The sequence below is a fragment of the Dipodomys merriami genome, unplaced genomic scaffold, assembly GCF_024711535.1.
Source record: "Dipodomys merriami isolate MVZ:Mamm:240054 unplaced genomic scaffold, mDipMer1.0.p SCAF_4, whole genome shotgun sequence".
NCBI lineage: Eukaryota > Metazoa > Chordata > Mammalia > Rodentia > Heteromyidae > Dipodomys > Dipodomys merriami.
The window spans coordinates 80,619,411-80,691,499 of record NW_027205603.1 but is presented as its reverse complement, the minus strand read 5'-3'; the positions used below and the strand labels follow the sequence as shown (position 1 = coordinate 80,691,499).

Sequence of the window (72,089 nt, the reverse complement as noted above, 5' to 3'; positions counted from 1 at the left end):
CTGCTTTGTATACTGGATGGCCTGAGAGATGGTGGAAGGGAAATGCTATAGAAATGTGTTATCTTCCACACAGGAATGTGGAGCTGAGCTGGGTGTGTGAGCTGACACCCAAGTGAGCAGTAGGGTTGGCTTCGCTCAGGGCCTCTCAGCCTCTTTGCCGGCAGCATTTCATATGGGTGGGGGTGTGGGCTGTCTGGTGCATAGACGTTCACATTAGTATTCGTGGGAGGACAGTAGCACCCCCGATCCTTCTACACGGTGATAGCACATAATAACATCGAAGGGACATGGGCCAGATTCCAGGCCCTGGGTTAGGAATCAATTGTACTTGGAAAGCTTGTGAATGAGGGAATTTGGGATCAGATGTGATTTGCTTAGTAATGCAGTTAGAATGTGTCCAATCTGAGGTCAACTCTGTGACCCCAGAATCCATGCTTTTTTTGTTGTTGTTGTTGTTGTTTGGTCATGGGGCTTGAACTCTGGGCCTGGGTGCTGTCCCTCAGCTCTTCAGCTCAAGGCTAACGTTCTACCTCTTGAACCACAGTGGTTTTCTGGTGGTTAATTGGAGATAAAAGTCTCATGGACTTTTCCTGCCTGGGCTGGCTTTGAACCATGATCCTCAGATTTCAGCCTCCTGAGTAGCTAAGATTACAGGTGTGAGCCACCAGTGCCTGGCCATACCTCCATTTCTGGCCTTTTGCTGCTTAGTTGGAGACAAAGAATCTTATGGATTTGTCTGCCTGGGCTGGCTTTGATCTGGGATCTTCAGATTTCCTGAGTAGCTAGGGTAACATGCCTGAGATTCCAGCACCCAGCTGGTGAACAACTGCCAGGAATTAAAAAACTTAAGCATAACACAAATACAGGAGATATTCATCCATCTATTTCCCTTAAGATTTAAGGTTTTAAGGGAAAATGAGGCAGGCTAAATTAGGGAAAATGAGGCTTGGTGAAAGCAATTCAGATACTAGGTAGCTAAAAACAGAAGCACTGGCCTGAGAATGTGACTTAGTGGTAGAGTGCTTGTCTAGCATGCATGAAGCCCTGGGTTCAATTCTTCAGTACTGCATAAACAGAAAAAGCCCCAAGTGGTGCTGTGGCTCAAGTGGCAGAGTGCTAGCCTTGAGCAAAAATCAGCTCAAGGACAGTTCTCAGGCTCTGAGTTCCAGCCCAAGACTGACAAAAAACAAAAACAGAATAACAAAACAAAAATCCCAACAACCCCAAAATAACAACAACAAAACCCCAGAAGCACCTTCTATGCTTCAAAGAAAACAACAGAATGCATTCCTCCTTGAGAGACGCATTTCTCACCCCAAGAATTAACGCATTTGGCAGGATGTCTGCCTTCCAGAGAGAGAAATGCCCACCCCCCAATGTAAGCAACCTCCTATCCAAAATGTAGACAACACAGCGCCTTCCTTATCTCAAGGATAAGCATCTGTTTTATGGCAGGGTGCATTCTTACCTGAAAGAAATGCCCATCAGGAGTGATTAGAGCAAAGATTAAACACCTGTCTTTGCGTAACTTTGAAGTCAGACCCCCTTGCCTTTACCCTATAAATACCCCTGGCATTCAAAGAGCTGGGTGTCTCTCCTCTAGAGCACCCACACTCTGTTTGGGTGTGTCTCTGCCTTTTGCCTTTTGTCTGCCTGCTTGCTTACTTACTCAATAAACTCCGCCAAGTTTTCTTACCATTATGACTCGTGCAGAAATTCTTATTCTGTGATTGAAGTCAAGGACCCTAAGTGAAGAGTCCTTATGTTTAAAGGGAAACTTAGTAACCGGTGACATGCTCAGTGATGCACTGAATTCTCCATGTAAGTGTGCTTTATAGTAAGAAGAAACACTCAGTTTTCTGTTGGGAAGAATCTGTGTGACCATGACATTGGTGTGGCTCTGTTACCTGGCGTGGTTTCTAGATCCCAGACCTCTTTGATGATAGAGACAGAAAGCTTCCAAAGGCTTTCCACCTGTTCATTTAGCATTTCCATTTCTTGGAATTTATCCTTAGAGTGGAATCAAATATGTATACAAAGATTTATGCATAGGATATTTGATTTTAGCATGATTTGTAAGAGCAAACATTGGGTAAGATGTTGGGCAAATAAATGCCAGCATTTCCAGATGGTGGTATGTTCAACTCGTAGATGAATATTTTCTTCCAAGAGAAAAACTTCATGTTATATTATTCTTTGAAGGGAAAAAAATAGATTTGAATACCATGGAGCATTTGATCTGGAGTCTGGAAACTGTATATTGAACTTAGGGGCGGGGCACTGTCCCTGAGCTTTTATGCTCAAAGCTATACCACTTGAACCACAGCCACACTTCCAGCTTTTTTGGTAATTAACTGGAGATAAGAGTCTCATGGACTTTTCTGCCCAGGCTGGCTTTGAACTGCAGTCTTCAAATCTCAGCTTCCTGAGTAGCTAGGATTATAGTTATGAGCCACATTCTTGTTTTTGGCCGCACCACCGGGGATTGAACTCAAGGCCTCTTATTTGGTAAGCAAGCGCTTTACCTTTTTTTTTTTTTTTTTACTTTCAGTTTTTAAAAAAAGTCTCATGTTTTTGTCTGGGACTGACCTCAGACCACCAACCTCCTACTTTAACCTCCCAAGTAGCTGGGATTATAGGCATGAGCCACTAGGCCTGGCCCACACATGTTGTTTTTATTACCATTATTTTTTCCATTATTATTTTGGCTGCGATAAGACCAGAGCTTGGATTCTGGGTTCTCACAACAGGGCCTGTCCATTGGACTCACTGGTGCTCTGGGCTCCCAGGTTATTGAGTACCAGAAGCCTAGAAAACCGTTGGCTGGATATACTAGATATCCTGGCATTTGTGACCGCGACCCTGAACCTAATCTATCTTGAATGTTTCCATCTTGGAGCCTCCTGCACCGAGGTGGTCAGGGAGGTTGGGCCACACCCAGTGCTGAGCAAGGCTGGTGGTCCTATGTCCACGGTCCTCCCTTGTGCATAGCTTAATGGGTTCTTGGTCTGCAATTTGGGCACTTGGCAAGAACTGAACCTGAGAAAGGCAAGGGCCCGGCCTTGGGCCTGATTGGAAGCCCACCTCTCTGCCAATGCCATGCATAGACTGGTCAAACCCTCTTATTTTATAAGTGGAAATCAAAGCTTTGAGAGGTGAATGATAACCGGGTGGGTGCACTGGGCTTAACAACAGAGGTTTCTCCACTAGTCTACTCAGGACAAGTACTGCCTTACTCCCCTGGGTCGCCACTAGAAGGCCTATTTGAGCTTGAAGGGATCCAGGGCAGGCATGGGATTCCCTAAGTCAGCCTGGTTCTTCCCAGAGATCTTTCCTTCGCTCCCTCCCCCTCTCCCTGAGTCTCCAAAGCCTGACCATTTTGCTGAGAAAGCTTCTCTGTGAATTGTAGGAGGGCAGCCCTGCCCCTCCCCCCGGGGATGGGTGGGTGAGCAGTTCTGGGTGGTTTCCCAAGAGAAGAATGACGGGAAATAACCTCCAAGAGCACCATCTGAAGAAATGTGGACACGAACTACGTGCGCACACGAACTATGTGCGCTTCGAAATTTTCTTGTTGCTATACTATAAAACGGGAAAAGAAACAGGTGGAAACTTTGTAAAAAATATCGTTTTCTTGTTAGGGTTAAGGTGTGTTGTACAAAGGGGTTACCATTTCATAAGTCAGGTAATGAGCTCATTTCTTTCTTTGGACAATGTCAGCCCTTCCTTCACTTCCCCCCAGTTATCCTCTCCTATTCCTGCCCACAGGTTACAGAGTTCATTTTCCACATAGTGAATTCTGAATAACATTTGGTCAACCTTCCTCCCTCCCTTTCTGCACCAAAAAAGCACCCCAAAACAAAAGCACACACCACTTTCACCACCACCAGTCTCCAAGTCCTCATTTTCCATTTTCTGGAATTCGAGAAGTTACACCTTTGAAAACTTCCCCTAAGAGTATCATCTTTTAGTGTGTGTATGAATGCCTAGAGTCCTGTATACGTTATCATGTCTAGTGATATTTTAGGTCTAGCTTCCACATAGGAGAGAAAAGATGCACCATTTGTCCCTGTGAGCTTCCCTTACTTAACATGATTGGTTCCAGGTCCATACTTTCCCTGAAAATGATGTAATTTTATTCTTTCTAATGGCTCTATAGAGTTTCATTGTGTATGCAACACATATTTTATCTGCTCATTTATTGTAGGGCATCTGCACTGTTTCCATAACTTGGCTGTTGTGAATAGTGCAGCAGTGAACATGGGTGTGCAAGTGTCTTTACAGTATCTTGACTTGTGATGTTCTGGGTAGATGCCAGGAGTGGTATGGTTGGGTTGTAGGGAAGGTCTCTGTTTAGTTTTTTGAGGAACCTCCAGACTGCTGTCCAGAGTGGTTGTACTCCTTTATATTCCCACCAACAGTGCAACAGGGTTCCTTTCTAGTGGAAACTTTTTGAATAATATATTTGATATGTTCTGAGACATTAAAAATATCACTTCTGCAGGTCATCAAAACCGAGCCTATGTGGACTAGCTATTTTGCTTTTACAGTGGAAAACATGGATTCAAGCCCCTCAAAGTGTATCAGACGTAAATGTTTTCCAATGACCAGTGTCTCTTTATTATTTTAACTTAAACATTGAATTATTATTGTTAAGTCGTTGTACAAAGGGGATACAGTTTCATAGGTCAGGTTATGAGTACAGTGCTTCTAGGTCAAGGCCACCATCCTCACCATCCCTTCTGTCCTTCTCTCCCTTTCCCCCTCCTGTCTCTACCCAGTTATCCTGGTGGAGAACCACACGCAGTGGTGGTGGTGGACAGCAGGAGGCAAACGAGTCGCCATTTCTGTGTGTTCTCTCTTAATTTTCCCCAAGGCTGGAAGTGGATGATGGAGACCATGGGACTTTCAGTAGCATGGGTGACTTTGGGGCCCATCCTGGGTGGAATCTCCTTATTGGTCTAGGGACCCCCAGAGAATGCCTGGACCACAAGAGGCGCTTGCTGCCTGTGGGAATGATTGCTCTCTCTACTGGGAGATGGCAGAGGCAGCATGGCCTGGTTGGAGCCTGCTCTCGCCTGGGCTTTGTGGTGGGGTGAAGTATGCAGGGGACCAGGAAAAGGTTGCTTCTTTTAAGAATGTCCAAACCCCAGAGTCCCTTGACTTTGAAACTTAGACGCGCTAGTGCTGAAAGGAGTCTCAGAAAGCGGGAGTAGGATTGCTTAATACAGTTCTGTGGTTTCCAAACTTAAAACAAAAGTGACTTATTTTTCCTTAGACTTATTCAGCCAACAAATCTTTGGTAGGAATCTGTAGTCACCGTATTCAGAAAGACTGCGCCCGTGAACTAAACACTGTCTGAAATGACATGCTAAATCACTTCACTGGTCTCTTCTAAGATACATATGAACAGATCCAAACTGAACCAGAAGTTAAACAAGGAGAAGTCAAAGCCCCTTTGCCTCGCTTGGACAAGTTTTTTAAGATGTTTAAAAGCTCTTGGAATGTACTAGCTGTTCAAGAAGTTTTTTTTTTTAATAGATGAATGTTAGAGGTCAGGTCAGAATGGAACAGCATCAAAGACATTAGATTGAAGGAAGGGCAAGTGAGAGAAAGGATCGGTAGGCTACATCAGGAGGTGTGGCGGATAGGCTAGACAGTGTCGCTTTGTCATCTGATTGCTTTCGTAGCTGTTCAGCCAGGCACCATGGGTGCCTCACTTCTGTAGTCTCAGCCACATAGGAGACAGAGATCAGGGGATCGTGGCTGGAGGTTAACATAAGAAAAAAAATTAGCGAGACTCCATCTCAATAAATAAGCTGGACATGGTGCCATATCCCAGTCAACCCAGCTACTCAGGAGGCATCGATAGGAGGATCTCGGTATGATGCTAGTCCTGAGCAAGTAGCAAGATCCCACTACAAAGTTACAACCCACCAACAAAAGAAGTAAAGCAAAAAAGGGCTCAGGGCATACTTCAAGTGGTCCAACACTTACCTAGGGAGCAGGACGGCCTCTGTTCAGACCCTAATACTGACAAAAGAAATAAATGAAGAATGTCTACCCAATGCAGACATTCTACCTAACCCTTTGAGAAAGTGCTCCCGTCACGTGATTCTGGAATCTTCTGGTAGCAGAGTCCCAAGGGTAGTAGGGCAGACAGGTCATTGTATTTGAGTCTACTGAGTACAAATGGGGTCTAAGATTCAGTCTTGGAGATGACAGACAGAGTCTAGAAAGGGGAGCTGTGAGCTCTTGTCTGTTCTTGGCAACAGGATGAATGTCCTTGGGCCAATCAAATCTGACCAAAGGTCAGGATCATGGGTAGGAATTATGAAAGACAAACTTTACCTTCGAGGAGTGTGCATCTGGGGTGACCATAATGTAATACAGAACATGGCCATAGCTGAGGAAAAACATTCCTGGAGTCCAAAGGGAGGCTCAATAAAGAATAATCTATAGAAAACTATGGGCCAGAGGTGGGAAGGTGGCTAAGTGGCAGAGTGCTTGCCTAGCGTGCATGACACCCTGGGTTCAATTCCTCAGCACCACTTAAACAGAAAAAGCAGGAAGTGGTGCTGTGGCTCAAGTGGCTTAAGTGGTAGAGTGCTAGCCTTGAATAAAAGAAGCTCAGGAACAGTGCCAGGCCCTGAGTTCAAGCCCTAGGACTGGCAAAAAAAAATGGGCTACCGACTTTATCTTTTAAAATAAATTTTGTTTGCTTATTTATTTTATTTTAAAAAATCACCCACATGTTTCTACAAAGAGGTTTCAATTCAACGTGTCAATTAGTGAGTGCAATAGCCTTTGATCAGGGTCAACTCCTTCCATTTTTAGAGCAATGTTAGACTGACAGCACAATTGAGAGAGAGGTACAGAGATTTTTGTCTCCCTTCTACTTCCTTATCAATGTCCCCAGCAGAGAGTTCCATCTGTGACAGTTGATAGCCGACCTTGATACTGTCCTGCGAAGCCCACCGATTACATCTGGGGTCACTCCTGGTGTTGTACCTGTAGTGGGCTTGGAGACATTTAGGATGCCATGAGCCTATATGAAAGTACCATACAGAGTAGCTTCACTGCATGAAAGTCTTCTGTGTGCTGTCCATCCATCTCACCCTTCCCCTCCAAACCCCTAGAAACCAGTGAGCTCAGGCTACGATTAAGGAGGGACCTTGGAAGTAGGCTGTATTTATGAGATGGGAGTCAGGAAGCCATCAAAAGCCTTTGAGCAGAGGAATGAGTTGATCAGAGCCTCTGGGCTCTTGAACTGGCTTCTCTGACTTCCAGGTGCTGCTCTGTGTTTATCTTTCATTCTCCATGGTTCTTTTTGGTCTGGCACTTCATCGGTCTTGGATGACTTTGGCCCAGGTTACCCAAGGAAGCCGCTTTCCTTCCTCTTCTACCTCCATCACCAATCAGTGATGTGGACTTGGACCAAAATCCAGACTTGTGACCATTGGGTGACCTTCCAAGGAAGAGTTCATGGGCGCAGCTCTTGGCTGCCCTCTTCTGGGCTCTCGTAGATACAGCCACCTGCTCTTCTGCAATGAATGAACACCCTCTTAACAAGACTTCCTCCCTCTTATATCTGCTCTTCAGACTCTCCCCCTCCCTCCATGACTTGCAAGTCAGTAAGATTTTAAGTGTCCACAATGTGCTTTCATTGATGTAGGTTTTTTTTCATTGAAGGATCTAAATGGTACAAAAATGTCAGGACACTTACTTTGTTAATTTACACATCTTAACTTTTTTGTACAAATAGAGATCCCTTTAGTTTTGAAAGCTGTTGAAGAGGTAATGTGTTTGAATGTTATAAATATGTAAGGCTTACCTATTTATATTTCCTTGGAGAGCATCTTTCCCCATCAATCATAGCCGGATGCCTTCATCAAAATACAGAAGCGCATAGACACATTTTTATTATTTACAACGGAATCAATGCAATACTCTAATTAATGATTTTTGTAAGAGATAATTACTGTTTCCAGGGAATTGGAGCCTCTGACACAGATCAGAAGCAACCTCAAAGGTGGTTTTTTAATTTCATAAGCTAATAGATAATCCATCTCATCAAAATACCTAACTTGATTCCTGGTCTTGCTGTGGGTGATAGAATTACTTGTTCTGTTTTTTTTTTTTTTTAATGCAAGCCAAAGGCTAATTGCTTTTGTATTTCAGTGAGTAGATACCCTCAACCCCAAGAAGATCCTACAATCCCTTCACCAAGCCAAGACAACCTCTTGCTCTTCTGAATCTACATTTAAAACTTCCCCTTCCTTCCCCCCCCCCCCAATACATTCAACTTCAACTTACCTTTCAAAACCAACTTCAAATCCCTTTTCTCTGAGATCTCTTCTCTATAGCACAATCTTTCTTTCTTCTACACACTTAGACCTCTAGTTTGGGGGCATTTATTTAACAAATGCCACTTATTATTTTGTAACCTGCGATTTCTTTTAATGAAACATTATTTAAAATTTGTACTGCCATTTAACTTTACAGACATTGAATTTCTTCTCCCTCATACCCATGATTTTCTTTGCTTGCTATATCTCTCCTTGAATTCTGAGCTTTTTTTTTCTTTGAATGTCAGATACGCCATCTTACATTTGTTTGAATGTCTATTGCTATATTCAATAGATGAGCAGCGAGGCTGCTGATTGATGGCTTGTTGTCTCATTTGCCTATCCTAACTCTAATTAGTATACTTGCCTGAGAAATTATTTACAAAAGACAGATTGGCTCAAGCTATCATTAACACTTCTCTGAAATATTTTCATGCCTTCAAAAGCTTTGCAAAATGCATCGCCCAAATGGTGCTACGTGTCTACGCGTGCGCACAACAAAAGAAAGTTAAATTAAAGTCAGCTTCGTCTTTTGTTTATTAAAGTTTTATTACAGTTATACGTAGGGTACCAAAGCACACTGGAAAACAGCACATGCAGCACACCTTGTGCTCCACCATGATCTGTTTTCTAGAATCAACAGGTTCCACTCTTTTTTGTTTTGCTTTGTTGTATTTTGGAAGTACTAGAGTTTGAACTCGGGGCCTTGTGCTTGTCAGGCAGGTGCTCTACCACTTGAGCCAGACCTTTTAACTTTTGCTATTTTTTGAATAGAGTCTTGCATTTATGCCTGGTCATGTATTTTGCATTACGATCGCTGAGCTTGCTCAAGTTCAACTATATTGGTTGGTAATTATTAATATGCTTTTCAAACTCATGAACTCAGTTCGAATTCAGAAGTTCCCACATGCTAGGCAGGTACTTTGCTGCTGATCTATACCTCCAGCCCCAATTTTATTTTTGGATCCGGTCGTGGGGCCTGAACTCTGGGCCTGGGTGCTGTCCCTCAGCTCTTCATCTCAAGGCCAGCACTCTACCACTTGAGCCACAGCACCACTTCCAGCTTTTTTCTTTTTGCTTATGTGGTGCTGAGGAATCGAACCCAGGGCCTCATGCATGCAAGACAAGCGCTCTACCACTGAGCCACCTTCCCAGCCCCCCTTCAGCCCTTTTTTGTGCTGGTTATTTTTAAGGTAAGGACTCACTTTCCGTTCAGGTACGTCCCTGGACTGTAATCCACCTGTTTTTGGTCTCTCACCATTGCTAGGATGACAGGACTATGCCACCTCATCCAGCTGCCCTCCATTTCAATGGCATTTCATGGGGGCTTTTCTTCTCTGGTTCACCTGGAATCATGAGCCTCACAATCTTAGCCTCCCATGTAGCTTAGAATGATAGATCTGTCCTCTGATGCCCAGGTATGGCTTTAAAAGACGTTCTTGTGTTTTTAATTTGCCTCGGCTAGCCCCAAACCATGAGCCTCCTATTTTCAACCTCCTACATACTAGTATTGCAAGTGTGAGCTATTGGTGTCCAGCTTTCAGTTGATTATTTTTGTCATTATCTCTGTGACACCAGTATGTTCATAGCTTTTTTCTTCTAGATTTAGACATTACTTGACACCAGGGTTTTAGCTTTCTGTGACCACTATGTATGATTCCTGATTATTGCATTATTTCATAGTTTTTTTTTCAGTGAAACTCTAGGAAATCTATTATCCTGTCTATATAAATACTCTTCGTAGCTCATCATTTTTATTTTCTTGTATAATATTTAGATTTCCCTGGAGTTAATAGTTACATTGATTTTAACTCCTTAATTTTGTTTTCTTCCAGTATTTATCCAAGACTTTTTCCTTAATTGTTTCAGTCTTCTCTTAATACTCATATCAGGCTTTCCAGCAAGGACATCTCTCTTGTTTGTTTATTTTTCTTTCTTTTTTTAAAAAAAACTTAGCAGTACCAAGAACTCGAAAGCTTATTTTCTAGGCAAGTGATTGCTCATTTGAACCAGTTATTTTAGGATAGACTCTTGAGTTTTTGCCCAGGATCAGCCTTGGATCACAATTATCCTATGTAGCTACTAGGACAAGCATCTACTATCATAGCTGGCTTGTCAGTTGAGGTGGAATCTTGCTAATATATGTATATACATTTTTGTTGGTTGTGGGGCTTGAACTCTGGGCCTGGGTGCTATCCTTAGCTCTTCAGCTCAAGGCGAGCGCTCTACCACTTGAGCCACAGTGCCACTTCTGGTTTTCTGGTGGTTAATTAGAGATAAGAGTCTCATGGACTTTCCTGCCCTGGCTGGCTTTGAACCTCGACCCTCAGATCTCAGCCTCCTGAGTAGCTAGGATTACAGGTGTGAGCCACTGACGCCCAGCATTGCTAATATTTTTCCTAGTCTACCTTTGTACCACAGTCCTCCTTATTTCTGCCTCCTGAGTGGCTAGGGTTATACCACATAAAGATTAGGACGGCAAGCTACTGAAGGAAGTGTTGCAGGAAGAGTTGGAGGGACCTGGCCTATAGCTGCTGCAGTGGTAAGATGGGGATTAAAATCCACTGCTGCATTTGACCAGATACACGGTGACCTGGACAAACCATTGGTGACCTTGTTGCAGCTGGGGATGAGAGTCTGATCGGCACTCACGGAGCAAAGATGGCGTAGTTTTCACTTCAAGTTCGATGCTTTCTTTAGTTTCCTAAACTACCCAGAATGGAGTCATCAAAAGTATTCATGAAACCAAATAATTTGTATCCCCTTTTCCACATCTCGCAGTCTGCCTGGACCCTTGAAGATGGCTGGCACCGGTCACTCTTTCCCTCTGTGAGTGTGAACACGGCGAAATTGGTGCAGAAAGCTCTTCATTTCTCTCCATTGGCGAGCCGGGCAAAGTCTCCACAAACAACTGGGCATGATATGGGTTTGTCAGCCCTTAACCACAGAAGCGCAAGGGGAGACTAGAAAAACCGACTGTCCTGTGTTAAGTGTGGGACATAAAACTCACTTCCAAGAGCAATATATTGAGTCAAATGAGGTAATTGTGCTCCAGGATCATATTCCAAAGGGGCTTTCCAAAGCAATAAAATAGACAGCAAAAATGGTGGTGGCGGTGGCGGGGAGAGTTAGAAAATGATGTGTGTGGGGGGAGGGAGTGGGAATGGGAGAGAGAAAGGAAATACGTATCCATTACTGCGAGTGTTTGTCTGGCCCGTGGGGTGTGCCTGCTGACAACCATTTCTGGTTGTGTGGAGATCTGTCATGGAGACCAAGGAGACCTCTGCCTCAGCTGCTGATGTATCCAGAGAGACAGTTGGGGAGGCCAGGAAAGCAAAGTTGGGGAGTATTTTTGATAATGTTGAAAGACATCCAATATTTTCCCCCAAAGGAGAAGATAATATTTGCCTTTTCTAGTCCTGTACTCCCAGGCACAGGCAGTATTTTGAATATTTAATGGCCAGTAAAGGAAAAGCTCTGGGTCATTGGTGTGAGCCCCATGCCAATCAGAGCAGAGGCTGCCTGTTCCCGGCATCTTAGCTGCAGACAATGCTGCTTTGCATGGTCCAGTGAAGAGACCTTTAGTCATGGAGGACTGAGCGCCATCTTAGAGGTCTCCTGGAATCTCTTAGTATTCTGTGTCTTTAAACGAGCTAAAGCTCTCCTGGAGCCTTGGTTTCCTTGTGTCTACATGGAGAGACGGATGTGCTTCAGTTGTCTACTGCTGTGCAACAAGCCATTCAAAAACGTGGTGACTTAAAGCAGCTACGTCGTAACCTGTAGGTTGGTCAGGAGCCCAGTCCGGGTCCTCTATGCCATTCTTCGGTGCCATCAGAGACTTACTCAGCAGTGTTCACCTGGCAGCGGGGGCCTGGTTAAGGGGGTCCAGGGAGGTCTCACACCTGTGTCTGCCATCACTGCCTTCCAGTCAGGAATCATCACTCAGGAATCGTCCACCAATCCCATTCTGTACAGTATGGTGGCTGCCTTCTCAGAGCTGGTCTCCTTCTGTGTAACCCGTGACATTTAGTACAATGTCACGTCAGTCACATCCCAGAGAACAAGGCCAGGGACGAATGGCAAGGAAGGGAAAGAGATCCCCATCTCAGTAAGATGGACATGAGCTGTGTGGACAGATGTGTGGTTATCGACCTCAGTGAGTTCCGTGAAAGGATCCGATACAGTGCTTCCTTGCTTCACCGGCTCCCACCATTTTCCAGCATCCGAAACTCCTCGGCATGGCATTTAAGGCCTTTGGGGATATGACCTCTGCCTATCCTTCTAGCCTCATTTCTCAGAGCCTCCTTCCTTCCTTCCTCATTTATCACAGCCTCTCTCTAGTCAAATAAACCTCAGGGTAGGGCACCACAGCCTTGGGACCTGCAACTCTCTTTAAATCAATGCTCTTCCTCACCTATCACTCCCTACCTGCCGCTTGTACTTCAGAGCTCTCTGGGTTCCTTCTAGAACCTTCCCTGGTTGCCTCCACTGATCACCCAGCCCAGCCTCACTCTTGTAGTCCTACTGTAGGCTGACTGTCATTTGAGCAAAGACGTCCTCTGTCCATGTTGTTTAATTTGTCTGTGCTGCTTCTTCCAGACTCAGGAAGACCCACACGGAGTTGTTATAGTATTCACGTATGGCAAGTAAAAAAAATTCAGATGGCAGTTGGTTGACCAACAGAACACACGTGTGGCTTTTGTGAGCTTTCTGTGGCATGGCGTGCCTTGGTGGACACCTGTTTATCTCAGCTGCCCGAGCAGAGCTAGGATTATAGACACCTGTCTGAGAGTTTGTTTTTTAATGGAGCAAGAAGAAGAAATTGTTTGGCCAGTGTGAGTAGAAAGGGCAGCATTTGTGCTTGAGAGGCTGTGGAACAGAGACTGAGCACACTGTAGATGGCGAAAGAAGGGGTGGATGTTAGAGAAGAGGAGAGGAGAGGAGGGCTTTGTGGGGAGGGCTCTGTGCAAAGGCTCCAGGGAAGACAGGGGCAGGTGGGCGAGAGTGGGCGTGGTTTCCATAGAGGCAGAGTGAAAACCACTGTCTCCATGGTGACAGGACTCTTGATACAGCCAGGATGAGTCAGGATGTGAGGTGTGATGGAGTGAACCTTGGGTAGCTTATGGATGATGAGAGTCATCATCTGAGATGCAGCCCAGAGTTCAGGTAAGAGACAGCCCAGTGTTTGTTTAGCTCAGGTCACAGCAAGCTACTCAGGCCTGTGGCTCACAGAGTCGGGATGGGAAGTTGGTGGGGAGGGAGATACTACAGGGACCTATGACTAGGGGAGGATTGCGTGGTAACTGGTTTCTCCCTGGTGAGAAGGTTCTAGCCCCTGACTGAAGGGACTGAAGGTCTGGACATCTCTCTCATGGTTGGGGTGTGGCATTGATGAGTTCAGAATAGAGAGCTGGGCTTGGTGGCATATGCCTGTAATCATAGCTACTCAGGAGACAGAGGCAGGAGGATTGGAAATTTGGGCCCAGCATGGGCAAAGTTAGTGAGATTTGGTGTTAAAGTTGGTGAGATTTGGGTGCTGGTGACTCAGACCTGTAATCCTAGCCACTCAGGAAGCTAAGAGTTGAGGATTGTGGTGTTAAGCCAGGCCAGGAAAGAAACACCTGAGGTGCTCATCTCCAATTAATCATGAAAAATCTGTAAGTGGAGGTGTGGCTGAAGTGGTAGAATGCCAACCTTGAGGAAAAAAAAGCCAAGTGAGTGCTTGGAGTGCTGGAGGCCTGAGTTCAGCTCCAGTATCAAAGAAGAAGAAGAAGTAGAAGGAGGAAGAGGAGGAGGAGGAGGAGGAGGAGGAGGAGGAGGAGGAGGAGGAGGAGGAGGAGGAGGAGGAGGAGGAGGAGGAGGAAGAAGAAGACCAACACCATACAAAAAAGACTGAGGGTATGTCTGAAGTGGCAGAGTGTTTGTCTAACACGTGGGAGATCTAGGGCTCCATCCCCAGCTCTATAACAAAATAGCATGTATGTCAGCCCTGGACTTCCAACTCTGGTTTCCTGAGTGAGTGCATCTCACTTTTATTCCACTCCAGTTTTGGGAGGCAGGAGGGGTCTGCAGGGGGAAAGGTGGCTGAAGAAGGATTAAAGGAGGAATTGATGAGCTTATTAGAAAACTACAAAAGGAGTTTTGGGGCATTTTTTTTTTAAACCAGAAGCCACTGTGGTCCAGGCTCCCCAGATGTGCAGGTAAGTCCAGCCTTGTTTCTGCTTCTCAGCAGTGGAGGGGTGGGGAGATCCTGTGGAGGGAGGGGCCCCCACAGATGTATTAGGACACACACACACACACACACACACACACACACACACACACACACACACACACACACACACACACACGTATGAGAATGTGACCTGATGTAGAAATAGACTCCTTACAGATGTTGTAATTAAAGATCTCTAAACAAATCACCCTGACCCTATACCCAATGAGTGGAGTCCTTCCAAGCACAGGAGCAGGAGCAGGGAGGCACAGGACTACAAGGAACATGGCCACGTGAAGGTGGCGGCGGGCTTCGGAATGCTGCTGTACAAGCTGGGAAGGCCAAGAGCTCTGCCAAGGTAGACAAAGAGAGAAAGGATGCTCCCGTAGCAAGGATGCTCTGTGGATATACTGGTTTTGGATGTCCGGCTCACAGAACAGGGAGGGAATATGGTTCTGTTGGTTTCAGCCATTCAGTGTTGAGTACTTTGGTAGGACAACCAGAGTAACTTCCTGCAGTGAAGAGCTGAAGGCTGCACTAAGCACTGGGTTAGCAGAGGCCTGGGTTGGGCTGGGTTAGGTGGAGACTTCTCAACTGTTTGACCTGTGCCTAGTCTCCAGATCTACCCATAGACTTGGCCATCTCCCAAGACCTTGTAGAGGCCCCAGAGGAGGTCTGATATTTGAGGCCCCCGAGGAGGTCCTGTTGCCAGTCACCAGGAAGTATAAGTTGTCTTTTGCCACCAAGCCTGGAGAAAACATTGAAGAGTACAATTAATTGCCAGCAACTCAGTTTAAGAGATACTGTATTGCAGGGGGCTGGTGGCTTGTGTGGTTAACCCTGCCTACTCAAGAGGCTGAGATCTGAGGGTTGAGGTTTCAAACAGATTTAGGCAAGAGACTCCATGAGGATCTTATCTCTGATTAATCACCAAAAAGCCAGAGGTGGAGCTGTGGCTCTAGTGGTAGGGTGCCAGCCTTGAGTGTGAAAGCTAGGGGACAGCACCTAGGCCCTGAGTTCAAGCCCCAATATCAGCACAAAAAAGGAGAGGGTGGTGGTGGGGGCTGCTGTGTGACACTGGAAGAGCTTGAGAGACAGTCAGATGGTGAGTTCAAGCTGTGTCTGCTCCCTGTGGGATGGAAATGGAAGACAAGTTTAGGGCAGAGGTAGAGAAATACCAGAATGCTCTTTTTATTATTGTTGTTTGCCCAGCTTAAGGGCAATCCTGCTTTACGATCTGAACTCCCCCTTCACATGGCAATGAGAAGTAAAAGGAATTGTATTTTGGAATTAACCTTGCAGGGCCCCAGCATGCGCAGACAGCACCCTCAGTCACCAAGGGCTCCCGTGGGATCCATAGACTGTAGAATTGCAATCATGCCTAGGAAAAGGATAAGCTGGAAGACAGACAGGAGCTAGCATCAGGTGGGTTTTATGTCCTGGAGCTTAGGCAAATTATGCAATTGTCCTTTGCATTCAAATCTGCTCCACTGTACGCCTGATATTTTGCAGAGGGGACAGAGGAGCTTCCCTCGGCTTTGTTTGCGGAGTGTGCAAAATGCGGATGGACTTCCCCAGTGTCTGAAGGAGCAGAGCGTGCCTCTTTGGAGAAGGGTGGGGAGAGGGGGCCTCCAGCACAGGGAGTCAGGAAGGCCCTGGATGGCTGCCTCAGTGATCCCGGACAAATGCACTTCCCTCTTTGCTCATTTCCACCCTGACCTTTTCTCAGTGAGCAAGGGAAAGACCAGAACACTGCCCCCGCCCTCCCTCTCAAGATGATGTGTTTAGGACTCTGAACAAGATGATCAGGGGCTTATCTTTGCTGGGAGATGCTAATTTTGCTACATAATTCCACCTCTCTACAGATGTGCCATTCCAGGTGTCTCCAGTTCAACTGGGGAAACTGGCTCTGATCTTGGCACTGAGCAGATGCTCAGCAAGTACTCATTAAGTGAATGAATGAATGAATGAACACAATCCAAGCCATAGTTGGTTTGCAACAGATTCAGGTCTTTAAGATCTCCTCTGTAACCCTTGCAGTTGGGTGTTTCCATTCTGCTTCATCTTGCAGCTAGGACAATGGAAGCCACCCCAAAAGGAGGCTTCAGGTCTCCATGAAGGTCTGGGGCTGCATGTTGCTATGATACAGACTTGCAAAGAGCTGGCTGGTCAGAGCATGGGCAAGGGCTGTGTAAGTGAGGAAAGGAAGGAATTCTGCCCAGTCGCTAGCCTGGGTTAGTCGCCTCTTGAGTATTTGTGAGCAGGTGGGTTTGACAGCATTTTGTATATATGCCAGGGAAGTATTATGTAGTAGTGACTGTAATATCCTATTGCTATTTGATTTAAAAATCTTTCACTCTTTTCATATATATATAGATAAAGGGAAAAAAACAGAAGAATGTTTATCACCTACCTTCCTTCCTTCCTTCCTCCCCCTCCCTCCCTCCCTCCCTCCCTCCCTCCCTCCCTCCCTCCCTCCCTCCCTCCCTCCCTCCCTCCCTCCCCCCTCCTTCCCTCTCTCCTTCCCTCCCTCCCTCCCTCCCTCCCTCCCTCCCTCCCTTCCTTCCTTCCTCCCTCCCTCCCTTCCTTCCTTCCTTCCTTCCTTCCTTCCTTCCTTCCTTCCTTCCTCCCTCTCTTACTCGGTTTCTGTCTATCATGCATTGTCCATCTATGCATTCATCCATCTACCTAGTTACTTAGTTATCTCCATCTCTATGGATTTATCCCAAATCTATTCAAATTGGCTTAGAAACGTGGGGAAATTTTATGAATATCTCTTTAGCTTACATGAAATGCTTACAGTGGTTCAGAAGCAAGACTGGGACTCCTGCTTTCAAACGCTTACTCTGAGGTTTGTACCTCTGATGATTTTTTTTGCTAATTTAGAATTTGCTTTTCCCCACTTATTTGCAGTGTTGATTTAAAAGGAAATTGTTCACGAAACTGAACAATAGTCTGTGGGGACTGGAGCTGCTCTCTTCCTCTTTCTCTCTCTTTTGGTGCTGGAACTAGGGCTTGAACTCAGGGCTTCACGTTCTTGCTCAAGTTTTTTTTTTTTTTTGCTCAAGGCTGGCACTCTACCACTTGAGCCACATACCCTTTCTGGCTTTTTGTTGGTTAGTTGGAAATCTCTTGGATTTGATTACCCAGGCTGGCTTTGAACCTTTGTTCTCAGAATTCTGCTTCTGAAGTAGCTATGATTATAGGTGTGAACCACCAGTGCCTGGCTTTGGTGCTTATCTTTGTGAGCTAGTTATCTATATATCTATAGATTATATCTATATATCTATATCTATATGTATATATTTGGGTTTATATGGTACACAATGAAAGTTTAAACTTCTGAAGTTAGGCAGAGAGAGTTGCATAAGCCCAGCATGGATAAAGCACGTTGTCTCAGTTGTATTCATAAAGCTGTACAAAGAAATTGGCATAATATTACATAAAGAAACATAACAAGGAAAATGGTCCCAGGGGAGCCCAGTATAAAGCTTAACACATAGTAGACATTTAAATATTTTGAAATGGCAGGGTGATTAAATACATTTTATTGCCTTGTTATGCATGATGATCTATTCTTATGTACTTTATTGGGATTAACACATCCAGGAAGTCTGGGAAAGTTCTAGGAGCCATGCCTTTAACTCTTCCTCTTGAAACCTTGGTTTGGGAATCATCTCCAGCAAAGTAACTCTAAGCTTCCATTTGGCCTTGTTCCACTTCCCTTTTTAAGAGCTACTAACTCAAATTAGTAAAACAAGAAGGAGTTTCTTTTTAAGCTATTGGGGAACAGTTGTACTTTGTTTATTATAATTACTATTATTATTATTTTTGTGTGTGTATGCCAGTCTTAGGGCTTGAACTAAGGGCCTGGGCTTTGACTCTGAGCATTTTTTTTTTTGTTCACAGCTAGTACTATACCAGCTAGTGCTCTACCATTTGAGCCACAGCTCTACTTTAGGCTTTTTAATTATTGTGTGTGATTAATTAGAGATAAGAATCTCACAATACTTTCCTGCCTGGGCTGGCTTTGCTCTGCATTCCTTAGATCTCAGCCTCCTGAGTAGCTAGGATTCAAAGTGTGAGCCACTAGGGTCTAGTTAGCTTTGGGCTTTTTCTGATAATGTGACCTGACCTATTTCATCAGTGATCCACTCTTTTGCCATTCCTTCTGAAATGAGGATGAAAACAAGTAGATGTACTTACTTTTCTGTTGAAGGGAGAAACTATCACAAGAATACTGCTGGGTGCTAGTAGCTCATGCCTGTAATCTTAGCTACTCAGGAGGCTGAGATCTGGGGATCACAGTTCAAAACCAACCTGGGCAGGAAAGTTTGTGAGACTCTTATCTTCAATTAGCCACCAGAAAACAGGAAGTGGAGCTATGGCCAAAGTGGAAGAGTGCTAGCCTTGAGCAAAAGAGCTCAAGGACAGCTCCCAGACCCTGAGTTCAAGCTCCATGACCACCACCACCACAACCAACAAAAAGTCCAAATCTTCTCTGTCTCCTTGCTTCACAGGGTTCCCTGATGTTCTTTGTTCACTTAACTGCTAAAACTTGACTAGTCAGATTGCTGGCATTTGTGTATAGCACTTGATAGTTTAGTAATGAAAATTACATAGTATTCATTGGTTTGGGGCATTATGGTAGGGTTAATAAAGCCTTAGAGATAAGTTATAGGATAATGTTCTTGATAAAAATTCCTAAGTGGGAAGTGATGTGCCCTATTTGTTTTCCTTTTTGTTCTAATACTTGGGCTTAAACTTGCTGCCTGGGTGCTATGATCTGATCTGATCTCATTTACTCAAGGCTAGTGCTCTACTACTTGAGCCACACTGTACTTCCAGATTTTTGTGATTAATTGGACTTTCCTGCCTGGGCTGGCTTTGAACTTTGATCTTCAGATCTTAGCCTCCTAAGTAGCTAGACTTGCAAGCATGAGCCACTGGTGTCCAGTGAGAATTTATTAGATGCGAGTCTGTGGCTTTCACTTGGTTATAGTTCTATCACTAGTCAATGGTGGGACAAGATTCCAGCCCTGATTATCTGACTCTGAAGCCTGCATTCCTTCATCATGCCATCCCTTCTCAGCAAGGCATCCTCTTGTGTACCATAGAGATGTCTAAGGTGGTAAGCCGATGCCTTCCTACCTCCTTTCCCCATCCCCTCCCAACAGAACTCCAGTGAGAGTACACAAAGGAGTCAAATAGGAGCCAAATCATCAGCTCTGTTGGATCCAAGACTCTGGTTACCTGACTTGCAGCTTGTCACTGGAGACTTGCTATCCTGTGAAGAAAACTGGTCACATAGAGCAGGAAAAGAAAGCATTGTGTCTACTCAATGGAAGATGTAGAGGGCCCTGTGTAAGATTCCTAAAAGAGCCTTGAATCAGAGTCCCTGAATCAGAACAAGGTCACACTCACCAAATATTTAGGAGTCATTTCTTACTTCTCTGTCTCCTCTTCAGCATGACTGTGACTGTGACACTGAACCTGGGTAATGGGGCAATTTCCAACCTTGGCACTTAAAAAATGTGAGATTCATGGGCTGCTATCTCCTCACAATACATGAACTCAGAGACCCTGTGATTTACATGGCATAGCTACAGGTTGGAGATGACTGTGAGCAAGAAATAAGCCTTTGCTGTGCTGTCTTTGGAATTAGAACTTTAATTGTTTTTGTAGTATAACTTTGCCATCTCTAGGTCTCTGTGTCTGTCTGTGCCTGTCTCTCTGTCTCTGTCTCTGTGTCTCTCTCTCTCTCCTCTCTCTCTCTTTCTCTCTTTCTCCCCCTCTCTCTTTTGCTGTGCTGGAGATCAAACCTGGGGCCACATATATGTTATACAAATGTTCTGTATTGATTGTGCCTCCAACCATAGCCTTACTAATGTAATGCTATTTCCTTTATAAGTCCTTTCTACTCAATCAGTCCACTTCATCTTGATGTGGTACATAAAAATGTAGACACTACCCATTATCACCAAGAAGACAGAAATTCTCTTTGTTTTTCAGCAAGAAAATTAGGGGCGGAACAGAAAATGGACCTTGTCCCATGTGTGCTATTAACTATGGCATGAGGTCAATTAGATCCTTTTTGTTTGTTACTGTTGTTATTTTATTTAAATGGACAAGGGAACTGAGATTTAGTGAGGTTAAGTGGTTTGTCCAAGGTCACATCAAAATCACTATTCTAGGTCTTTCATTTCAGATGCCATCATTTGTATACAAGTACCAAACTATTGCTCTGAAAAGAACTGTTCTTTCTCAGTTATCATAGGCATTATCTCAAAATTGTATCTAGCATCCACTGGGAAGAATAGCCAAATTTGGATCCAGAACTGTAAGAGGAATTTTTGATGAATCTCTCCTCTTCCTTAGGCTTTTTGCTCAGAATTCTGATGTGCAGCATCTTACTGAATTCTTACAATGATCCTGTGAAATGTCTGCATCATCATCCCGTGAGCAGTCAAGTTTTTCAGGTGATAGCTTGTGTTGTCCATCATCTCTCAGACACTTGGGATGTTGCTAGAAGCTTGTGTGGACAGTTCCTCATCACGGCAAGGCTATCCTAACCTCGGTCTCTCGGTATGAGGGTGGTCTCTAGCCAGGCAGCACCCTTCTCTGTGATGAGGGCTGGGGAGATAGGTAAGAAGTAGCAAGAATCAAATCCCATAAGCAACTTTCAAACTTAGAGGGCACGGGGAGGGAGTAAATACTCCTGTGGGTAACCACTGATGAGGACTCTTCTGAGGTGGTGTGTGTGTGTGTGTGTGTGTGTGTGTGTGTGTGTGTGTGTGTGTGTTGGTCTTAGGGATTGAACTTGAGGCCTGGACATTGACCTTGGGCTTTTCTTGCTCAAGGCAAGTGCTCTATCTCTTGAGCCACAGCTCTACTTCTGGCTTTTTTTAAAGTAGTTTATCAGAGATAAAAGTTTCACAGACTTTCCTGCCTGCACTGGCTTTGAACCGCTATTCTCAGATCTCAGGCTCCCGAGTAACTAGGATTACAGGTGTGAACCACCTGTACCTGCCTGTGGTGTATTTTATAAAGGCTGTTAGGGAACACCCAAGAAGACTGGGACCAGTTGTCCACTTAGTAACATACCCTTTGTTAGCATCCTTTCTTTTCCTGATTCTTTTCACTTTACCATGTGTCTTAGCTTGGATTTTATGGAAATAGATGAAGAGGAGATTCACATGCAGGAAGTTTGTTGGAGAATACATGCTGGAGTACCTGTAAGAAAGTGATGAAATGAAAGACAAAATAAAAATAGTAGGAAGCCAGGCATCAGTGGCTCACACCTGTAATCCTAGCTACTCAGAAGCCTGAGAGCTCAGGATTGTGGTTCAAAGCCAGTCCTGGTAGGAAAGTCTGTGAGGCTCTTATCTGCAAGTAATCACAGAAAAAGCCAGAAACAGAGCTGTGGCTCAAGTGGTAGAGGGTAGATTTGAGCAAAAGGAGCCCAGGGTCAGCACTCAAGCCAAGAGTTCAAGAAAAAAAAACTAAACAAAACCAAAACCAAAAAGAAAACAAGCAGGAACAGGCAGAGGGAAGCATTTAACTTTAATGGAATCATGCAGGTGGCCTCAGCTGCCCTCACTGGGAGCTCTGGCTTTGATATAAGGGAGTTCAAGTATTAACACTGTGGGCAGGCTGCCCTTCTGCGCAGGGTATGGCCGTGGGTGAGAAAACTCCCATAGGCTGAAGGGAAATCCTAGAGAGGAATGTAGCTATGAATCACCAACAGCTGGCTTCTCTAGAATCTGGGGAATGAACACGAATTCTACAGGGACATATTAACTTATTCAACCACTGACGATTACTCCTTGCTCTGCTAAGATCCACTTGCAAGTGTTTCACTGAGAATGACTGCAGAGAGGGCCAGCTCCTATTTTCCTCTCTGTTCTCTGGGTCCCAATGCTCTTCTTATTGGGTCCCAAGCTCTATGAAATGATGATCAATTTTGGAAGCATAACATATCCTGAAGATGATGCTTTGTCATAGGAGGGTCATTTCTCGTTTTAGTAACACTGGATATTTCTGAATTTTGTGGTATGAATTAAATCGAGTGGCTCCCACCAGCCTATTGCTGCTCTTCCTTTGCTATAAAGTGGTGTCCTTTGGAGGAATGTACTGCAGGATCTCATTAACCTTTATGTTCTTGGATAGTGGCATTGGCAAAGGCGGAGGCCCTTCCAGATGTGTTGACTAATAATGTACCTGGAATGGTGTGATGGTTTCATTCATGCCAATTACTTCCTCTTCACGGTGGAAGGGATCCAATATAATCTTCTTGTCAAAGGCAGTGAGTTAGGATCCTTGAAGGATGGAGGCTTAAAAGAAGCACATCTCTTTTCCTGTCAGGTCAATTATTTTACCGTAGTTGTAGCTAGATTAGCCTCAGGCAATGGGCCAATATTGTTGGGACCCCGCTACCAAGGTCACTGTGTTTCTTTTCATTGTGCCAGGGTGGATGCCCGGTTTTAGAGTCGGACTAAGGTTATCTGACCATCCCATTTTCTTTACTTGTATGGTCCATGCCTTTTCTGGTACTTTGGGAGGCATTGATTTAAGGCATAATCTATTTCATTCCTGCAGGCCATCCATACACCTCTTCCCCCGACTTACTTTTTGCCAATTAATTGTAGATAAAGAGTCTCACTGACTTTTCTGCCAAAACTGGTTTTAAACTGCCACCCTCAGACCTTAGCTTCCTTGAGTAGCTAGGATGACAGGTGTAAGCCACAGGTGCCCAGCTGTGCCATATATAGAAGAATCAAGAACATCCACAGACAGATACCCTCCCCCCCCCAATCCTGACTGAGAATAGACATATGGGTACAGATATTTCTCTCAAGTAACTGATATTCCATTTATTCATCTATGTGTGTTCTTTCAATCATTTTGTTTTACCTAGTCATTACTTCATTTAACAAGTTTTGCTGAGCAGTAGACCTTCCCATATCCAAGGCATGACATATTAGAATAGAAATTGACTTGAATGGTCTTTTGTTAGATGCTTCTGTAAAGGATGGAATTGAGAAATTCAGACAGGATGAGTAATTTACTTTCAGGTCATGGCACTTATTTAAGACAAGAGTCAGGGTAGAACCACATTCCAGAGCGCAAAACAATGGATTCAGGAAAGGTAATAGTACAAATCTCATATTTTTTTTCCTGCTCATAGCCCAGAGGTCTGGCATATAGTCTTTCTTTCTCTAGAAACCTGTGTGCCACCAGGAGCTTTTGAACTAGAAGTTCTCCTAATTTTGGCTTTGATTTAGTTTGAGCCAAGGGAGCAATTTAGATCTTAGGTGTTCATCTTCTGTCTGTCATTCAAAGTACAGGAATGCCAACGTGCCCCAATCTCTAGGAAGGGAAATCACTAGCTTGCCATTAAAGTGAGCAATCTGTGCATCTGCCTCTTCTCCCCAAGCCTGCAAGCAATGCCTTTGCCAGCCTTAACTGTAAGCAGAAAAGTCACTGTCATGAGAGCACACACTGGGACTCTTGGTAGGATGGGAAGCTTGATTAGAAATGATATCATTTTCCCTCTCTGCCCAGGCTTCATTTTGTCATCCTTCTGGGACTGAGTTATGCATCTTTTGTCATCAGTACAGTCCTGGGGAGAAATCTGATTTTGCTTTTAAAACTGACACACTGACTGAATTCACTCTGTTTAATTCTTACCCGCGTGCTGCCAATTCCCAATCTTGTAATCCAGTCAAGAGCATTAGATTGTCATTATACAGAGAGAGGTAGTTTTCCTTGGCACTTGGCTACTGCTCTCATGCCAAAGATTAACTTGAGTCCCAAGGAAACTGTTCTCTGTACCCAGACTGGGAATTTAGGGGAGAGTCATTTCCATAGAAACCACACAGGCTCCCAATTTACTACCTGTTGACTGAAGCTTGAATCATTTACACCAACAATTTCTATTTGATTTTTTTTTGAAATCTTGATTTTATATTAGTCAAGAGGAAAAAATTCCAGGTTGCATGTGAATACTGCTAGTACTTATTTACATGTGAGAAAATCTATCGCCTCAGGAAAATGTCAAGGTCCTTCAGGATAACTACAATCAAGTACTATACAATTCCAGGGTTTAGTCTGGTCTGTACATAGTTGTTGGAAGTAAAAGTTCTCCTTATCCCAGTGCGTCTTATTCATAGTCTCACTTTGCCTCTCCTATAGAGGAAGGTTACTTATTTCTGAGCATAATTTGTGGAAGATAGAGTGCTCTGTTGAGCTGCTGGGTCATCTTAGTCTTTTCTTCCTCCTCCCCTTCCTCCTTTTCCTCCCCCTCCTCCTCCTTCTCCTCCTTCTCCTCCTCCTCCTCTTTCTCTTTCTGCTTCTTCTCTTCCTTTTGTTTCTCTTCATTTTTCTGACCTCTCTCTCTCTCTCTCTCTCTCTCTCTCTCTCTCTCTCTCTCTCTCTCTCTCTCTCTCTCTCTCTCTCTCTCTCTCTCTCTCATGTGCTTAAAGCAGGTCTATGGTTTTCCAATGATATCTGAGACTGGATAGAAATGTCTACCTAAGTCTAGGGTTCCTTATTACTTATTTCCTGTACTTTTCCCCAGTCAGAATCTATATTGTCAAGTAGCACCTGTTGTTAGTAATAAAAGGAGTATTTTGTTTGTAACAAAGGGATGCATTTGTCTATCTCTCATGTGACTTTGAACCTGGGTAGGGTGAGAAATATTATCTCACCCATTTCACCTTTGTTCCCAAATTTTCCTTCAGTAGGTGTTAATTGTGTGATGATGAATCAGATGCAGGGAGAAAGGGGGAACCATTTCTGCCATGGAAGAGCTTACATGTGAGAATTGTCTGCAGGTGAACGCCCAGGTATTTGGACTCTCGATAAATGAGTTGAATGAAAGAAAGACTGGAAACCCGGCAAGTGTGTGGTGGATCTGAGGTGTATCATCCTATCTCTTTTGATGACGAGGTATATCATTTTCCGCCCTTGGTGACTTGGTGCTCTGACTTCTAGAAGCTGAGAGTACTGACTGTCACCAGGAATTGCCACTAGTGAAAGAGAGCCTCATTGTAGCTCATGTCCCTTCCCGAAGGGCAGGTGTGCTATGACTGGACAATGCAAGACATAAAAGCCTGGCTGCAGCTCTCCATATGAGACAGTTTTTTTTTATACCAGTTCTTGACCAGGACTTGACTCAGGGCCTCATGCTCTGACTTGGCTATCTTGCTCAAGTCTGGTACTCTACCCCGCAGAAGAGAGTCTCATGGACTTTCCTGCTTGGGTAGGCTTCAAACCTTGATCCTCATCTGTCAAGCCTTTTGGGGTGTGAGGATGACAGGTGTAAGCCACCAGGGCCTGGCCCATGACACAATTCTAAAGGGCGGTTTCCGCTAGGAAGCTCCTCCTATGACCAGATGGAGGCTTTTCTGGGCCTCTCTCACGGTCCAGCTTCTGTCTGCCTCATGCTGTTTCCTCTTTTGGGTCTCAGTCCTGACAGCACCCCACATGGGAGCGTCTATCTCAAACTATGATCGAGGAACCTGATCAGAGCATAAATGCAACAGCTCGTGGGAATTCAAGGGAGGGAGTTATCAAACCATGGCTGGGTATTTGGAGAAGCAGAGGCAGTTTTGAGAGTGGAGGAGAGAGAGAGAATGAGAGAAAGACACACACACACACACACACACACACACACACACACACACACACGCACGCACACCAAGGGAAGATTGGGCAAGGTATGGCAGAAAGCTTGCTAGAGAAGGAAAGGGAGGATGTAACTGGGTAGGTGTGGGGGAGTGTGGACAGTGGGGTCTGCATCCCTGCTGACAGGAAAGGCTGCAGCCATTTTTGCCATTGCCTTTAATGCTCCTGTTCAAAGAGCTGTCCAGCCAGTGAGGGCAGGACACAGATGCCTTGGCTCTGGATTGCAATGAGGGCATTGCAATGAGGGCACTTACTCACACCAAAGAGGAAGGACAAGTTAGGAATCTGAAGGCCCTAGAGGAGGCAGTGTGGACTGTGAGTGGGGATTCCTGGGTGGAGAAAACCAGCAGGTGGAAGAATGGGATGATTCACTCTGTGGCGAGCTGGCTGTCCCTGACCGACTTGGGAAGAGCTTGCCTTGGCTCCAAGGGTTCCCTGACATCATACTCGGGCATGCCCCGGATGTAGGGGGTGGAGAAGAGAGCAGATGCCTGAGGTGGCTATGCAGGCTAGCCAAAATGAGCATCTGCTCTTCCTCTGACAGGTGCCAGGGCAGAAGGAGGAAGCCAGGGAGGAGCAAATTACCCAGTGGGCAGGAGAGTCAGGAGCAGCAGGTCTGAAGAAGTGGCCAGGCGGATGCGAAGACATCTCACTGTGTTTTCTTTTTTAAAATTATGATTATCTTTAAGTAGTTGCCCAAAGGAGTTGTCATTTAACAAAGCAGTCTATGAGCACTATCACTTGAGCACTATCACTCCATTCAACATTCTCACCCATCCCTTCCAACCTATCCTTTCTTGATTATAATAGGATACATCATTTCATCCTCTAAGGGCTGCATGAAAGGAAAAGCAGGCAGCTTTGGCTTTCTAGATGGCTGGGCGGTTTCAATTACAGTCATTGCTTTTACTTAATATAAGATTAGAATTAATTAGAATATAAAATTAGAATCCAATCCAAATATCCTGCTGCCAGGTCTACACCAGGCCTTGTTCTAGGCAGTCTGGTTTTAGTTGCTCATGGTTCTGTTCAGTGAAGAAGTAGTTCATAAAATGATTCTCCTTAATGGTAGAAGGGTAAGCAGAAATACCATGTACTATTTAATTGCATCTATGTTTTGTTCTAAACCATGCTGGAGACTTCTGGAAGCAAAACCTAAATTATTCTCCGAGAGTCTCGGGAGATGTGAAAGCAAGAGCAGCTAATGGTCATGACCATGTCCTGTCACAGGAAACCTCATCCCATATTCCCTATTTCAGATGCCTGCCTGGAGCTCATGCTTTTCCAACTTAGATTTCAAATGTGGAATTAATGTCTGCCTTGAAGATTTCCACCTTTGGTAAAGGAATCTTTTGAGGGTATGGAACGTAAGTTCTGGATCAGCATATAGATGCAAAGTTTGAGATTAAAGCACTATTAGGAAAGTGGAAGCAAATGGAGTCAATTTTTTATATCCATCACAGCTCAGCCAGGTCTGGTATCATGGCATTCCCAATGCTCCCTTCTCTGGATTCCTGGATTTGATGGTACTTGACTGCTCATCTCATCTCCTGTGGTCTAAAGAACACTGGATGCACCTGTGTCTCGAAGACCCCACCATCCAGTATTGAAATTCCATTATTAATCTGCTTTCTTCATGGTCAGTTTGGGGTCACCAAGAAGCAGACCCTGAAATAAAATTAAGAGAACATGTTTGGGAAGGCCTGTGAAGGACAGAGGAGGAGTGGGAAGAGGAGCAAAGGAGAGCTCTAGATGCCATGTGAGTTTGACTCCCATGAAGCAAGAGAGGAGGAAAGACTGGGTGGGAAACACTGAAGGCCTAGGTATGAGAATTTGGCCAGCCCAGTGGAGAGTTGCTGAGCCAGAGATGAATGTAAAGAGTGTCGAATGGACCCAAGCAGGACCTTTTCATTTCCCAATAGTACAAGAATATGATTGTTTATAGGCAAAGAAAGATGCATGGACAGCAACAAGATCTTGGAGGTGGCATCCTTAGGATTTGGAACTTGGCGTTGGACTTGGGTGAGCAAGTGAGGAGTTAAAGACAAGAATGAGGTTTCCAAACTCAGAGACTCTATCTAGATAGAGGAAGATGAGGAGTGGGCATTTTAGGATCAAGGGCTAAGTTTCGTGTAAGATTTGTGTTGATGGAAGTACTCAAAAGAACATGCCCGTGGAGACAGGCACTAGTGGCTCAAACTTGTAATCCTAGGTTGAGATACGGAGGCTGATGATGGTCAGGAAAGTTCATGAGATCCTTCTCCAGGAATAGCTGGATGTAGTGAAATGCACCTGTCAATGGGAGGCTGGTGGTTCACCCCAGGCTAGGCAGAAAAGTCTGAGAAATTCCATCTAAGTGGAAGAAGTTGGGTGTGGTGGTATGGACCTGTGATCCCAGCTACCACAGGAAGTGAAAAATGGGAGGACCATGGTTTAAGTTTGCTTGGACTGGAAATGAGATTCAATCTCAAAAATAAGCTGGATGTGTGGTTTAGTGGTAGAGTACCTGCCTAATAAGTGCCAAGCCCCGAATTTAAACAAGTATTGGGCAAATTGCTTGGCAGTGAGGATTGCCTGTTAGAAGCTTGCCAGAGAGGACCAGGCTGGAGATATGACTTGAGGAAAAGAGGAGATGGTGAAAACAATGGAGCTCAGAGATGAGCTGAAGTGGGCCTGCTTCAGGTTTCGTAGACAGATGTTAAACCATTTGTGCCTTCGTTTGAAGGGTTGAATACTGCAGAGTGATCTCGTTCACTTCTACTCTTTTGATTCTTTAATGAGAGAGACTTCTCTTATCTGTTATTTTTTTCCTCTTCAACAATGAGCTTTCCAGATTAGCTTTCACCTGTAATGCTTAAAGAACAAGCACAGCGATTTGTAGAGATTTCGCTTATTTATGTCTGTCTAATATCTACAATGGTTCTGAGATGATTAGAGGCACCTAGTTAATATACACTGAATTGAACTATTTATTTGCATAATGCTTTATAGTTAATTAGCCCTCTAAGATACATTGTAGCATCGAGTTCTCATAATAATGCTGGAAGCTGTTATTTATAAATGAGGCAACTAAACTTCCTTGTGATCCTAGAGTTAGAGAGGAACTATATTTATCAAAAAATGCTAGGTTATGCTCAGTAACAAGCAAGACTTACAATTCAGTGGCTTAACAACACGGAAGTTTATTATAAAGCGCCAATGGCTCATGCCTCTAATCTAGCTATTGGAGAATAGAAGGATGCTGATTCTAGGCTGGTTTGGGTAGAAAAGTGAGACTCTCTCAATCCACAGTTGGGTGCAGTGCTGTGCATCTGTCATCCCAGACCACATGGGATGCTGAGATTAGTGGATTGCAGTGCCCCACTAGCAGCGGTGGAAAAGTCCGTAAGACTCCATCTCCACAGGACCACCCATGAATCCTGTGATAATGGATAGTAGCTACCTCCTCTGAGCCCTTACCTCCACCCCAGAAGGGAGACTCTAACCTAAAAATAACCAGTGCAAATCAGACCTGGAGGGATGATTCAGCAACTGCCTAGCAAGTACAAGACCTGAGTTCAAAACTCTACATCCTATCCCCGCCCCCCCCCCCCCGCCAAAAAAAAAAAAAAAAAAAAAAAAAAACCAAAAAAGAAAGTAGAAGTCCTCCTATGGTGCTGGAGAGTTCTAGGGTTTTCCAAGTTGTGTGTGTGTGTGTTTTTTTTAAATCAAGAAGTGCTTTCATAATAGCTTTAGAAGAGAATAGAGAATCCAGAGTTCTAGGTTTTTCCAAGTTTTGTGTGTGTGTGTGTGTGTGTGTGTGTGTGTGTGTGTGTGTGTGTGTGTGTTTAATCAAGAAGTGCTTTCATAATAGCTGCAGAAGAGAATGGAGAATCCAGTCCTGGTGTGTAAATGCTTCCACAGGTAGAAAATGGCTTTTTTTCTATTCACATTACTCTGGCTAAAGAAGACACAGAACCACACCACCTCACTTCAAGGGAGATGGGAAGGGCCATTCCCTCTGCGCCTGCAGGGCTTAGGACCAACGCCCAGTAGCTCAACAATTTATCATAAAAGCAGAATGAGGTCTTGTGAAACTTAAATCTCTGGTTTCAAATGAAAACACTTTTTAGGTTTTTTTCCCCTCATTTTATTATTATATTTTACAAGCACATTCAGAAAACTGGCACATTAATGCCGGTTTCTAGTGTTTAAACAATCATGTAAGACATGGTGGCTTATTGCTTGCGTGTTTAGACTTGGCAAACAATCATACTCTTTATCCTTTTATTCTGTTTTCTCTTGCCACAGGCCAAACTACTGTTTGAATTTAAAGACTTGAAGGGACCCAAGATCCCACAGGAGAGATGTATCTCCTTGGAGACAAGATAGGTGATATTTAAACACAGAGAATGTGTGTGTGTGTGTGTGTGTGTGTGTGTGTGTGTGTATTTGTATTTGCATAGAGAAGATTCCCCAAATGCTCAGCTAATCAATCACACTCCTCTTTATCTTGAATTTTCAAAAGTAAGAAATAGTCAAGTGGTGTGGTCTGGTTATTAGCAGGAACAGCGCCACCTATTGTCCAGGGGTCCTTTCCAGCAAAAATCAGATCTGTTAAAAGGTATACACCCGCCATGTAGACTTCACAGGTTTTTTTTCCACTTCTGTACAAGTTCAAATCTAGATCTTGGGGTTATCCTCCATCATGTACACTCCTTTTTTGTGTCAGAACTGGGGCTTGAACTTAGGACCAGGGTGTAGTACTTAGCTTTTCTACTCAAAGCTAGTGCTCTACCACTTAAACCACAGTTGTACTTCTGGCTTTTTGCTAGTTAATTGAAGATAACAGTCTCATGGGCTTTCCTGCCTGGGCTGGCTGTGAACCATGATCCTCAGATCTCAGCCTCCTGAGTAGCTAAGAATATAGTTGTGAGCCAGGGGCACGCCCAATCTTATAGGGACAGGGTCTCTAACCCAGATTCTGATGTGATGAGGAAAACAATATGACCAGGACTACTGGGTGGTACAGACAGAATGGATGTTGGGATAAAGTGCTCTGTACAGAAAGAGATACACAAGGAACTTCCTTACCACGAAATATGGCCGAGTGAAAGGGAAAACTTGACCCATCAGATCTGTACTTCTGGGGGTCCTGGTTTGCATGAAGAACTGAGAATGTCTTCTCCAATCATCTGAATTTTTACTTCAAAGAACATGGCAATCTGTGGATGTTTGGATTTTGTGACCAGTTAGAATATAGACTACACAGAGAGCCCACATAGTCAAGCCCAGTAAAGTAAGTAGCAGGAAATGGGAACTTGCAAGAGGGTGGGTGAGAATGTTGAAAGGGGTGACATTGATCAAGAGGCACTGTGTCCATCAACTGCTTTGTTGAATGGCAACTTCTTTGGACAATTACTTACTGATAAGAAAAATGTTCAAGGGGCTGGGATGTTGGCTCAGTGGTAGAGTGCTTGCCTCGCATGCATGAGGCCCTGGGTTCGATTCCTCAGCACCCCATAATCAGAAAAAGAAGCCGGAAGTGGTGTTGTGGCTCAAGTGGTAGGGTGCTCACCTTGAGCTGAAGAGCTGAGGGACAGTGCCCAGGCCCAGAGTTCAGCCCCCATGGCTGACAAAAAAAGTGTTCAAAAAAGAAATAAAGCATAAATAGATCCACCTTCCAGTCCAAGATGGTGGCCCCTTTGATATCCAACTTTGAAAAAATTCCTGAAGCAAAATAAAGAATCTGGGATCTATCATTAGGAGGATAACAAAATCCATCATCACCGCACTCTTGCTACGTGTGGGTCCTAAGTGCTAAGGCTATTTTGCTTTACATCACACGTTTATTTTTCCTCAAAGAAGAATGCATGATTCACCAGGGAAGTTGTTTCTATTTGTCCATTTTGCTGTTTCCCTATCACCTAGACCAATCAATGCTTGGTGTATGGTAGATGCTCTGTATATATTTGGCTGAATGGAACCCAAGATCATTCAGCTAGAGAGCAGAGGAGCCCACAGCAGGACTCAGGTAGTCTGATTTCCAGACTCTCCTTCTGGAGCATGGCATTATTATGTAAGCTCTTGTCTAGGTTTGGCACGAATGAGTCATTTGCTAAGCATGGCACATTGGTCCTCTTGTCCCCTCCCCTCTCACCATACTAAAAACACTTGGACAGACGGATGATGCCTGGTTCTTCCTGCACCGCCTCTGTCCTCCAAAGCTGGGTAAACAGCAGGTGTGCAATATATGCTGATTGCTAGCTGGACAGCAATCAGTTGTTGCCACACATTGTTTGGCAGCTGGTTTGAACGTTCTGGGGGGAGGTTTTATTCCATCATCGGACGTTTGCTGCTCCACTAGGGGGACCCAAATGCAAACAAAACACCTCTCCTGTCCCTGGAAGGCCACGGGATCCTCCAAACTCAGATGGAGGCCCAAGTCCCCTTTCTTACTTTGCTTCCTCATTGCTGGATGCAACCTTTTATAATCAGGGCTTTTAGTGTGGATTCTTCCCTTGTGGGACCAGGACTGCTTCGTTCTTGGGGTCCCGGCTGCTTCTGCTGGTGCTGACATTTGGATTTGTCTTAAGCACAGAAAAGATGGATTTTGAAGGGCTGCCAACCTGGTGATGAGGTGGCTCTGTTTTCATATGTGAAGCCCAGAAACCATGAAATGAAGTGAATGAAGGGAACGTTATCCTTTCCTGCTCTCCCCTCCTCCCCGAACTCAGGAGGCTGGTCAGGGTTTCAGTGGAACTGAATATTTGGTTCTGTAAGGAAAACTTGGCTTGAAGACAAGAGTAATCTGTTTTGTGCAATGTTGGCATCTTGGCAGTTTTATTTAATTAATGTGCTTTTACACTGTACAGTGCATCCTTTCTCTCTTTTTTTGGACAACTCTATGCATCTGGGACACTTCTCAGTTATGTATTTTGCTGTAATAAAATTTGACTCGGATACAAAGTTCTTCTTCTTCTTCTTTCTCCTCCTCTTTCCCTCCCCTCCTCTCCTCCTCCTCCTTACTCTTCTTTTTGAGTGCTAGGCCTGGGCACTGTCCTTCAGCTTTTTCACTCAAGGCTGGTAATCTACCACTTGAGCCACAGCTCCACTTCTGGTTTACTGTTGGTGGCTAATTGGACACAAGAGTCTCATGGACTTTTCTGCCTGAGTTGGCTTCAAAGCTTGATCTGTAGAGCTCAGTCTCCTGAGTAGCTAAGATTATAGGTGCAAGACAACTGTGCCTGTTATTTGCATATATCTTTACAACCTCTAAGTACTATGCTATCTGTGTGTGTGTGTGTGTGTGTGTGTGTGTGTGTGTGTGTGTGTGTGTGTGTTTGGTACTGGGGCTTGAACTCAGGGCCTTGTGCTCTTACTCTCCTTTTTTCACTTGTGGTTGTGACGATCACTTGAGCCATATTTTCTACTTCTGGCTTTTTGCTAGATGATTGGAGATAAAAGTCTCAGATCTGATTGCCTAGAATGGCCATGATTCTTAGATCTCAGATCCCTGAGCAGCTAAGACTACAAGCATGAGACGTCTTATCCAGCCACGCTTTCTCTTTATTTGATGCTCCCTTTATCATCCAGGGAGCTTGGCTCTGGCTCACTTGAGTACCCAGAAGACTTTTCTAGAAGATGCAGGTAGACTACCTAATGCCAGAGACAAAAAGCTCTGCAGAGACAGGGTGGGAAGCAGGAATAAAAGACAGGCTCTTCAGGGCTCTGCCTCTGCCTTGTCCGGGCTGTGTGTTGAGTGTGTGTGCTCCTCTGGCTGGCCAGTCTGGAGCACTCCTCTTTGTTACATCATGCTCAGGCTATTGTGCCTGGGATGCAGGAAGTGAACCTTTGGACCTGTGGCTTGGATGTGGGGGTATATGGAATGAGAATTGGTCAGGGCCTTGTTTGCAATCTAAGAACATTTACCCTGGATGCACCTGCTTGGGGAAGCCCCGGTCTGGAACGGGCTAGACTTCAACAGTCTTGCAGCAGAGGCTTAGTGACTAGGCTCAGGAGCCCGCTTGTCAGAGGAATGAGCAGGACAAGCTCTACTGGAAGGCAGGAGGAGGCTGGGTGCTCCTGGAACCCCATCCTTGATTGTCTCCAGCCCACACCTTAAGCCTAAGCAACAACGGAGCGTTCTTTGCCAAGGAGAGTAAGAATGATTCAGGAAATGGCTCCCTTGAGGAGGTATACTGGGAAGCCAGATCCTTGGCTGGAATTCAGTGTCATCTTCTCTAAATAGTGTCCATTCCACCAGGTGCTAGTGGCTCACTCCTGTGATCTCAGCTACTCAAGAGGCTGAGATCTGAGGATCGAGGTGAGGTTCAAAGCCAGCCTGGGCAGAAAAGTCTTTAATACTCTTATCTCTCATTAGTGAGTGGAAAGTTAGAAGTGGAGCTGTGGCTCAAGTGGTAAAACACCAGCCTGGAGCAGAAATCTAAGGGACAACATACGAGCCAAGAGTTCAAGCCCCAGTATGAGCACATTTTTTGTTTTTAAAATTATCTCTATGGGTAGGAAGGGCTTTAGCTGCATTGTGCGTGCCTGTGTTTGGGGGACTTGATTCTCTTCTGTTCTATTTGTTGGCCTTTTCACTTGCTGGGCAGCTTTTGCTTCTATATCTGCTGTGTTTTCTGCTAACTTTAGGTCTCTATATAGAAAAATTGTCCCTGTGGTTCTCACCCCTCCATACTAGTTCCCCGGGGTTTAGTCTGTATGTTCTGTTTCTCCATCCCTATTGTCTCTCTTGGTTCCCCCAAAACTTTGAAGTGCTTTACTTTAGCTTCTAAACTGGGGTGTTTTGGCCAGTTTCCTTATCTGCTGCCTCGCCCACGGGGAAGTGATTGGTAGACCCAAGATTTATGGCGTTTGCTCAGGATTGTAACCTGGACTGAACCAAGTAAAAGAGATGTACCAAGGAATGAATGGAAACATGAATGAAGGAGTGAATGAAAGAACCCTGAACACATGTTCTTTCTGTGATCTTGTTTTGAATGATCTTTCCCAAGTGAGAATGAGGAATGACACAGAGAAGATTTTGCAAATATTGCTCTAAAGTAGCACCTTTTCAGTAATATAATGGTCTTTGCTGCAGAGGGGTGGTGGGGGACAGGTATGAAGTACAGGAGTGATAAGGCCTATCTGTCTTATATTTCTCTTTCTTCTTTGGGGATACTCTGGGTGGAATTTAAAAACTACTGACCCCTGAAAAGATAGTATTTTTTTTTCTGGAAAAATCTGGGCAAAGAGTCCATCAAATAGCTTGGGCCCTGATTCCCTTAACTGTAGCTAGTAGCCTGAACATTGACCAGTTGTTCTGCTATTTATTGTATTTTGTTTACTTTCATTTTTTTATCCTCTTACCATTTTTCTATGGTCTGCATATGCTTAATTCTATTTTTGAAAAGAGGAAACAGAAGTGTAGAGAAGTTAAGTAGCTTGTCTGGAGTCCCTTTTTAAATTTTTTTAAAAAAAATTATCTTTAAGTAGTTGCCATTCAAGAAAGTATTTGATGAATACAGTGCTGTCTTGATCAATGTCACCCTTTTAACATTTTCACTCACCCCTCCCAACTCACCCCTTCCCTCACTGTGCTTAATTTTTTAGGTTATGAATTGAATTTTTTGCCATCTAACAAAGCAATTTATGTACATGATGCATCTTGATCGGTGTCATTCCCTTCAATATCTTCACCTCCCGTTGACTCACCCCTTCTCTTATTTTCCTCAATTCTGTGGTATATACAATAAATTATTGACTGCCTTCTACTCATCTTTCCCCCATTTACTCTTCTACCCCTCCCCCCTTGCAAGTACCCATTTCCTGGTACTTATTTTATTGGGCTTTGACTTAGTCTTTCTAAAGACTTACATCATTAGTTCTCTCTATAGAATCCATTATACTTCACTTAGTTCATTTGGAACCCTTGCTTACTATCCAGTGTGTCTACTTATGGATTTGTAGGCACACGCTAGCTCCCACATGAGAGAAACCATGTAACTTGTGTTTGTCTGGGTGTGGCCTATCTCACTTAGTATAATGTTTCCAAGTCTTTCCATTTCCTTACAAATGGTACAATATCATCCTTTCTGATGGATGAGGAGAACTGCATTGTCTTTCTTTTGTTAAGAGAAGCCTCGATTACTTGGGGCCAACAGTACTAGTTAGGTCTGGCTGTCTCAGCAGGATAAAATAAATCTGTCACTCTACTTTTTGGAAGCAGAAGATAGGAAAAATGTCTATTCTGAGTTGTACAAAAGGATTGCTCCCTGTTTGCAAGAGATAGGACCACACCTCACATGTCCCCAACACACAGGGCAATACATGAGCAGGATGAGCTCTGTAAGGAGTGGGTGGTTTTTCCCAATGGACAAATCAGAACCTTACGGACTCTCTCTGATTGGCTTGTTTTTGAGGTCAGAAGGTCTGTTATGCAGAGTCTGAGAGACATTCTGTCAATGGCCATCTCCTTTCAAAGATGCTCTGTATAGTTTGAAAACAGAAAGCTTCAGCCAGTCCAGTCAGAAAAGCAGGGACCAAGTGTAGTGTCATTCTTCTTAAAAATCAAGGTGAGATTATGACAGTGTGGTGGTACTCACTAGGTTTTCATAAGTGTTTTGTGCTGTTATGGGCCTGAGGTAGGAGAGCACTTTCTTGACCCAATCACCATTAGGAAATGTAAAGAACAATTATGATTTGCTATTTTCTTTCCTTCTGCAACAACAACATTCAAATTTGCGATGGTAGTTGCTTCTTCAGCTAGGTTCTAATGATTAGCTTTATGTGTTACCTTGGATAGGCCACGCAGCCTACATGTTTGGCTAAATGCTAATCCAATATTGCTGTCAAAGTATTTTTTTTCTTTTTTAGATGAGATTTTAAAGGTCCCACCAGCACTTAATATTGTTCTAATGAGGACGAAACTCCTTTGTGGATATGATGGTGAATGCCTAAGACCAACTCTTTATAACAGAAAACATCAAACATCAAGTAATGACTTACGTTAAAGACTTATTTTCTGATGTACTAAAAGACCAGTGTAGTTGGGCACTAGTGGCTCATCACACCTGTAATCCTAGCTACTTGGGAGGCTGAGATCTAAGGATTGTGATTCAAAGCTAGCCAGGGCAGGAAAATTCGTGAGCTTCTTATCTCCAATGAACCATCAGAATACCAGAAATAGTGCTGTGGCTCAAAGTGGTAGAACACTAGTCTTGAGCAAAAAGAGCTCAGGGACAGCACCCAGGCCATGAGTTCAAGCCCCACACTGACAAAAAAGAAAAGAAAAGAAAAGAAAAGACCAGTGTAGACATGTCAGGGATGGTCTGGGATTCATGGAATCATTAAGAAGTCAGCATCTCTTTCTCTTTTTTTTCTTCCAAGGCTTAAGTCTCAAGCTTACTTCCCAGCACAAGATGGCTGTTGGAGCTCCAGTTTTTGTAGAAGTATCCCAGGTAGCAGGACAGAGTATAGGAGGAAATGCAAAAAGAATGACTTTCTTGGTTGCATCAGTTTCCTATTAAGTAATTCTCCTGAAAGTTCACACTCTATTAGCCATCTTTGGCTAAAATTAATCTCATGGTCACATTGAAAAAGAGATGAGGAAATTTTGAATTTCAGCTGGGGGGCATTTTTGCCCTTAATTAAATTGGATTACTATTTCTAACAAAGAAGGGAAATACGTATGTTACAGACAAGTCAGTCTCTGCCACCAGGGTCCTTTGCGTATCTCTTTGTATGGCTATTTTTGTTGGAAGTGCCCTTTTTGTAAAAGAAGCTGGCAAACAGCATTGATTGCACTGGGCATATAGTTACTGCTCAGTAAATACCAATTGGGGTTTTCAGTTATGTCTGTGAATCCATTACACTGATTGAAAGGTGGAAAGAAAATGTGAGCTTTCTCGAAGACTTAGATGATCAGGGCCAGAACAAACATTTCTGCTAATGTCAGCCTGACTTGTGGAAAGAACTAAATGCTGCAAAAACTCAGCAGGGGTCAGAATTCAATCTTTCCTTTGTTGCTGCTTCAAATGACAGTATATTGTACAAGGTGGCTACTGGGGCCGTAGCAGAGAAGGCTGTGACTCATGAAATCACTTCTCAGCCAGAAATGAATTAAGCTAAATTAATGAGGCAACGGTGTTCTTTGTACCCACATTCCCCAGCATTGCTTGCTGGTTGATTGCTCAAGCAAACTTGGACTTGACCTAGCATACCAGGGCATATTGAATTTTGCAAGAAATTTTAGGGTCCTTCAATAAATGGAAAAGACAGACCATATGTGTTAGCTCATTAGGAGTTCAGCTTTGTTGATTTATGTTTTCAAGTGTCAATCATCACAGTAGAAAAAATATTATTGGGGCTATACTATAGCATCATCATCATCATAATTATGTTTTGGGTGGAACTATGACTTGGTTTTTGCTTGCCATTTAGTGGAGGAGAAGGGATGTGGAAGACAGAATTGCACAAGGGAGAGTGTGGTGGAGAAGAGGTGCGGATTGGGGCTGGGAAAGATCTCCAAGGGAAACAGCATGAAGGAAGTGGAGTTGTGGCCAGGAAGGATGGAGCTAGTGGAGAACCAGAAAGGAAGAGCATGAGAAAGGGCTGAGCAGGCCTGGACATCTTCAGATGTTACTGAGAAAAGCTAATCTGTAGATTTAAATACATGTGCTGGGGGAAAAGAGATGCCATGAGCTAAGAAACCTGAGAAAATGCTGGAGATCATTCCCAAATATTAACCTCTCGAGCAAGGCCTGAGAAGGTCCTTTCTCCAAAGGCAAACTGACATTTATTTAATTTTGTTAAGTGAACAAACGACTTTACAAGAGCCGGGAAGACCTTTCTTTCTTTTTTTTGCCCCAGCACTAGTATTTTCTGAAAGCTTTTCGGTAATATTAGTTGGGAAAATATTGATAGGCATAGCATAAAAGTGTTAAGCTCTTTATAAATTTTACTTAGCAATGATAATTATACTAAGTATAATAAAATAACAAAATGTAGCCAAGTGCTGCTAGCTCACAACTATAATCCTAGCTTCTCGTCAGGCTCGGATCTGAGGATCATGGTTCAAAGTCAGCCCGTGCAGGGACGTCTGTGAGACTCTTATCTCCATCAAAACTACCACCCTCCCCCGCCCCCCCAAAAAAGCTGGAAGTGGTGCTTAAGTGGTAGAGTGTTAACTTTGAACAAAAAGAAGCCCAGGCCCTGAGTTCAAGCCCCAGGACTGGCACGCACATGTGCTCGTGCGCGTGCACACACACACACACACACACACACACACACACACACACACAAATTTAATTTTGGCTGAAACAGAAGGGACACACAAATACATTTGAGAAAAAAAAAGGTCAAAAAGGCCGAGTATGTTATGAAGGGACTTGAATGGCACTCGTATTACAGTTCTCTAGACAAGTTACACAAGTGACGATGTGAGTTGAGTAACTGGTCCACGTGATAGGATTATGGAAGCTGAGCAGTCTCTTGGTCTGTTTGCAAGCCAGAGATCCTCAGGTGTCCTGTTAGGTGGGGTGGGGACGGATTGAGGCTGCATTGGTTACTGATCGCATCTACCACCTTCTCTTTCCCAGACATTATATCCCGCAGCAGTCTCATTGCAACGTGCCAAACAGATTTATGACATGAATCTCTGAACTTTGCAACTGCTGCAAAGAAACAGAGATAAAAGGAATAGAGTGTTCAGGCATCTCCCTTTCTCCTTCCCTCCTTCCCTCCCTCCCTCCCTCCCCCTCCTTGATTAGATTTTGATTTCCACCACTGGCATGATGAATTCTGAGCTTCAGTGACTCGCTTATAACCGTAGCATGTAAAAATGGAAAAAAAAGTTCCCCCCCGACGTTTTCAGGAGACATTTATTATAGACCATTTTATACGTCTGGTCAGAAAGGACTAACTGGCTTTTCACAAGAACAGAATCTGGCAGAAAGCCTGGTCTCCCTTAGTCCCTCTCTTGCCAAGAATCACTCTGGAATCAGCCTGAAGGCCTCTTGATGTCTCCTAGGAAGTGGGATTGAAAAATGGCGTGGGTAGAACAGCCCTTTGTGCCTACAACCAGAAACAAAATTCTCAGGGAGGTCGGGGACCCCATTCCACAGGGGGTTTGCAGGAAATGCCAGGGAAAGCTTCGTGGTCAATCTCCCTGGAAAGAGAATGATGACACAGAACGCATGGGAGATTAACGTGGGCACAAAGAAGCCAGGCCACATTGGTCCTCTAAGCCACCAGGAAGGATTGCGTAGGCATATGGCTGCCAAGACTAATGCGGCATCCCTCCCAAGGCTCCATGTCTTGCCCAGCCAAGCTCCTGGCCGCCACATTAGCTCCTTGACCTTCCAGTGTGCCAGTGTGGCCGAGCCACTGGCTCACCATCTGAAGACTTGGCCTCATCCACTTTCCTGCCAAATACTGAGGGGAGGAAGGAGGTCCTTTGGGCACCAGAAGGGTTTAACCAGAGGTGTGTGCCGATCAGGGCTCTGATTTCGATGTGCTGCTCTGGGCTGTGGCTGTGTTCTGCTGGGGTGGTAAAGTTGGTATTCTTATGGAGAAACCCAATGAGTTTCACGTGTATTGTGTGTGTGTGGGGTGGTGGGCTCTGTCCGCTGAGGCTGGTTGCAGAGGCTGAAGGTGTGATGTTTCGGTGGGGATGAGCAAACCAGGCTGTATTTTGGAACATGGCCAGCTTAGTAGGTGCTGAGATCTGCACTCAGGGCAGGTTCCTTCCTGGCCCCCCTCAGCTCTGCCCATCATATCATCCTGGTTGAGTGACAGAACTTCTCTCAGGCCATTCTTTACCTGTGAACTGGGGAGGAAGTTTCCATCCATTGCTCAGGTTTATTGTGACAATTACTTACTAAAGTCACATAATGCTGTCTGTCTCCTTTTAAAAAAAAATACAAACAAAACAACCAATGCCAGGAGCCGGTGGCTCATGCCTGTAATCCTAGCTACTCAGGAGGCTGAGATCTCCATTCAAATCCAGCCCAGGCAGGAAAGTCCGTGAGACTCTTATCTCCCATTAACCACCAGAAAAACTGCAAATGGTGTTGCGGCTCAAGTGATACAGTGCTCGCCTTGAGCTGAAGAGCTGAGGAACAACACCCAGGCCCAGAGTTCAAGCCCCATAACTGACAAGAAACAAAAAAACAAAAACAAAACCAACACCCCCCCCCAAAAAAAAAGAAACCCAATGCTGAGAACCAGGCACTTGTGGCTCATACTTGTAATCCTAGCTACTCAAGAGGCTGAGATCTGAGGATTGTGGTTTGAAGCCAGCCCAGAAGTAGGGCTGTGGCTCTAGTGATAGGGTGTTAGCCTTGAGCAAAGCAAAACAAAATAAGACAACAACAACAACAAAACCTCAAGGATTGCATGCATCCATATCCCGAGTTCAAGCCCCAGAGCTGGTAACAAGAAATTCCAACCCAGTACTAAGGATAGAAATGGGACAGCTGTGGTCTGAGGAGCGCATGGAGGGGCGTGGACAATGGGGGACAGGGCCTATCTAACAGGATGGACAGAGATTATGCAGTTTTGGTTAAGAGAAGTCCTTGCTTCTATCTGTTTCATTTTGAGCTCAAACAGTTTAGCGGATGGCTCAGAGGTGTGCAGTCCTCTAAAGATAGTTTCATTTGCTTCCCAGGATTAGTTGAATTGGATTAATCACCGTGGTCCATTTCAGTATGAATCAGCCTTCTCCAGAGAAATAGAAATGAGGGAGGGAGAAAAGAGAGTGGGAAGGAGGCGAAAGAGAGTGAGCTGTTTAAAGTCACAATCTACAGAATTGGCTGGCAGGCTGCAGACTTGGGAAGAGACAAAGTCTGTGTCTAATGAGTCTGTTGGAAGAGTTCCCCCTCGCTCAGATCACTGTTCATTCACTTGATTAGTCAAGGCTCACCTGCATTATGGATGGTAATCTGCTTCATTAGAAGTTTACCAAAAACACCCACCCACACAGATTCACTAGAATAACATTTGGCCAAATCTCTGGCCAAATCATGGGTTGCACAAGAGGACACAGAAAACTAACCATCACAGTGGACACTTCTGGGCGCAGCTCACAGTCATCTTAGTCATTCATTTACTTCTCTTGGCCAGAAAAGGTTCAATCTTTCCTCTAGATAAGATCCTTGTTCAAGATAAGGTATGTAATAAGATTGGCTTTGTAGCTCTCCAGGCTCTGATCCCTTGTCCCAACTGTCTAGAGGACAGCTCCAAAGCACATTGGTAAGAAGGATATGCTGTCATTTGTAGGAGCTCAGGGGTGAAATGTGCTGGGATTCTCACAGTGTGGCCCTGGGGACAAAGAGAAAGGCTGGTGTAGCAGATGGCAGCTGGGAATCTACAGGGCAGGAAGATCTGCTCCTTGGTGTAGCCTGAGGACCCAGCCCAGCAACCCAAGGAAGTTAGAAGCTATTGTGTGTTTTGGCAAGTATGTGTTTGGACATGGAAATCCAACCTAAAAGTGAGGTTTCATTCTGGCATTGGTGGCTTCTATGTGTAGTCCTAGCTAATAAGGAGGCTGAGATCTGAGGCTGGAGGTTCAAAGGCAGCCTGGGGCAGGAACATTCACGAGACCCTTGTTTCCAATTAACCACCAAAAAAGCCAGTAGGGAAGCTGTGGCTCCAGTAGTAGAATACCAGACTTGAGCAAAAAAAAAACTAAGGGGTAGTGTCTATGCCCTGAGTTCGAGCCCCAGTACTGGCATTAATAAACGTGAAATTCCCATGGAGTGGCAATGCTCAGAAGGCTGACAAGGCCCTGGGCTGTGAGCAGCTGGCAGGACAGTGGGAGCTGCATTGGATGTGAGTTTTATGCAGAGAGCACAGGTTTAGAGAAAGGTTGAACTGCACCAGAGGATGTGGGCAGGGCATGGCTAGTGAGTAGTCTCAGCATATGACAGGGCTTTTCTGGTTTAGAGGTCCATGATGAATCCAGGGTCATGCTAGCATCCTCTTATGCAGCCAGCAAAATCCATCTCAGCCGTTGCTGCCGCCAGTCTGGTTGGCCAAGGGGATGGGCAACTGTGAGACTCATGGACATCCGCTGACTGTGCCATACATCTAACAGGGAGCATGCCTAGGCAGAGGGTGTGTGGGGGCGTGGTGTGTGAATGGCAGGAGTTGCTGGGCAGTGGTGTGTAGAGGTGCGTTTGTCCATGAGATGGCGCTCATGCTTTGTCTTTGTGTGTGCTTGTGGTTTTTGCTTTGATTACCAAAAAGGCACACTGTTAAGTTATAGTTGGTTTTAGAATTCATAGAAATATGAATTCAATAAGATTTTGTGGACTATCCTAGAGGAATTACATTTCTTAGAGAGCTCCTTTTCTCTTCTGCTGCAGCACCCTTGGGACTCCTCGCCTCCTTCTCCCCGCACCCCCATAGAGAACTCATGGTCTAGCTGATACCAGGTGCACTGTGAGAGGTGTTAGGCTGGAGATGATGAAAACAGATGGCATTATTAGATGCTGGAAGAAAAGATAGATTTTTCTGGAAGTTTCTTGAGGAAAGGCAGGGACATCTATAGGGCAGGAAGGAAGATTAATATCGAATGATTAACAGGACTATTTTCCCTACAGGCTGCTTAAGACAGAGACCACATCTATGTATGAACTTGAGAAAGTGAGGATCAGAGGGAGAGTTATAGGTTTCCAAAATCTGGGGTACACTCCTAACTTCTGGAGGGAGGGGGAGGAGCAGGTAAGCACTTAAAGCGGGGCTGTGGTAATTTGGAGGAGGCATGCGCTTTTGAAGTTATTTCAGGCAAGAGTTAAAAGAGGTAGCAAGAGTAACTATCCCTGGAATCAATACGGAACTCATAACATGGTTGTATCACACATGTATGGCTTGGAAAGCAGGACTGAAAGGTGGGAATTCGGATCTTTCTGTCTAACAAGTGAAGAAATACAGGCTTAGAGAATTTTTATGACTTGCTTAAAAGCAGGTGAATAAGTTCCATGGTCAAGTTTTGTGGAAAGATTGGGACTGGAATAGCAGATCTACTTTAAAAAAACTCTTCAAATAGTTTGTAGTAGCTTTGATTTGGCATCTGCCAAAGAAGAGTTTGGACAGAGAAACAAGACATGGAGAATGAGCACACAGGAAAAGCCATGAGGGGGACACAGGGCGCCAGAGGCAGGGCCCTCTGGAGACGGTAGACCCGTGGGGAGATTCATCGTGGACTTTTGGTCTTCAGAACTGTGAAAGAGAACTGTCTCTTGTGAGGATAGCTCTGTCTATGGCACTGTGGTGTGGTGGCGTTACCAAATGAATGCGCTTAGGGCTTGGTTTCTCGTCTTCTGGAAGAGGGGTTATATCTTATCTTTAAGATAAAATCCTGCCAGATATTGGGTGGCTCATGCCTGCAATCCTAGCTCCTCAGGAGGCTAAGATCTGAGATCACGGTTCAAAGCCAGACCAGCCTGGAAAGTGTGTGAGACTCTTATCTCCAGTGAACTACTCAGAAAAGGCTGGAAGTGGGACTGTGGCTCAAGTGGTAGAGCTCTAGCCTTGAGCACAAAGAGGCTCAGGGGCAGCGTCCAGGCCCTGCATTCAAGCCCTAGGAATTGCAACAACAACAACAACAACAAAAACACGTAAGATCCTTTTCCAGGCCTGGTTCCACGTGCTGGTGAAGGGAAGCCCTTGGGCTGCAGTTTCCCATCAGGTTCAAGGCGGGCTCAGGCTGGGAAGCCTGCCAGTGGCTCTTCCCCCTCAGATGGGGCCTGGGGACGAGAATGGCGTGCCTATGTGTCGCCTTTAGGGACAGGCGGAACTGTTGTGTCGGTTTCCAGAGGGATACGGAACTTAGGAATGTTCCCCTTGGGAAGTGTTTATGAGTCGGAGGGACCCTGTGCTGGACCTTCAGCTCGCTCTGTGCTGGCTGGCTGTGTTCTCATGAAAGCAATCTCGTGGGCTGGGCCCATCCACTTTCTTTTGTTCCTGTCTTGTTTGGGAGTCAGAGGGTGGATGTCATGACCTAGAAGCTCCTCCGAGACTCAGAAACAAAGTAGTTGAAGTTTGTGCAAAATACATGCTCACAAAATCCATCGACCCAGGAAGTATCTCTCTGAACGTTAAGAAGAGTGGTGGTTATGGATTAAGTCTTAATTTTTGTTTCTGATTTATTTAATTAAAAAAGCTGGGATCTGTCAGAGCATATGGAAGGGACAGATGTGGCCCTGTGCAGCTGCCTAGCCTTCCATACATAACCATCTGCCCAAATATTCCGAATTCAACAAATATTTACTGCGCATTTCACATGGCTCTGGTTTGGAGGGGGGAGGTAAGAGAGGAGGGGGAAACAAAAACACTAAATCCATATTAGATGTGTGTGTGTAAGAGATACAGAAAAAGGGAAAGTGAAGAGAATAGAAAGGCTTGGCAGGGAGTTGATTATTAAATAAGTATTACACAAATGAAAGAATAAGTGATAAGGGAACCAATGAATGAGTTCTCTACTTCTATGTGAGTGAAGCAAACTAAACACTTCTGTGTAAGTTCTTTGTGTTGTTTTCCTTCTTTATTTATCTTTTCCTTTGGTGGCAATGGGGTTTGAACTCGGGGACTTGTACTCATTAGGCAGTTGCTCTTCCACTTGAGCCATACCCCCAGCCATTTCCCTAGCTCTATTTACCAGTGAAAACCCTACTTGAATGTAACTCTGGCTCTGCAATAACAGTAAACCTGATACATGACAGTAGAAGGCTCTTCACGAGTATTTACTAGCTGAGTAAGTGAGCCATGCCCAGGATTTAAAGTGATTGGTCTGTATTCCATTTATCATTTGATAACGTACACTCATTTTTTGTGAGGTACTCAAGATGCAGAGATGGGCAAACTCAAGTCCACTTCCTCCTATCTCCCATCCCCAGGTTACTGAGAGAAACAGACAATTTGGATGTCCTTGGTAACTTCCACATGCAGAACAAAGAAGGAGCTAAGGGGAGGAGACCCTGGAGCAAAAGCCACACTTGCGTAGAAGTGAGTGGGACAGGAAGATGGCAGAGCAATGAATGGAGATGCCTGGTGATGGTGATTTAGCATGGCTGGGCCATGAACACTTTCCATGTAAAAGGGATGAAGAGGTAAGCAAGAGAAAGACCACAGAGAGTCTTCAAGGCCATACTCAGAGGTATGGAGTATAAGGTGAACATGGCAACAAGCCCTCTAGGCTTGGAGAGCTTTCTCATCCTTGTCAATCCAGAGCTCCTTTTTTGGTGGTACTAGGATTTGAACTCAGACTCTTGCACTCATTCAGCTTGCTTGCTGAGCTGGTGCTTTGCCACTTGAAGTATGTCTCTAGTCCTGCTTTTTGCTGGTTATTTTGTAGATGGAGTTTCAAAGACTTTTCTGGTCACATGTTCTGGATCTCAGTCTCCTGAGTAGCTGGGATTACAGGTGTGAGTCACTGGTGCCCAGACACAAAATCCTTTTGACTTCCTGGGGGGAAAATTAGTCATTATGGAACTTCAGTCTTTATCTTGTCCTCTGTATGTCAAGTGTTACTGCTGTCTTATCCGTTTTTGTATTTTTTGTCTCTACCATAAACCTGGCACTTAGTATAGGTGCTTAAAAATTTTTTGCCAAAAAAAGATGGAGATGCTGGATGCTATTAAAGAGGCTGAGATCTGAGGATCACAGTTCAAAGCCAGCCTGGGCAGGAAAGTCTGTGAGACTATCTCCAATGAAACACCAGAAAACTGGAAATGGAGCTGTGGCTCAAGTGGTAGAGTACTAGCCTTGAGATGAAGAGCTGAGGGACAGTGCCCAGGCCCAGAATTCAAGCCCCATGACTGACTGAAAAAAAAATGGAGGGTTTTAAAAATGCATTCCTATAAGGCACTGAAAGTAGAGACAAGAATCCTATGAATCCTCCCTGTATTACAGTCACTAACAGATTATATGACTACTGCAGTAAAGCAACAGCCCTTGAGATTTACATGGGGGAAGGCGAAAATTTTGAGAAGCTGAGACTGTTTTCAGTAGTCTGACCTTGGAATCCCCAAAGGTTAGCAGATTCTGGGATTTTGTGACTATTTTGTGTACCCAGAGACTCACAGAATTTACCAATCCCCTGAGAATCACTTAAGAAAAGACTGTGTGACTTTTAAGTCATCTCATCTGACATTTCCCACCACAGATGGCCTGAAGAAACATGTCAACACTTGGCTAGATGGAATCTCATTTTGTCGGCTCATTGTGCAGTTTGCACTCGTGTTTACTGGTCCCTGGCAGAGTCCAGATGCTGTTCCTGGCATTTCGATGAACAATCTCTTGTAAGACTAGATACCTCTTTTACAAATAAAGAAAATGAAGGCTAAAAGAAACAAAAGAACAACAGGTTCAAAGACATAGAAACTGCACGGCACCCTTAGGGTTCAACCACAGATTCTAAGACCACCTTCCCCCCCCCCCCCCCAGGTCTAGTAGAGAGGGGACATATGCTTTGGTCAGTTTTCAGGGTTAAAGGACTATAGGAGATGGTACAAACAAATCTTTACTTGTATAATATTCAAATGAATGATGCTTAGCTAGAGTTTCTTTTTAGTGTCCTTATACCTGGAGGACTAAGAAAAACGGAGCTTCTAAAATCCTAGGATGTTAGGGGAGGAGCATTTGGTGTCTCTCCTCTCACATTACATCACAGAGCATGATCTCACCTGTCAGGGTGTAGGCCATATGTTACCAGACTCACTGATACATATTATGTATATTGTAATACTACAATTTGGACTCAGGTTCTCACTACTCTACTACTTTATCCATGCTTTTCATCCTTTTATTTATTTATTTTTTGCCGTTTAGTTCTTTTTTTTTTTTTTCCAGAATTTTATGTTTTGCCTGGGGCTAGCCTTGGACTATAATCCTCCTGTTACTGACTCCAGAGTGGGTTGTCAGGAGAGAGTGTGCCACCACATTTAATTTTTTTTTTTGAGATAGCCTCTCACTATTTTGCGCAGGGTCTCCTTGAAACATAATCCTCCTATTTCTGCTTCCTTTGCATCGGATTACAGCATAGTTATCTTCTTTTTACCAGGAGGACAATGAGAGAGGTTAAGAAATGTTCTCAAGTAACATAGGTAACAAGGGACAGAGGTGGTCCTTGAATTACAGGTGTGCATGTTTCTAAAGAGCAAACCCACTCTTCTTTGTCATGGTCCCCTTCTTTCTTGCCTGCCTGCCTGCCTGCCTTCCTGCCTGCCTTCCTGCCTTCCTGCCTTCCTTCCTTCCTTCCTTCCTTCCTTCCTTCCTTCCTTCCTTCCTTCCTTCCTTCCTGCCTTCCTTCCTGCCTTCCTTCCTGCCTTCCTTCCTTCCTTCCTGCCTTCCTGCCTGCCTTCCTGCCTTCCTTCCTTCCTTCCTTCCTTCCTTCCTTCCTTCCTTCCTTCCTTCCTTCCTTCCTTCCTTCCTGCCTTCCTGCCTGCCTTCCTGCCTTCCTGCCTTCCTGCCTTCCTTCCTTCCTTCCTTCCTTCCTTCCTGCCTTCCTTCTTGCTTTCTTGCTTTTGTCAGTCATGGGGCTTGAATTCAGGGCCTGGGAGCTGTCTCCAAGCACTTTTGCTTAAGGCTAGTGCTCTACCACTTTGAGCCACAGTGTCACTTCCAGTTTTCTGGTGGTTAACTGGAGATAAGAGTCTCATGGACTTTACTGCCTTGGCTGGGCTTGAACCACAATCTTCAGATTTCAGTCTCCTGAGTCACTAGGATGATAGGTGTGAGCCATCAGCGTCTGGTTTTGATTTTTTATTCTTGTGTGCTCTGAGTAATTTTTCTCTGCTAATGCATTATCACAATGTAGGATCTTTTAAAATTCAGTATCTTTCCTTAGGTAAAAACAATGGCTTGCCAACTGTTCCATATATTATTATTATTATTATTATTATTATTATTATTATTTGGTGCTGGTCCTGGAGTTTGAACTCAGAGCCTTGGCACCTGAGCTATTTGTACTCAAGTCTGGTGCTCTACTACTTGGGTCACGGCTCAACTTCTGGCTTTTTGGTGGTTAACTGGAGAAAAGAGTCTCTTGAACTTTCTTGCCCTGGCTGGCTTCTGACTGTGATCTTCAGATCTCAGCCTCCTCGGTAGCTAGGAGGAAGGTGTGAGCCACCAGCTCCTGGCTCCATATACATCTTTAAAATATGGTTTTAGCCTCTGTGGATCAGTAGCTGGTATAATTCTGTGTGATACCTGAAATTTGAATGTAAGTTGAACCATAGCATTTAATGACTTGGAAACTAAATTGATAGAAAGTCATCAATCAAATACAAGCTCAGTAGGGCAGACATTCTTGTCAGAGCAGTGGAAGACATAGTCTAGGTTGGCCAACTATGAGCTGTAGTGGCACTTGGCTTTTGCTTGTTTCTGTACAGCATTGAGTAGCTAAGAAAGCTTTTGATATCTATTTATTTTATTGGTAGGACTGGGGTTTGAACTCAGGGCTAGGCAGGCCCTCTACCACTTGAGCCAATTCTCTAACCCATCCTACTTTAGTTATTTTGTAGATGGACCCCATATTTATGCCCAGGTTGGCCAGGACTGTAATTCTCCTATTTACATTTTCCACATGGCTGGGATGACAGTGGTTGAGATAGGCTCTTGAAAACTTCTTTCCCATGCTGGCCTTGAAAAGTCATCATCATTATTTCTACCCATCTCCTCAATAGCTAAGATTATAAGCATAAGCCCCTGTGCCAGGCCTCATATTTTTCAATGATTAGGGAAAAATTGCATTTTTTCTTATTATGTATAGACCTGATAATATTTTTTGAGCTTCCTTTTGGGCCCACAAGACTAGAAATAATCACTCTCTATCCTCTTGCAGTAAATGTGTGCCCATCACATCAGCCTTTACCTCTCCCTAGTGAAGAAGGATGAGGAAAGAGATTCTGTCTATTCCACAGAACACATAATTCCTTTTGGGGCTTGGGAGGACCCTGTGTTTGCAGTGGGGGAATGAAGTAGACCAGCCAGATCTCCTTTGGATGCTGCAGAATTGCCTACTTCAGAGGCAAAAGGGTTGTTCTGGAGGAAGGGAATCATCCTTCAATGAGCAGAGCAGGCTCATTTATGAGTATCTGACTTCCCATGGCTCTCTGTGGGCCTTCTTCATCTTGGCTCCTTTATCACACAGGAAAAAATGGTGCATTTTTGTTGGAACAAAGAAAGACTTCCTCATTTCTGTAGGGCAGAGAAATCTAATGGGAGGAAAAGTCTGAGAAAAGCTCCCCTTTCTACATCAAGAACGAAAGGAAGTCTGTTATTGAAGCAGGAATGGATGCTACCAGGTGAGCACTTGGCTCCCTAGATGGGCTTTGGAGCTCTGGGCTCTATTGAAGCTCTTCCTCTTGCCCCCCACCCCTACTTCTCCTGTAGTCTATTCTCTTCTGAAGGCTCAGAAGGTAGACTTTAGAGGTGGGGATGGGAGCTCAAAGGGAGCATGTGCAGAGCTTGGTTCACTCAGATCTTCTCATCAGTCAAAGCCAGCCTGCAGAGGGCTAATCAGAGCGGGGCCGGGCATCGCCTAGCTTCCCCTGGTGATGGGGCTGGGAGGCCCCTGAGCTCTATAGTCCTGAGATCATTTGCCCCATAGGCCATGTCTGTCTCCTGTCCTTATTAGAGATCAGAAGTTGGGGTTCTTCAGAGCACTTTTGAAAGGCAAATGCCTCTAAAAAAAAGTCCTGCTCTTCGCCAGTGAATTTATTGCAAGTTCTCTTCCTGCAGCCCCCACCCTTGCTGCCACTATCCTGCAAGAGTCACCCAGTGGGTCTCTTGCCTGGGGTTTAGCCTCACCCACTTCACATTCCAGGCAACAAAGGGAGATGTGAGCCAGGTGTCTTTTGCTTTGCCTTTATTCCTGGGCTAGGGAATTTACATGACATTGGTGCTGAGAATATACTTTGAATACATCTGAAAGTAAATGGCTACAATTCCTGGGTCCCAGGCTGCTCCTACTTGAAAGACAGAGTGGAGCAGGGACACTGTGGTTTCCTGATGCTGCTTTGCCACAGATCTTCTAAGAGATCCCTCCTCTCCGCCCGCCACGCTGCGCAGCCCTGAGCGTGAGTGCCTCCTGTGGGGCCAGAGTTCAATCCTATGTATGCTGTCTCTGCGGCCTGCGTTTTTCTTGGTCTCCTGATTGGGTCCATCCTCTGGATTTATCCCCAGCCAGGGCTTTGGAATCTGGGATGGATGACCACTGAGGCCACTGGTGGACCATTCCCAAGTTGCTGAAGCCAGGCTACAGGAACCTGACCTTGCTTCTTAATGGGAAGGGCGGGGAGATCTCGGGTCACTCACCCCATTTCTTCTGTGCCAGTGTGGTAGCCTTGTGAAGTATCTCTCTCTAGGCACCAGGACCAGTTACGGGCAGCTGAGGTGGGAACCCCGCACAGAAAACGCTGGTTGGTCTCAGTCTCTGAGCTAAGTATGGCATCCATGTGTCTCTGTGTGCCTGAATCCTGGTTTTCTTGCTATAGGTACCAAGACCATTTTCAGTGGGGTCCTTCGACTCTTACAGAATAGACACATGGCCTCCCTGTACCCTAACTCACCATCCTCCAGGTGCATAACGACGAGGAAGAGAGGATATTTTGTGTTCAGCCCAGGGCCCCTGAAACACACCTGGAGCCCCTCCTCTGCTGATGCTTCAGGTGTTACAAGGAGCACTCACAAATACTATCACATTTGTTTAAGTTTTACACAGTGCTGCCATTTGGAACTTGGATGCCTTCCGAAGACCATGTGCGAAAGGCTTGGTTGCAGCCTGCAGAGACATTGGGATGTGGTGAAGCTGAACCTGGAGTTTTTTTTTTTTAATTTTTATTTTTTATTGTAAACATACTGTACAGAGGGGTTACAATTACATGGGCAAGATAATGAGTACATTTCTTATCAAGCATTGCAGCCTCCTCCTTTGTTTACCCTTCACATCCTTTCCCAGCCTCCCCCCGACCCCCACCCAATCCTCCCCCTCCCACCAAAGTTGTAAAGTTCGTTTTCGACATGACAACTTGTACATCTCATTGTTGTAATGGGTCCACAGTTATCCTTAAACGACTTGTTTTCCCCTTCTCCTCCATAAATTGTACCGACATCAAATATAGTGAAAGCAGGGGTTATACTTTGGGGGAGGGACATACAAAGCAACAAAGAAATGATCTTATAAATGCGTTAGAAACAAATGCATGAAAGAAGAAAAAACATTTAAATACATATCTAAGGGTTCATTTTCCTAACATCACATTATCTGACCTTTTCTGCTTGACTCATACATATACTAGATATTGCAAATAAGGGAAACCATGGGACCTATGTTTCTTTGGGCTTGGCTTACTTCACTTAATATAATTTTTTCCAAGTCTTTCCATTTCCTAACAAAAGGGGCAATGTCATTCTTTCTGATGGAGGCATAGAATTCCATTGTGTATATATACCACATTTTCTTGATCCATTCCTCTACTGAGGGGCATCTGGGTCGATTCCATATCCTAGCTATGGTAAATAATGGTGCAATAAACATAGTTGTGCTGGTAGCTTTAGTGTGGTCTTGTTTGTGTTCATTTGGGTAAATGCCCAAAAGTGGGCTTGCTGGGTCATAGGGGAGTTCTATGTGAAGTCTTTTGAGGAACCTCCATACTGCTTTCCAAAGTGGTTGAACAAGTTTACACTCCCACCAACAATGAAGTAAGTGAACCTGGAGTTTTTAGGACTAAACTTTTGGGGTTCTAGGATTGGCCCTTTGTCCGTATGTACATAAAGAGACATGGTGAAGGGCAGAGACAGGAGGGTTATCACACGGCATGGACAGCTACAGGAAGACAGCACTTTAGCCCATCTTTGCCTGTCTTCAGGCACAGACTGGAGCAACATTTAGGGTTAGATCCACAAAGAACTACGGGTAGGGATGACAAGTATGCATAGTTGGAGAGTTTCAGACTCAAGTGTGTTCAAAGATGGTTGGAGGTAGTCTGACAGTCTCAGGACTGGTCAGATAGAGCCTTGTTACCACAAAAGATATTGAGACCTGCTTGGAAAGTGATCTAGTGTCCTGTCCACTCCTCCCTGGGTCCCAAGATGGCCACAGAATGGCTGCAGGGGGAATGGCTCAGAGCAAGAACTTTTCTCTTGTTTTCTTTTTTTAAGTTAATTCATGGGTCCATGTTTTTCAGCAAACACAGCTGTTAAACACCTGTGCCAGAGCCTTTAGAAGTTCGGTGCCTGGGGTGTGCCCTTGAAGATTTTGGAACTTGGGCCTTTCCTGTTCTTCTGGGTTTTGCATCTTGGCGGTCATGAGGTGAGCAGGTCTCTTCATCATGGGCGCCTGCCATGGTGTACTGGGCTGCCACGGCCCCAAGCACGTGACCATGGACAGAAAGCTCTTACCACTTTCATGCAACCTTAGCCAGAATATCTAGAGAGTAAAACTTAAAAGGAGGAAAGATTTGTTTGTCTCATGATTTCAGAGGATTTCACCTCTGGTCTCATGTGCTTGAGCAGAACATCACTGCCGCCAAGAAACAGAGACAGCAAGGGAGGGGTGAGGGACAAGGTGGCCTCAAAACCTGTGCCTGGTGACCTATGACCTCCAGCTAGGTCCCACCGCCTGAAGTTCTCAGATGCTCTAAGAACCTCAAAACATTATTTGTTGGTGGCTTTGTCCAGCACCGTCAGCTAGACCAAACCCCCAGCAAATATGCCTTTTTCTAAAAAATTTTTGGAAGTACTTCATATCTGAACTGTAACACATACTTCTGAGGCCATGAGGGAAAACACATTTTACCCCCTTCCTCCTCCTCCTCCTTCCCCTCCCACTCCTCCTCCCTCCTCCCCCTCCTCCTCCCCCTCCTCCTCCCCCTCCTCCTCCCCTTCTCCTCCTCCTCCTTCTTTTTTTTTCTTCTTCCTTCTTGATTACACCTCTACTTCCAGATTTTTTTTGTTATTTAATTCAAGGTAAGAGTCTCCCAGACTTTCTTGCCTGGGCTGGCTTAAAACTGAGGTCCTCAGATCTCAGTCTCCCGAGGAGCTAGGATGCCAGGTGTGAGCCACCAGTGCCTGGCCCCCATTCCTCCTTTTAAGTTGTTTGTCTTAGGTATTTTTCTATACTAACACACCAACTTCTCTTAGTCTCATTTTGCCATCCATTCTAGAGATGAAGGAATGAAAGCTGGTGGGGTGTGGGGGGGAGGATTGGGAGGGGGTTTGGGGAATGAAACAATTTCCCCAATACCACACAGCAGAACTGAGATTTGAATAATTTTTTTCCAATTTGAAAACACAAGTCTTTGGGACACACACACACACACACACACACACACACACACACACACAGTAGTAAGTTAAGAAAGAGAAATACAACTTAGGGATTTGTTATGTCCCTTATTAGGCCTTTCTATAACTATGCCCTGGTTTGCAATATTTTGTGTATCTGTTGGTTATTCTCTAGACAATAACCAGTGACTAGGTCCAATTCATTTTTATGTTTCCAGGGAGGCCTAGTACACAGTAGGCGCTTAGAAAACCCTGATGAATAAAGTGTTACTAAAGGGTCTTTGTGAACCAGGTGTGCTCTGAATTTAATCAGGAGGGAGAAGCCAGTCCAGGAGGGAGGTTTGGCAGTCTAGGTAGAAGCTGACAGAAGAGAGGCAGGAGGCAGCTGAAGGAGGGAGGTGAGGAGCAGGCTGGGGGAGGCGTGGGCCCCATGGTGAGCTTTGATATTCAATAATCCAGGCTTTGATTCCCATACAAGAGTTTCAATTGCTGCCTTTGTGTACAAACTGATTGGAGGAGGGGCATTTCTTTTTCTTTTCTTTCTTTTTTTAAATATAAGCAGGGGGTTTTCTAATGAAATCTGTATGGTAGGGCCCAAAGTTAAGCCTCTAGTTCGGACTCCCTTTTCTGGGCAAATTACAGAAAGCGATCTATGCGGGAGTCAGGGGCCATCAAAGCAGAGGTGTGGCTGTGGTCTGTGCAAATTGGATATGTGCTGGCAAACACTGGGAGCCCAGGGGCCAGGCTGTCCTCTGGATTTCCTTCCAGAGCTTGTCAGACAGTCATGGCTGTGGCATGAGCCCAGGGCTAGCAGATTTGCAGAGCACTAGTTTTGTCCTTCCAGAGAAGTGTGAAGAACTGGCAGGATGATCACCTGGCTATCTAACTGGGGAGACCCAATGATTGGGTGTGTGACCACGTAAAGTTATAAACGACCACCAACATACGCATATAAAACATGAGTCTAAGTGAGGAGTCTAGGTCTAGGAGGAGAAGGGGAAGGGGAAAGAAGAAAAGAACGCTAGAAGGTGGATCATGTTAAAATACACTTCAGCTATATGTGAAGACAACATAAAGGACCTCAGTGAATGCTGTTGGTCAATAGGGGTCTGGGGTGAGCAAAGTAAAATGGGCTCTTTTGGGGAGTGGGTACTAATGGAGGGTGTTTTGGGAAGGGAGAGATTGAGGAGGTAAGATTGATTGAAATATATTGTAAACATGTATGAAAATGTCAGAAGGACAGCACACTCCCCCCCCCCAACGGATGTATACTAGTAACAAAATTATCATCCACATAGAAATGAAGCAACAATGGTGAACAGCCATTCTATGGAGACCTGTGCCTAATATTTATCCCATCCAGTCTCTTTTCTGCCCCATCCTTGTCTTGTGGAAGTATTGTGCCAATATTGACACAGATCCACTGCAAGGGGTATGGTCATCTTACTACTTAACAAGAGTGTCTTTTCTGGACATTTATGTTTATTCAAGTTCATTACATGGACCCATTATATCAAAGTTAATAAGAGTTCTAGCCCTTCAGATTTGGCCACTATTGGGTAACTTTATCAATAGGCGCAGCCCAGAAAAAAAATGTAATTGGACTTATTTGATATTGACTAACTTGATGTTGCTAATTCCATCCATGGAGAGGGTAAGGGTAGGAACATGTGTTGGAGATTCCAGCCACACATGTGTTACTAATTAACCACGTGACTTTCAACAATAAATACAGCTGGTTCTTCACATCTGTGGGTTCTTCATGCATAGACATAACCTATCACGAATTAAAAATATTTGAAGAACAATTGCACTATTTTTTTATTGAGCACTTTTTCCTTATCATTATTTCATAAATAATATAGTATAGTAACTATTTACATGTTTTTTACATTATATTACATTCTTAGAGATGAAGTAGAGTACAAATGTGTGCAGGCTATTGACAAATATTATGTCATTTTATATAAAGGAAATGGGCATCTTCAGATTTTCGTATTTGTGAGGGTGCTAGAACAAATACCCATGGATTCAGAAAGATGAGTGTCTATAGCACTGGTCATTTATTTCTTCACGTTCAAAATAAGAGTATTGGGGAAATGTCTTGGTCACTTTGGGATGCTATAACAAATACCAAATGGGATGGCTTAAACAATAGATTTTTAGGGCTGGGAAGGTGGCTCAGTGGTAGAGCGCTTGCCTTGCATGCTCAAGGCCGTGGGTTCGATTGCTCAGCACCACATAAGCAAAAAGAAAAAAGCCGGAAGTGGCGCTGTAGCTCAAGTGGTAGAGCTCTAGCCTTGAGCTGAAGAGCTGAGGGACAGTGCCCAGGCCTAGAGTTCAGGCCCCACGACCGGACCCCCCCCAAAAATAAAAACAGCAACAACAGATTTTTATTTCTCAGAATTCTAGAGGCTGGGAAGTGCAAAGTGGAAGTTTCAGATGGCTTAGTTCTACTCAGGGCCCTCTTTCAGGCTTACAGAACGGACAACCTCATGTGGAAGAGAGAGAGAGAAAGAGCTCTCTCATGCTGATCATATTGTGAGGGTCCTCATCTCACCAAAGGACTCCACCCTCCTCATCAGACCTAAACCTCATTACATTTCAAAGGCCTCCTAATGCAACCTCATGCAGTTCATCCCAGGGAGATCATAAAGTAAAAAGGAGAAAAGTTGATAAATATTCCATTCCATGTGCTGCTCATCTCTTGAATGGAGAGTGTTTAATTTACATCTGGGAATTGAGATTATGAGTGGGCCTATGAATTTGCTTTATTGAAGATTACCATGATCACCAAAGACCTCCACAGGTATTTGCCATCTTAAAGAAAGAAAGATGAGAGGTTTCCTTTCCAAAGCAGGTGGTTGCCTGGACACTGTGTCCTTGAGCTTGGATTGGGGTGGAACAAAGTGTATGTGTGGCCACTTCCAGGAATGGGAGTAAGTGGGGCTTCAGAACGTCCTGTGGTAGATGTATTCTGTCATCAGAGAGAAATGCATGGAGATTTGCATCTGCATTCTTCCACCCCCTGGGTCCATGGAAGTTGGTACAGTCCTTATGGAAATCAATTTGGCACCAGGTATGAAGGACCATCCAAGTACTTTACCCTCTGACTCACTCCAATACTGGGAGGAAAATAATCCAGAGGGAGAAAGTTGTTCATGAAGATGTCTTAGGAGCATTGTTTTCTATTAGAAAAGGTAGAGCTGTATAAATCAGAGGCTGACAAATGTTTCCTGTAAAAGACAGGTGATAACTACGTTGGGCTTTGTAAACTGTGTAGCATGTGTCTCTGATAGCAAACCAGGTATCAGGAAGTTGTCCTAGATGGAATGTAGGAGGATGGGTATGGTTATTGTAGGGGCAGAAGGAAGCTGTCATCCCCCCTCCAGAGGGCTGATGGAATGAACTGACAATAGACAGATTCAAGAGGAGAAAAATCACAGCACAGGGGAAAATCTCAGGAGAGTAATTACGCTCTCAGCCCTATGATTCAGAAATGTGTTCACCTATTTTTCTAGAAGGGAAAGTCAGAGAAACAGGAAATGAATCTAAGAGGAGCCTGATAAGTTTGAAGGACATACAGTGGGACAATGTGATGTGACGAAAATCTTCCAGGTATGTTGACAGAAGCCAGATTTTTCTCCCTGGAATATTTATTTGTTTTACTCATCTGTTTAAGGCATATCCACAGATATTTTTTTTTAAAAAAGCTAATATTTATGCTCTCACCAAGTTTTGAGGCTCAAGTACCTGTGAGGACTTGAGGGTGATTCTGGCTCAGATAATCTATGGCCAAGAATTGAGAGGTTATTGGGGCTTAACAGAATAACTCCCCTAACCTATGCTATTAGACTGTCTAGATCCTAAATCCATATTTCTGATGACAGGTTCTATGGTCTTATTGCTACCTCAACTATTAAGGGTTCTTCAAGGAAACAAGCACAGGATTATACACATAATTTGAGAGAGAGAGAATAGAGAGAAAGATGGGAGGGAGACAGAGAGGGTAAGAGAGGGAGGGAGAGGGAATTTGGTTCATTCAGTGGTAGAGGCTTGGGGAGTCCCAAAATTTCAGGGCAGGCTAGCAGGCCACTCAGGGAAGAATTAATGTTCAAGTCCAAACAGTGACAAAATTCCTTCTTGCTCAGAAGGGGGTTAGCCTTTGTGCTGCTAAGGCATTGAACTGATCAGAAGATGCCCACCCATATTAGAGAGTGTCATCTGCATTATGCCAAGTTCATTAATTAAAGTGTTAGCCTCATCTAGAATGATGTTAGACCAAATAAATATCTGAGCCACCCTGGCCAGGCCATAAAATTAAATCTCTGTGCAATAGTGACAATTTGGGTACAGATTGCTAAGAGACTTGGATGGCAGAATAAGGTTTTTTTTTTTTAATTTATGAAAAGTAAGAAGGGCATTCCTGAGAGTCTGAACACCTGCTATGGGGGACAGTATTTCCTTGTAATGTAATTCCTTTAGAAAACATATCATAGCAGATAGCCCAATGTGCCTCATCTTTGACCTGTTTTGACAGATGATCAATGAGGTTTCTGTATCATATATTTTCGTCTTCAATATTTTTTTGCCAGCCCACTTATTTCTAGTAATCAGCCTTTCACAATTCATATATTTCAAGAGGATGACTTGCATTTCAATACATTTCTCTATTATTTATTCTCTTCCCTTTCCACTTTGTCTTAAACAAAGCATTTCCAAGTTTCTTTTTCTTTGACAGGCCTTTGGATACAGCTATTTTACTTTAACTTAACAAAAGCTCACTTTGTAGCTTTTGCTCTTACATCTGCCTGTCAATTTTGATATTTTGTTTTACTAAACATTCATTCATGCATTTTATATCTATATATTTGTGTATATATACATACACATATATATGTATATGCATACTGAATGCCAGCCACTGTAGGTTTTAAATATATACAAAACATATGCAATATAGATTATGCAAAATATACACACTGTATATATATACATATATATACACACAAAACATATATAACAACATACTCAAACATACAACATTTACCTTTCTTATTCATAAAAATGAAAAAAAGTGAGACACATTTTATAGCTGTAGCATAGTGATTCCATTTATTTGGTGCCTTGAGGTAGAGAGAAAGGGAGATAGTCTAATTTGCAGGCCATTATTACTATTGACTTCCGTGGTGAATTTTTTCACATTTCATTTCTAATCTCTTGTGAGCTCTTCGAAATTGGAACTTTTTTTTACCCTGTGGAAATTCTATGAAATCTGTACATACAGTGAATTTATCTGAGGAGGACTGAACTCCCTTTTGAATTAGCTTTGGGAACCATTATGAGGGTGCAGACTTCTGCGGAACAAATCTCAACTTTGGTGCTAGCTTACTGCTTCGAATTGTGTTTCTCCTGGTTTTGGGTTTCTATGGAGTCCCACAGAGTATCAGGAGTGTAGCCATGCTTTTAGAATAGAATTCTTACACACACACACACACACACACACACACACATGAATATATATATATATATATATATTTATATACATATATATATATATTTATTTTCCTTACAAACTGGAAGGTATTTGTTTCGGAAGGGAATGTCCCTATGCCTCGTCTGCAGTATCTCTGGAAAACAGACAAAAGCATGTCTAGATTATATTTTTGAAAGAATAGCATCAGGCAGCATATTCTTTTACCTGCTGAGATAAAACTCAGCCCTGCCAGTCTCTCAGCCCGGGTCCATGGCCGCCGAAGCTGTTCTCATGGTCTCTAACTGACCCTGTTTGTTGCCTTTGTTTGTTGCACAAGAGATAGTCACAGGCTCTGTGTGTGTGTGTGTGTGTGTGTGTGTGTGTGTGTGTGTGTGTGTGTGTGTGTGTGTATGTGTGGTTTGCGGGAGTAAACATCTGGACACCTCTGGCCTCAGAGGCAGGGGTGGCTGGAGGAGGCAGAAGGCCTCTGGGCTGTATGTGAGGCTCAGTCCGCTGCTGCTGACCCGAACCCTGGGAGTGCTGCAAACAGTCAGGCTGATTAATGATTTCTCCGGTGTCTCCCCAGCAGAGGGTAGAAACTGATGCTTGGTGGGCGTGAAAGGGAGGTCTAACCTTTCAACTAGCAGAGGATTTGTTTCCTAGTCTAACTGCAGCCACATGGGAAGGTATTGAAAACATATGTGCCTCTGATAAAAGATCACAGTGAGAAAAGACCAGAAAGGAGCCAGCCATAGCAGCTTCCTGTTTCCGGTTGAAGCCAATGCGCCACATTTTCAAACTTATTGTGTTACTAGAGGATATTGGAAGTGTTCAAGGAGGAATGGGCTCATTTTCCTGGACCATTCACAGATTCTTATTAGGCCTTGATTTAACTAGTGAAAGCAGTCCATTCAGCATGGTAGAAGTCACTCTAGCCCCTGAATCAGAATCTCCAGGAGTGCCCACCAGAAAGTGGACATTTTTAATGAGCTCCGCTGGCAGATTCTTATACAGCTGCTGGCTTTGAACCTTTTAGAACAGAGATGAAAAGCTGCAGGCTTAGAGTCACTGCATGAATGAGGAACTGTGCTGAGTTGCTGATAGCAGGGGGAGAGAATGTCAAATGACTGATGGATCTGTGTGTAAAGAAAATAGACAGGGAAGTGAACGAGAGGTGGTAGGGATGCATAAGAGAGCATTTGTAAGAGCTGGAGGTCTTGAAAGGAGTAATACACACACCCAGTGCAGTCAGTCTTTGAAATAATAAGCTACCAGCAGATCCCATTCTCTGTTAACAAGAGTATCATACATTTAGTCTCCTCAGCTTGAAACAGCAGTACCTGCAACTCACCTTGCTTCTCTTTTCATTCCAAGTCATCACTACATCTTGATCATGGACTGTGTCAGTCTGAACTGGATGGAGAGCCGACAGCCAGGTCTTCCTCCTTCTGGCTGACACACCTCTGGTTTGGCTTGGGAGTCAGGGAGCCATGTAGTCGGTGGGATTCTCCTAGTGGCTTCTTCATTGGTCTTTAGTAGAGTTCTTTTCATTCATCCTCTACCATGCTCTGGGAGTGATTATCCTACTAATTACCTTACTTATGTAGCTGTAACCCCTCTGTACATCACCTTGACATCATCATATTAAGCAAAGTAATCCAGACCCAAAAGAAACATAAGTTGTATGGTTTGCCTCATTTGTGCTAACCTGAATGTGCCTACATACCTACAAGTAAACACACTGGATAGGTATAAAAAAATACACTGTGACATGATAAATAGTGCAGGACTCTAGGAATTTACAACACAGTGAGACCAAAGGAGGATATTCTTAGGAGAGGATCACAAAGGCACAATAGCTATGTGCATCTGATCATATAAACTACTCTTTATAGAAATGAACTCCAAGAAATGGAAACAAGAGGTGTTTTTTTTCTTTGTTACTGTTTTTCTTTTCCTTTTGTTTTGTTTGTTTGTCTGTCTTCGGGAGGGTAAGAGGAGGCACAGAAATGGAGAGTCAAAGGGTGAACAAATACAACAGTGATATTCACTAGACACTATGTTGAACTATACAACTGTGGGTGAGGATGGGAGGGAAAAAATGAGAAGAGAGGGAGAGAAGGGGTGATATTGTTCAAAAAGAAATCTTCTCATTACCTGACTTATGCAACTCTAACCCTTCTCTATATCACCTTTACAATAACAATACATATATATATATAATAAAAATTGTTTTTATCCACTTGCTTCTCAGCCTAGGAAAGAGTGATTTATTTGATTGCAAATATGATAAAAATACAAACTCCTTGTTTCCAAGTCCCTTTGCAGTTGGTTCTGAGACAATAATTTTGGGAATGTGGCTTAGTGGTAGAATGTTTGCCTTGCATGCATGAGGCCCTGGGTTCAATTCCTTAGCACCACATAAACAGAAAAAAGCTGGAAGTGGTGCTGTGGCTCAAGTAGTAGAGTGCTAGCCTTGAGCTGAAGAGTTGAGGGACAGTGCCCAGATCCTGAGTTCAGGCCCCACAACCTACAAAAACAAAACAAACAAACAAAAAAGACAACAATTCATTTGGCAGTCCTCTCCTACCAAAGTGACTCCCAGTATCTTTCCCAGTGTCTGGATGGACTTTGTAACCTTTTTTAAGCCTATATAATATGGTGAAGGTGATATTTTGTCAATTTCTGGTCCAGTCTAAAGAAACATCTATTTCTTGTCTTTTAGAGATTTTTTTTCTCCACTGAGCTCTGAGATGATACAAGAATTCCAGCTACTCCAAGAGGACAGGTGTAAGGCTTCTGTTTATGTTTCCATTTGAGCCTAGTCTTTTATCCATGCTTGTCCATATGCCAGACATATGCGTGAGGCCATTTGACTTCACAGATTGGACCATCACCAGTTGACTGGCAGTAAGTGACCACAATTATGCCACTTGGGACCTAGGAATCTCCCAATGGAGCCCCGCTGAAATTCCTGATCCAAAAGATCATCAGCCAAAATGAGATCATTATTATTTTAAGCCTCAAAGTTCAGGGGTAATTTGTTATACAGCAATAACAATTGGATTGGTGGAACCTCTCCTCAGTTTTCTTGTGCAGTCCCAGGGGACTCTATGACCTGACAAGCTTGAGAAGATGTCATGCTTTCTCTACTTAGACGTGCCCTTCCTCACCTCCAGATATGGCTCAGATGGTAAGTGCTCCATCATCATTGCTGAACAAATACTCAAATGAAAGAAACCCTTCATGAGCCATCCTACATGGCCACAAGTTTTGGGCACGAACTGCTTTGAAAGCAATATAGCATTGAGATGACAAGCATTCATTCTCTTAGTGGTTTTGATAGTTCCTGGAGGGAAGCCATCATGCATGGTACGTCTTGGCATAATTGAGGCCGAGCACAGTTGCTGGTGCATTCTTGGTATACAGTTGGGATTTGTCTGGTGTGTAAGGATCTCAGTAAACAAGCAGAAATGTGAAGAAGGCTCGGGTTTCTACATTTTTGTAGGTTCAATCATGTCTTTCTTCAGTTAGTCATAAATGAAACAAAACAAGGAACCCCTGGAAATCTGGAGTCTTTGATGGCTTAGGAAGATGTATTGAAATTTTCCGAGATCCAAAGAGACAACGGGACATAATACAGAAAGCTTTGATTCAGAAAGGGAGATCATTACCTCGTTTCTCACTGAGGGACTTGGCCAAGTAGCTTCCTCTGTTTAGGCCTAAGTTTCTTCTTGTGAAAAAGAGGATTTGGTGAGTTTAATGCACATATCCCCCAGCTCCAACATTCTCTAAACCTGGCAGTAACATGGATTATTTCATTTATATCATCTAGGTGGGAGAGATGGATGCCAAATCTCTACTTCCTTATCTTGTTTCTGACTCCTGATCCCTTTGTGCTTTTGATAATGGAGTGTTATTTGTTTGTGAGAAACTTCCTAGGGTAGAAAAGATCTGTGTGGGCCTAGTTCAGTCTTACAGATCAAAACTGCAGACTTAGTCTGGCACTGGTAACTCATGCCTGCAACCCTAGCTACTCCTGAGACTGAGGTCTGAGGATCAAAATTCCAAGCCAACCTTGGTAGGAAAGTCTATGAATCTCTCATTGCCACTAAACTACCAAGAAAAAGCTGGAAGCGGAGCTGTGACTCAAATGGCAGATCACTAACCTTGAGCAAAAGAAGCTCAGTGCCCAGGACTGATACCAAAAATAAAAACAAAAAACAAAAAACAAAAACAGAAACAAAAGAAACCAGAAAACCTACTGATTTCCCTACAAGTTGATTTGAAGCATTTCTTTGGATGCTGCCATCTTCTTTCAGTAAACACATTCCACATTGGAACTTGCCAAGGGGCTGAAATGCTCAAATGAGTTATTCTCTTAGGGGACTGAAGAGTCATAACTCAAACACAAACATCATTAAACCATTAGCAGCCATTAAAACTCTTTCTCAATGAGCTTATCATATCCATCGTCTCACACTGACTTCTTTAGAGTTTTATTGTTTATTATCCCATTGAAATGTTCACAGTGATTCATTTCACAGATGTGGGAATTAATGGCTAGTAGGGGACAGACCCAGGCACCCAGCCTAGTTTTCTGACTTCTGTTCTTTCTCTACTCCTTGTAAATACCACCTTGCTCTTTTTTACTGGAAAGACCTTAAGGGAATAGTTAGGACAGGTAAGCTTGGATGGAAAGGAGAAATGGAATAGAAAACCAAACACAAGTTGGGAGCTGGGATAGGAGTGAGAGGAGTCAGCACAATAGCACTCACTCTCTCTCCTCTCTCTAGAAGGAGTCACAAGGGGATTTCAAGAAAGACTGATGGGTCTCCAGGGCCCATTGTACCAGTGTGGCATTGTGAATACAGCGGAGACTTTGAATAAGAACATTTGGATTTGGATCCTCCTGGCAGTGGAAATGACTGAATTTCTCTGAATCAAGTTTCCTTCCATGTAAAGAGCATCACCAGCGCTCACCTTGAAGAGTTAATGTGAAAATGGGGAAAATGCTATGTGTGCACTCAGGAATTGGTACTTCTACTATCACTTGTGTCAGAATCATTGCATCATAGGTAAGAGTCCTGGAAGCAACTGCTGGGTTGATCCAAGCCTGAGAGCACTGGATTAATCTATGTGATTGCTGTGTTTTCCCCAAAGGCAATACGCCCGATTTATAGGATCGTGATTTCACTCTCATTTGAGTCTTATCTTTGCCTTGTTACGCAGTAGTGTCTGTGCCTGGCATTGGCATTCATAACTTTTCTTTTTCATGCATTTTTAATTGTTTGTATAAAGGTGATATACAGAGGGATTTCAGTTACAGAAGGCAGGTAATGAGTGCATTTCTTTTTGAACTATGTCACCTCTTCCCTCAATCTCTCCCAGTTTTTCCTTCCTGTCCCTACGCACAAATTGTATAGCTCATTTTCCATGTAAATGTCTAGAGAGCACCACTGCTGTATTTGTTTACCCTTTGTCCCACCCTTTCTGTGCCCCCTGTTGCCTTCCCAAAGACAGGTAAACCAGCAAACAAGACAAAAGGAAAAGAAAACCAAAACAGCAACATCGTCATCTCCAATAAAGACAAGGGAATCGAGGCTTAGGAAAGTGCCAGCCTTTCTAAGAGGTCACAATGACTAAGCACTAGAAGTGCTAGACTTACTAAGAGCTAGAATCCCATCTCAAGGTGGCTTTACTGTACATGTGTGATGTTGGAATTGGGGTACGGAGCCTGCCTCCACTGTCTGCAATGGCCGAGGGTTAAAATCAAGGGTTAAAATCCTCTTGATTTTAGAACTTCTCAGATCCCCAACTTCTTGTTGCATTCCGTATGTTGGGGAATTTTTCTTTTGTTTTCATGTAAACTTTGAAGGTGTCTTCTCATTAAGAAACAATAGAGTTTGGATTGAAAAGTCAATTTACTGTGTCAAGAGAAGGAACCCCAACATACAGCTGGAGAATGGGGACGCCTGCCAGGAGAGCCATTCATCTTGCAAGTAATTGCATATTTTCCTTGGCTTTGGCTTTCTGGAACGAGATCTTTGGAAATGGGCTTTTAAATTTTACATCACTTTCAAGCCAGTGGTGTAGACTAGGTTTTTGTGTGAGCTGAGGTGGGGGCAGTTTATCTCAGTGGAGGATGGAAGGTTGATGAGCCATAAATTTTCCCACTCAGCACCTTGTGTTGGTTTTTTTTCTTTTACAAGCTCCAGCTGGGGGCTTCCCTCTCTCGACTTGTCACTCAGAACAAGCTGTGCCCAGCGGGGACCTGGGAAGGCCTGAAAGCGTTGTCACACAGGCCCTGCAGGGACACTGGACTCTTTCTGCTGGGAAAATGGGCCGCATGTCCTGCTCTCTCTATGACTTCTTTATTTTAATTTAATTTATATGTCTGTCCTGGGGCTTGCGCTCAGGGCCTGCACGCTGCCCCTGAGCCTCCTTTGCTCAAGGCTAATGCTCTATCACTTGAGTCACAGCACCATTTCTGACTTTTTCTGAGTAGTTTGTTGGGGACAGGAGTCTCACTGACTCCTTGCCATTCTTGCCAGGGCTGGCTTGGAAATGTGATCCTCAGATCTCAGCCTTCTGAGTAGCTAGGATTATAGATATGGGCCACCAGTGCCCAGCTTTTCTTTTGTATTTTTGTGTGCCAGCATTGGGGCTTGAATTGAGGGATTTGTGTTCTTGTTTGGCCTCTTGCTCAAGACTGGTACCCTACAACTCAAAGCATACTTCTACTTCTGATATTTCCTGGTTCATTGGATCAAGCTTGAGACTCATGGATTTGTGATTTGTTCACCCACAGATTCAGCTTCTCAAACTGCTTCCATCTTCTCTAAGGCAAAGCACTCTGGAAATAAGCTAATTACGATCACACATATTTTAAAATTTCTAAAGAAAGGTATAGGCAGTATTGCTACCAGACTAGTGTTTTTCAGGTCTCAATTTCTCTATTGATGAATATAAACATCTTACACTTCCCAACTCCTCCAACTGTGTGCAAATACTGCATTTCCTGTACATTTCCAACAATCAAGAAGATACAGTCACATCTCATACTTCATATGCTTTATGCAAATCTACTTTTTTTCTAACTATAAAATTCCACCACAAATTTTGGATTTTCTTTTTCAGACAGTGGATCAGAGGATCCTCCCCCTTCTAGAGCTGGAGTGTGTATTTCTTCATGATTCAAACATAGTACTGTGGAGGTTCTGTGTTTGGCTTACGTGTAAATATTTTGAGGGCTGAAAATCATTTGCTCTAAGGAAAATAAAATTTACTGCTTCTGGAGTAAAAACAGAATTAATAAATGATCTAGCATGTGAAGCTGTCTGTACTGGCCCTGTACTGCTTAGTAGTGTTTTAAGTGAGTTACGTTTGAATGAATGGGAAACATATGGATGAAGTGTCCCTGGTGGCCACTCCTGGATTGGAAGATGGAAGCGGAGGGGGTGTGCTTAACCCAATGTACTATATTTTCCTGAACACTAGTTTGAGAACACATTGGGAAGTATTCTCTGGAGCCAATGGGAGACTGTCCTTGAAAGCACATATTGGCAAGGCTATGGTAACGCCCCCCGCCCCCCTCCGGTGTCTGTGTCTATTTCCAGAGGTTCAGGGTGGGGATGATGAGACAGGAATTGGACAGCAGTGGGGGTTCACAAGATAGGGTATTAGTGAGTGCTGAGTTGAGATTAAGATTGCTTTATTTCTTCTTTTGATGCAGAATTATACTCAAGTGATTCTTCTGGGAAAGTAGATTTCCTCTGAAGCAGCGGGACAGAAGGAACTTCCAGGAATCATGATTCACAAAGGAGGCCCGTGGATGTGGGCTCTCCTCAGGTAGGGTGGTTGACCAGTTGGTTCTTTCATAGTTTGTAGACCCTTGAAACCATCTTCTTGCTGTAGCCATAGAGGAAACTGTCAAGACTCTCTCTTCTTCAATCAAGATGGATGCGATGATTTACTTTCCTGCAATTCTCTCTCCTGGATAACTCACAGCGGGCTATTTAGGGCAAGTGCTCTTACCTGGTGTCCATAGTTAAGGAAATTGCAGCTCAGTGGGGCAAAATGATCCTTCCAGGGTTGGCTATCCAGATGGCTAGTCGAAGGGCTAAGCCCTAGAACAGTTTCTTCCGAGTCTGTAGTCTCAAGTAGTTACACGGGTGGGCGGGCCTAGCATTGACGATGCCGAACCAGAGTGAAGCATCCTTGTTCTCATGGCTTTCCCCCTGAACCCAGAAGCAGAATTTTCGGCTCCTTAGATAACCATACCTGACAGTTTCTTTTCTCTCTTTTTCCTGTTTTAGGGCCTCACCCAATCATAGTGAATAGGATCGTGTCTGCACCTGCTTTCCTCCAGAAGGATGGATCTCAGGTAGAAATTCCATGCAGGCAGATGAGCTGTAGCCGCTGGGCAGACATCACACAGTAATTGGCATATTGAAAGCATTCTTCTGCTTCCAATCAGATCAATTTCTGCCTGGTTTTCCTCCAGCTGGCCACAGTGGCCTTTCTAGACTTGGAGAGCTTCTTCACGTGGAAGTGAAGCCAGCTTTTCAGCTTCAGTTCTCTGGCTGAGCTTTGGCCAGGGCCTGTATCCCTGAGTCAATACACCTCTGTTAGTCCTAAGCCCCTAGGTCTCATCTTTTAGTTCTAAGACATTTATTCCTTCCTCTGCCTCTAACTTTTGTTTTGTTTTGTATTGTTTTCCTGCAGGATCTGTTGCCAAACTTCTATTCTTTCTCTTTCTTTCTTTCTTTCTTTCTTTCTTTCTTTCTTTCTTTCTTTCTTTCTTTCTTTCTTTCTTTCTTTCTTTCTCTCTTTCTCCTTCCTTCCTTCCTTCCTTCCTTCCTTCCTTCCTTCCTTCCTTCCTTCCTTCCTTCCTTCCTTCCTTTCTGTTTGTATCACAGTGTTGGCTTCATTTAATTAGATGGGATACACAGGACTTTAAAAACATCTATAAATACGCACATCATACAGAATACTTGTGGGGAATAAAATGAGCCAACATGGAAACTTAGTAGTCCCTTCATAATCGCTTGAAAGATAAAAAGAGGCTTTCTCCTTTGGCCACCAAAGAAAGTGAATGGTAAGAAATGAAGTCACTGAGGCTGGGTGCTGGTGGCTCATGTCTGTAATCCTAGCTATTTGTGAGGCTAACGCTGAGGGGGTTGTGTTTGAGAACAGTCCTTGCAGAAAATTTTGTGAGATCCATTCTCAACCCATTGGTGGGTGCAGTGGTACATGCCTATCATTCTAAAACTGATAATGGGAGGATTACAGTTCTAAGCTTGTGCAGGCAGAAAACTCAACTTGACTATCTCAACAGAGGGAATCTGAATGCAGCAGCCCCATGCCTATGATCCCAGCAATGACAGGAAACTTATGGGAAGTACCTGGCAGCTCAGATGTGTGCTGGGGTAGAAAGAGATTGTCTCCTAAATAATCAGTGAAAACAGGGCTGGAGATGTGGCTCACTAGTAGAGCACCAGCATAGCAAGTTAATGAGGCCCTGAGTTCCAACCCCAGGACCACCATACAAGAAGAAGTTGAATAACTGGTATAAGGTATAATGGAATAGACTCTCAGCCAGGAAGACTTCATCCTCTGCCAGGAGATATTTGGCATTGTTAGCACTTATATTTTATTGTTACAACTAAAGGAAAGATGCTGTCTTTCTTTATAGACCAGGGCTGCTGCTAACCAGCCCAGAGTACACATGACAGCCCTTCATAACAAGGAATCATTAGGCACAAAATGTTAATATATATATAATGTATATATATATATGGTAAAAACACACACATATATATATGTTTTTAATACCTTTCTAATATTCATGTCCATATGCCAGTAACAAAATTAACATGAATTCAACATCAATGTTCCAGCAACATTTTGATTAAACATTTTTTTTATGCATCAGGAGGAGGTATGATCATGAATTGAATTGCCAGAGTAATCTGTTCACATGGTTCCTTCTGCGTCTTTCTTTTATATAGGATGAATATAAGGCTGAGAGAACGTAGGTGATTGTCCCAGGGACACTGAAGTGTGCACTGTTTTAAAGGGAAGCGTTTAATCCTTCCTCTCTACCATCTCTCATTCTGTTCAACTCTCCTTGTGAGTAAGAAGGAAGTCTGTTCTGAGTTGATCAGCTGGAGGCCATCCAGGACTTCCAAGGAACCTTCTAGAAACTGTTGTGTGACTTGGAGAAAAGGGAAGTTATCAGACTCACCCTTACTCAGTTGTAAATTCTGGCTTCTTGCATTCGATTTCCCCTCTGGGGGGCAGCAGCAGGGACTGGCCAGGAGTGAGCCAGACATCCCCATTTCTGTGGTAAGCCCAGCCAGAGGGCTTTGCTGCTCACAGCCATCATCGGGGTCAAGAGCAGCAGCAGAAGAGAGGGAGAGACCTGGGATGGAATGACCCGTGTTCTCAGAAGGCTCTCTCCTCTTCTCCTGCTGAGGATGCTGGCTCTTCTAGGCTCTCCCTCTCCCTCACCCCAGGAATGGGGTATTCACAGCCACTGTGGGTAGTTTGGTCTGATTCTTGCCACTGGTAGCTGGGGGTGGTGTCTAAGTCCCGAATTTTTGAATGCTTTTCCTTCCCAGAAGTTGTCGATTCTCTAACGAGCCATTAAGGAGGAAAACCTGGGATGTCTTGCGGCAGGGGAGGACTTCCTGTGGCGGGAAGAATCGCATGTGTGTCAGCTGCCTCTGTTCATTGTGTGGAGGCCCCAGCCATCTGGACCACCCAGGGCCAGTGTTTTCCTAAGGAGGGCAGGATGAAGGAGAGGGGATTGACACCTTGGCCCCAAGGCGAGGACCAGATGGCAAAATGCTTGTTTTCACTGGATGATTCAGAGCAACCGAGTCACCCCAGGAAAGACAATCTGATTTCTTCTTCACCATCCAGCTTTTCTTCATCCAGGATGACCTTCTCTTTCTCCTTGACAGGGCTGAGAGATAATGGGCTGATTTTGAGATGCTGCAAGAGAAATGGCGTAAGGAAGGGGTTCGGAGAGGGTTAGCTGAGCTTTTCTGTGCCATTCACTGTGGATGTAGGCAAGTTGCCCAACTTCTCATGACTTTACAAAGTGAGAATGCTACTTCCTACTTTATTGGGTTAAATGAAATACAACCCAATAGAGATGGCTCTCAGCAGACAGTCACTCCTTTCCCATGAAGATGTCCCTTTAGACCTCAGTGACTTTTCTGATGGGGTTGGAATGAAGATATTCCTAAAAATTAAAGATCCATTGATCAGTACACAGAAATAGGCATGCGTGTGGGCCCTGACCATGCCTTCGACCTCCTCTCTCTCGCTGTCTACTGATTTGTGTCTACACACAGCTTGCCAGACTAAATTGGGTTACATGAGTGGGGACACTATAGACAAAGTCTTGTTTATGGAGCCTCTCAGGCTTAAATTCTAATTTTTAAATATTCTTCTCCTAAGAGCTTTATTTTCTTCAGCATCAGAAGACAGGCTATTCTGATCATCTACGTAAAAAGTAAAAAAAAAAAATAGCATACAGACAAATGCAGGCATGAGGCAGTTTCATTAGAAAAAAGAAGGAAGCCACTGAATTTTTTCCTTCCCTGCCCCCATGTACGCACACGCCAATTCCCAGCAAAGAGTCCTCTGGCCAGCAGAGGGCACCAAAGAACAAGGGAAAGGAGTCCACCAAGCTGAGACCCAGTTCTGTTTTTGCTCAAGAGATCCAGGTGGGCTTTTCCTTGAGTCTAGTCCTTTGCATCAGCTACTCATTTTCTGCTTTCGGATACTTAACCTGATGAAGAAATCATTTAAGGAGGAAAACCAGCAAAGGCAGAGATTTGAGTTCTAATTGTCTCAGTTTGTGTGTGTGTGTGTGTATACATGTGCATGCATGTGCACATGCACACTTATGTTTGTGGCATATTAAAGCTTGGACTCAAGGCCTTATTCTTTTGCTTAGCTTTTTGTGGTCAGGGATGGAGCTCTACCACTTAAGCCATAGTTCCACTTTCAACTTTTTGCTGCTTAATTGGAGATAACTATCTTTTGGATTTGCTTTGTTTTTTATTTTGTTTTCTTT

The 72,089-nt window shown here is 44.1% G+C and overlaps 1 long non-coding RNA gene across 1 annotated transcript; it reads left to right on the top strand.

The window, feature by feature from the left end:
- The first annotated feature begins 13,454 nt into the window (after positions 1–13,454).
- On the top strand, positions 13,455–68,381 carry LOC138806329 (uncharacterized). Its single transcript, XR_011365792.1, has 6 exons — positions 13,455–13,511; positions 46,128–46,340; positions 53,421–53,545; positions 64,792–65,073; positions 67,731–67,846; positions 68,314–68,381. It is a non-coding gene; the product is annotated as an uncharacterized lncRNA (long non-coding RNA).
- The last annotated feature ends 3,708 nt before the right edge of the window (positions 68,382–72,089 follow it).